The following is a 62880-nucleotide window of genomic DNA, read 5'->3' on the forward strand; positions in this document are numbered from 1 at the left end:
GGGAGAAGGACTAGGCTTTGCAGCCAGGTCCAGTGTCTTCACCAGCCCCCCTCCACACACACATACACACACACACACACACACACACACACACACACACACACACACGCCCCTCAGGCTGCACTTAACCTTTGCACAAAGTCTCCATCCAGCCTTTTCTCAAGGCTGACTCTGGAAGCACAGCCTGATTAGATCCAGTCGGCAGGCACACTGACTATGGGAATGGGGGTCAATCCCACAACTACCTGCACCCTTTGAGGGTGGTGTTTCTCACGAGCTACTCAAGCCAGGTCCAAGTTGTGCTGAGTGATCCTCTTTTCTGAGCAGCAAACTGGTTCAACAATCCACCTTTCTCCGTCACCCAGAGGTTTGTCCTCTGCAGCTCCCTAGCTCTGTGAATGAGTTCCACTGGCCTCCACTGTTGAATAGGACTTCAATATCCTGTCACTCGATCCCTAAAGCTCTGTCTGACCAGCCCCACTGAGCACTCCAGGACCTTGAAGTAAAGGCTTGCTTATCCTGACACAAGCAGCCTAGAGCAAAAATTAGGAGCTTTAGAGTTTAGACTAGGGTGGGCTTCTCATCGTTGATTTATTTTTTTTAATAATATTTATTTTGTTATATTAGTCACCATACAGTACATCCCCAGTTCTTGATGCAATGTTCCATGAGTCATTACTTGCATATAACACCCAGTGCGTTGATTTCCAGAGTCTCCTTGTCTCTCAAAAAAAATTTAGAAGAGACATTTTTCATGGGGGCCAAATACCAATCTCTCCCAGAGCTTCAAAACACTTATTAGACACCACTGTTTACCAGGTAGCCAGTACGAAGATGTTTAAGACCAGAGCAAATATTGAGACATGAAAACAAACTCACAGCTGCTAAGCCTGCTGTGGTCTTCATCGGTAGCCCTCAGCTTACCGCCAACAGAGGGCTAGGGTAGCACCTTTGTGTTCTACTGTTTATCTTCTTTGGAAGGAAGATTTTGCTCCAGGAAGAAAATCTGTGCAACCCACACAAAGTGGTTCTCAGAGGAAGGGGACTGTGCCCCCATCCCAGGGAATATTTGGCAATGTCTGAAGACATTTTTGGTTTCCACAGCTGGGTGGGGAAGGGGTCCTGCTGGCATTATGGGTCAGGGGTGCTGCTGGACACCCTACAGAGACGGCCCCCAACAACAATGAATTATCTGGCCCCAAATGTCAATAAGACCAAGACTGAGAAAGCCTTAGGGGAAGACTATGTCAGGAAAAGACACATGCTCTGTCTTCCTGTGACCGGAGGCTGGTGCCTCCGGTTATTTGCATGTGTCAAGAAGACTCACAACTGCTTGCCTCTCCCCACAAATCCAGAGACTGGCTAGCCCAACGCCACCATTTACAGATGATGGGAAAACTTCCAGTGACTTTCCTGAAGTCACACAAGTTAACAGAGTAAGAACCTGGGTACTGAGCGCCAAGGCTGCTGCCCTCACACTGTGCTTCCTCCGCTCTGCCATGTTCTTTCAAACCAACTCTAGTTGCAGCCAAATTGTTGGTGCCACAAGGTACAAAATAAAGCTTCTGTTGGGGAGGATGTTTTCTTCTCTTTCCAAAAACCTTAGAACTTTCCATTTGGAACTCTGTGTGTGTGTGTGTCTGTGTGTGTGTTAGATACCTCCAGGGGTGTGTGTGTGTGTGTGTGTGTGTGTGTGTGTGTTGGATACCTCCAGGGGTGTGTGTGTGTGTGTGTGTGTGTGTGTGTGTGTGTTGGATACCTCCAGGGGTGTGTGTGTGTGTGTGCTGGATACCTCCAGGGGTGTGTGTGTGTGTGTGTGTGTGTGTGTGTGTTAGATACCTCCAGGGGTGTGTGTGTGTGTGTGTGTGTGTGTTAGATACCTCCAGGGGTGTGTGTGTGTGTGTGTGTGTGTGTGTGTGTGTGTTAGATACCTCCAGGGGTGTGTGTGTGTGTGTGTGTGTGTGTGTGCTGGATACCTCCAGGGGTGTGTGTGTGTGTGTGTGTGCTGGATACCTCCGGGGGGGGGGGGGGGGGGGTGTGTCTGTGTGTGTGTTAGATACCTCCAGGTAAAATAAACCTGCCTTTCTCTAAGAGGGGAGGGACTTCAAGAGATTATCTTGCCAGACCTCTGATTGCAGGCAGGGTAGGTTAAATGACTGCCCAAGGCCTTAGCCAGGAGCTAACAAGGAGATCAAAAGACCTGATGTTTCTTTCAATCTCCGGTATTTCTGTTTTCATACTTCTACCTGAGGGAAAACAAAAAAGAAAAAAAATACAGCAAATGGAATCACTGTGGGACAGCTCCTGGCTACAAACTGTCCAGTCCTGGATCACCAACCCCTTAGTCCTGCTTCTGTCTTCCAGTGGACAGAGAAACTAGAGAAAATCTCTGCTGATGGAACACCTCTAGGGTGTAGCTGTGCACTCTGGGGAATGGCCAGAAGGAAGAACCAGAATTCCATCTGCCTCCATGATTGGGATGGAGGAAAAGGATAGTTGGGAAGGGCCACTAGAGTGGCAGATGAGACTGCTGGTTGACAAGGGGTGAGATAAACAGGTGCTTGTGCCATAAGGCCTGAGAAATGCAGTTGGGAAGGAAGGGTGTGAACCAAGCTACTTGGAAGGAGAGTGCAAAGGAGCAGGTACCCAAGACAGAGGCAGCTGGACAATTCAGAGAGAGTGATCTCTGATGAGAACACGGAACAGAAATACAGATGAAAGTCAACTCAACTTTAAGAGCCTATTGAGTCCACTGTCCATCCTCCAGACAAGACCACGGAACACAGCTGGGATGAGGGGACAAGTTATGTAAAGGGATGGTTTGACAGACCCAGGGTAAAGACCCAAGAATGTATGTGCAGTTGGTCACATACCCTGTTGGCCTTCCGTATGTTCAGCACCCAATGAACCCTCTGTCTGCTGCAAGGCTCAGGGACCTTAAACAATGGTCTAGTGATAGCACCTGATGTGCTAGACCCCAGAACTCCTGGGGAATATTGTGAGACCATGCCGGTGTAAGGGATCCACCTATGCATGGATCCGATGGCCTGAGTCCCCTGATAGAAGCCAGGTTGCCAAGAGGACAAAGAGGCTCCTGAGAAAAAAATTCTCCTGAGTGAGGGAGAAGTCTGGAATGGTAGGTTAGGCCAGACAGGGTAGCAAGGCTACAGTGCCAAATGGGAGTGATGGGTTCTTTCCAATGGGAGATTATTAATCTTCCTTCTCCACTGCTCCTCCAACCCCCGTACTTTGCCTCTGTCTGGGTGTGTACGTGCTTCAGGGAGAAGAAACCTGAGAGATCAAGGTGCAGGAACCAGGTCACTCTGGGCTCTAGCTCCTGTGCTGGAGGACCCCCACAGCAGAGTCTCCTCTCCCACTGGTCCCCCCAAAAACAGACCCAGCCAATTTGAAGAGGAAGATAATTGTTAATCCATTGAGAGAGAAGGGTTCACATGAGCTGGAAAGAGATGTTGGCAAACCCCAGAAAGCCATGAAGAGCAAACCCCAAAGGTCGAGATCCACCACTAGGACAACTAACAACATGCGCTTTGGAGTGAGACAGAGATGCCGTTCCATTTCCTAAACCCACTGCCTGTCTGCCCTGGGCAAGTTCATGTAACTTGTAAGAACTTCAGCTCCCTCATTTACAAAATAGAGTTCTCGTAAAGGCTTAATGAGATAATTCCTGCAAAGTACTTAGCACTGTTGCTATAGACTTAAGTATTTGTGTCTCCCCAAAATGCATATGTTAAATCCTAATGCCTAATGTGATGATATTTGGAATTGGGGCCTTTGGGAGGTGATTAGGCCATGAAGGTGGAGCTCTCAGGAATAGGATTGGAGCCCTTAGGAAAGGGACCCCAGAGAGCTCCCTTGCCCCTTTCACCATGTAAAGACACAGACAGAACACAGCCATCTATGAATGAGGAAAACGGTCCTCACCGGACACCAAATCTGCCTATGCCTTGATCTTGGATTTTCCAGCCACCAGCAGTATAAGAAATAAGTTTCTATTGTTTGTAAGCCCCCCAGTCTATGGTATCCTGTTATAGCAGCCCAAACTGACTAAGACAACCATACTGGGCCCATAGTACACTCTCAAAGAGGGTGTAGATGTCATCATTGTGGGTGGCTAAACAGCATTGGTGGCATCGAGTTTAGGTGACCAGAGGCAAGCTGGAAAGCATGGAACTCCAGGTAGGCCTGGAAGAGGACCAACACCCAAGAACATCTGAAGTGAAGTCTGGTCAGTGCATTGGAGGCTAGTGGCCAGGGTGGGGCAGAACATGGCAAAAGGGCCAACAGGGGCTGATACCATGTTCCAGGAGAGCTTTCACAGAGAGGAAGAGGGAACTCTGGGCCAATCAATTCAATAAAAATCATTATGCGGAAGGAAAGCTGAGATTCTGCCGACTGGACTGACTCAGCAGATCCAGTGACACTGAATCTTTCTTAGGATGCACAAGGTCCAGAGGATATTAAGAATGCCAATTTTTAAAAATCGGATACAAATGTCTTTTGAACCTATGAAAAGATGTTCAACCACACTATAAAAAGAAAAGTGCAAGGCACACCTGGGTGGCTCAGTTGGTTGAGCGTCCGACTCTTGATTTTGGCTCAGGTCATAATCTCAGGGTCAAAGATCAAGTCCCACATGGGGCTCCACACTGAGTGTGGAGCCTGGTTAAGACTCTCTCTCTCCCTCTCCTTCTGTCCCTCTCCCTGCTTGTGCCCTCTCTCAGAAAGAAAGAAAGAAAGAAAGAAAGAAAGAAAGAAAGAAAGAAAGATGTAAGAAGCTATAATCAGAAGGACAAGAAATATATGTTTAAGACCACAAGAGCAATCCTGTGCATTGTTTGGGGGAGTTAAAAATTTCTCTGTGGAGGGTGGCTTACAACAAGTAGCAAAAGTACAAATGCATCCATACACCCTTGGATACAACAATTCTACTTCTAGGCATGTATTCTCCAGTTGTATTTGTCACATACGTACAAAATAATCTATGCACAAGGTCGTTTACTACAGCATTGTTTCTCATAGAAAAATTTAAAAGGAAAAACCTAAATGCTGAATAAATAAGTTATAGCCATTACAAGAGAATACTACACAGCCACTAAAAAGAATAATCAGGCACTCTGTGGGCTGTGATAAAGAATGAACTCCAAGGAAACAATAGAACTTCTGTCTACTAGGACACCACAATGAAGAAGAAAAGAAAATGAAGGGGAGAACACACACACACACACACACACACACACACACACACACACACTAACATTTAACTAGCTACACTGTTGCACTTAGGACAGAAAAAAAACACAATTGACCTGCAGCCTGGTGCTACCATTTTCCTCTAAGACCTTGGCCAGTCAGCTCTCTGAGCTCTAGCTTCAACTGTGAAATGGGGCTAATAATAACTACTTTAGAAGGCTGCCTAGAGGTGTGTTTTTTTTTTTAAGATTTTATTTATCTATTTGACAGAGAGAGAGGCAGCGAGAGACGGAACACAAGCAGGGGGAGGAGTGAGAGAGGGAGAAGCAGGCTTCCCGCTGAGCAGGGAGCCTGATTTGGGGCTCGATCCCAGAACGCCAGGATCATGACCTGAGCCGAAGGCAGATGCTTAATGACTGAGCCACCCAGATGCCCCTGCCTTGAGGTTTAAATTTAAAATTGAATATGTATATTTATACTAAATGGTATTATGTTAAATTCTTATTGTAGGGATCAAATAACAGATAGTCGGTATCTACTATACGATAACCATTTAAAACTTTATATCCATTTTTTAAAAACCACTTTTTGAGCTTTAATTGACATGTAAAAAGCTGTACATATTTAAGGTATACAACTTGATGAGTTTGGGGATAACTACACACTTGTAAAATCAACACCACCATCAAGGTTGTAGACATATCCATCATCTCTCCAAGTTTCTTCCCACTCTGTGTGTGTGTGTGTGTGTGTGTGTGTGTGTGTGTGTGTGTGGTAAGAATGCTTAACATAAGATCTATCACCTCAGAAAATTTTAAATATACAATGCAGTATTGCTAGCTATAGGCACCATACTAGATAGTTGATCTCCAGAACTTACTTATCTTGCCTAAACTGAAACTTTGTACTGTTTGGCCATCCCTGCTCCATTTCCCCCTCCTCCCAGTCCCTGGCAACCACCCTTCTACTCTCTGCTTCTGAGTTCAACTACTTTAAATTCCACATATAAGTGAGATTATACAATATTTTTCTTTCCGTGTCTGGCTTATTTCACTCAGCATAAAGTCCTCCAGGTCCACCCATGTTGTCCCAAGTGACAGGATTTTCTTCCTTTCTAAGGCTTTATGTAATTCGTGGCTAAAAAAATATTTTAATGGCTTTTCCCTTTTTTAAAGCAAATAAATTGGTCTATTTTCCTCAACACCAACTCCTTTTTCACTGCATTGCTGTATACCCAAATTAAGTTTTCAATTTTCAGAGATTCTAGAATTATGTGGTTAACATGGTACATGGAAGAGAAAATTATTGGTAAGATATGGGAGAAACCCACATCAGGGAAGGCAGTAATCAAGATTCCGTAAAAATATGATCTGGGAAAATATCTATACAATGCCACCAACTCAGTTATTGGTGTGATGGGAGAAGTGGGGGTCTACTCAATGGTCCGTTTGTGCTCACAGATATTCCTACTATCTAGCCTGACTGAGGAACAAAGTATCAAGAAGCATGAAGATGATCAGGCTGATTTGCAACGGTTAGTCTTCAAATGGGAGTCAACCTTCCTAGAAATAGCTGGCTAATCAATTCAATAGACAGTCGTTTCAGGGCCTAGAATACCAAAGGAGTCGGAATATCTGGGGACAGTCCTTCTCTCCATTCTTTGCATTTACAACAGTGGTGGGAAATGGGATCCTTTAAAGAAAAATAATAATAAAACCGGGAAAGAGAAGAGACATCATGAGCTACCCTTGGTCCTCCATCTACTGCTTTTCTGTTGCTACCTCTTCCCCCAAAGAGCTAATCCACTGCCAACATTTTGCCTGTCCGTTCTAGGCTGTGGACTCCTATATCTTCAGTCCTGTCTTCTTTCCTAAGCACACAACTGTCTGCTTAGGAGATATTTCTGCATGAATTGCACTGTTACCTTAAAATGAATGTTTTCTTAAAAAACACATTATCTTTCCTCTCCAGACTTTTTATGTCCATCAGTTTTCATTATGTTGCTCTCCATCTCCTCCCAAACAGTCAGGCTCCTAACATTTGAGTCCAAATAATCACAATAGCCTTCTACATGATTCTCCTACCTCCAGTTCCTCCTACCCTCCAATGTAACATACGGGAGGAAAAACTTTCCCCCCTACATTCCTAGGTTCCATAGCTGAGTCTATGAAATAAACCGGCAATGGGCAGATTAACAGGAGAAAAGGCATACACATGTATTAATTTTGAATATTACATGCATGGGGGCATCACAGGGGGAAAAAGTGAACATCCAGAAAAGCTGTGAGATTTGAGAGCATATACACTGCTTAAGTGGTGAAAGGGGGAGTGTAGGCAACTTTAGGACAGTAACTGTTTTTTTAGGAAAAATGAGGAGGCCCTTAGAAGAATAGATGGGAGATATGATAGTTTGTGAGAAAGTTTATTTGGGTGTAGCATCAATTCTGGTCTCCTCTCCTGTGACAAGAGTTATCTTCCCTGGTTGATGGAACTCCCAGGGAGGAGACTTCACCATAATGGAGTTGCTATTGAAGGACCTGCCTTTAGGCAGATAAGGGGAGTTCAGAGAAAGCCTCTCCCTGCGTTTGGTGTTGTGACTCCAGCTCAAACTAATCAATATCCCAAAGCAGTGTATTTTGGGGTGGCATGTCCTGAACTCTTCGGTTCCCTGCACAGCACAGACAGATAAATCCTCCATAACATGCCCTTCGTTGTAGCTTTCTACTCAAAAGCCTTCAATGGCTTCCTAATGACCTGTACAATAAAGTCCGAAATACTTGTCAAGGCATTAAAGGTATGCTGTAAGGTTCACATAACTTCCTCCTCCTCCAGCCCTATTTCTTACTATCTTTACAGCAGGATTTCTCAATCTTGGCACTATTGACATTTTGGACCTGATGATTTTTTTGTTATCACAGACTCTCCCATGTGGGTGGAACTCATAGTAGCATCCCTGCCCTCTACCTACTACATACCAGACACACTCCCCATCCCAATTATGACAGTCAAACATGTCTCCCAACATTGCTAAATGTCCTCTGGGGGGAAAAAAATCACCCCAGTTGAAAGCCACCACTCTGCAGGAACTTCACACATCCAAAGTTCTAGTCAACTCATTGTTCTCTCATTTAAAAAAAAGGGGAGGGAGCATTCATTCACTCATTCATTCATGTATTGATTTATGTGTTCACGGTGCCTGTATATATGTTTGTACCTCTTTGTTTTATCATATTGCTTCCCCTTCCAGAATACCTCAAAGGGTTTTAGGCCCTTGGGGAAGTGATGCTCTTAACTACCAACAAGGTAAAGATCAGATGATCTGTTCCTCTGGCAGTGTAAAGCCCTCCACCATCTGGTCCCGGATTTACCTCTTCTGCTTCATGTGCAACCGGCTACCCTCTACTCTAGGCAGACAGGTCCCTTGAGTACACCACAGCTTCTCAGCTTCCAGCTTCTGGTTACTTCCTCTGACTTTGCAGCTCAGACCATGGATTTTCCTTCTCCAGACCACTGAGGTTTCTGAGCACCAACTCCATGCTCCACTGAACAGCCCATGGCCCTGTGCATACCTCCATCAATATTCCTAGCATGTTCTACTGGCACTGTACATTTATTTCTCTAACTCCCCAAATAGACCATGAGCAACTTAAGAGCTAACTCTGTATAATATTTTCCATTGTTTCCACAAATCCAGGCACAGCACCCCTGGTATATAGTCACAAAAAAGATAGCTAACATGTATTGAGTGCTTACTCCATGTGATGTTAATCACATCTAAAAAGTACCTTCAGAGCAACATCTAGATTAGTGTTTGACCAAACAATTGGGTATCATAGCCTGGCCAACTTGACACATACAATTCACCATCACGGGCTTGAAGATGGACAATCCTGGGGCAAATAAGAATTAGGTATATTCTATAACAATCACTCCCTCTTCTCACTTAATACTTACAATTGTCTATAACATCCATTTGAGATATATCATACAGTGACTTGATTTATTGTTTATCTTTGGTTTCTATCTGCCTTGTCTTGCCAACTAAACTAAAAACTCCTTCAGGCAGGAAGCGTATCTTCTAATTCTTTGTATTCCCACAACTCCTTACCCAGAGATGAGCACGCAGCAGGCACTCACAATGTGTTAAATAAAAGAACTAGTTTAGGAATAATGATAAAAATAAACTCAGAAATTCTTTGGGATAGACAATTCAATAGTGTTACCCTCAGTGCCCTAAGTGAACACAGTTTGGCCATTTGCCAGGGGACCCTTGTTTTAATCATAAAAATAAACATCTTCATCTTCTGCCATCTCAAGAATAAATTCGTACCTCCTGAGAACTGCTGAAGGCTTTGAACATTGCCAAAGGGTTGGTTCTATCTAGAGGATCTGAGAGTAGAAGCCATAGAGGATGGAGCAGGAAACTCCAACGTGGGTTAGGAGTGTTAACCCTACAGAAAGTTAACCAGTGTTAACCAACAGAAAGAAAGTATTATGGAGATTAGAGTACAGAAAATATAGGGCCTCTAACTGCAGGGCTTTAGAAGCAAAAGTAGCTTCCCTGGAATGACAATATTTTTCAATACGTGTGGTTCTTGATAGAATATTTGAGTTCAAGAAATGATAAACAGGAACAGAATCCTCCTTGTCGGGTCAAGTCCAAGGCTGTCAAGCTTTTCCTGAGTCTCCAGTCACATTTAGCAGCCCTCCCCTCCACTACGTTTTCCATTCATTTCCATTTTGTATGCACCATCTTCAAGCTGCATTGTAATTATTTGACTACTTGTCTGAGTCTCTCACTAAACAGCGAATTTCCAGAAAACAAAGACTGCCTTGTTCATCTTCTTGTCTCCTAACACCTTGAACAATGACTGGAACATAGTTGGTATTTAACATTTGTTTGTGGAAGAAAGAAGACTTGGAAGGAAGAGCAGAACAGAGGACACGTGTGTGCGTGTGCACTCAACCAACTGAGCCACCCAGGCGCCTCGCAATAGTGATTTTAAATAGAATGGTTGGGGTAGGCTCAATGAGATTACAACATTGTCCAAAATACTTTTAGGGGGTGAGGCAGCATCTGCAGCTATCTGAGAAAGGGGAGAGAGAACCTACCAGCTGAGTTCAAGAAGCAGCAAGGAAGACAACACAGCTGGCATATTTTGTAGTGTAAGGTGTGAGGTAAGGTGTGTTGTTTGAAGGTGTGACAACCACGCCCTCACGGAACCACATCAAAAGACGGAAAGGATAGTATCTCTACCACATTTCTTTTTATCAGTGAAGAAAGTACCTCCAGAAGCTCTGGGGCAGACTTCATACACCACCAAACCTCCCTAAATTAAGCTATCGATTTAACACAATCCCATTTTAAAAAACCAACACAATTTTTTTTGAAGGGCAAGCTGATTGTCAAGTTCACACAGGAGAAAAAAAACGAAACACAAAAATTCCAAAAGAGAAGCACAAATAAAGGAAAAGCACCTTATCAACTACCGAATAGTCATCTAAAAGAAAATAAAGTTGGATCCCTACATCACACCTTTACGGAAATAAAGTCCAAATTGATCGAAGAGAGAGGAGACAAAGTAGTTAGAGACAGTAGTGGATAGGAGGCTAAATTTTCACCGTAAACCTTTTGTGTCTTACACTTTGTAGTGCATGCATTGCATATTTAAAATTAGTTATTTGAAAATGTAGCTCTTACATAAGCAACATAGTATAGTAGAAAGACCACAGACCTGAGAATCTGGTGGTGTTTTCGAGTCCTGGTTTTGCACTAATTAAAATGTAACCTTGGGCAGGTCATTTCATCTGCACTTCATCTCTAAAGTGTTATATCAGATGAATTCCAGGCTCCTTTAGTTCTAAAATTCTGTAGCACGATAAACTTAAGCTTAAAAACTGACCTAAGAGTACTATTATCTGCTTTACCTAGTTTTGACAGTTCCTCTAATAAACAGCAGATGATCTATTGTGGAATTTAACATCAAACGTTATCAGTACCCACCGCATTCACACCATTACTGTTGAATGAAGACAGCATGCAAAGTGCACATTAGGGCTCAGCCAGGAGCTTCTGGCCGGTTAGTCGTAGAGATAGCTGGTCGTCCCACATACCAGACAAATAGATAAGGATCACCTTGTGGGATTGGATGCCTGAGATCATAAGGCCTATGACTCATACCAGAGGGCGCCAAAGGGATTCTACAGTCTACAGCCAACTCAGAGGCTGATTGTCTGTTTTGGGATTTATTTGAATCTCTGATCTTTTCTGGGCCCCACCTTTTGGCCATCCTACAGAATAACCTCCATCAAGAAAAGGAAAAGGAAAAGTTTTTAATTAAATTTTTTAAAAATTTTAAGTTAGATTTTAAAAAGGAAAAAGATAAAACAAATCAGTCTGATTACTTGTTAACAACTATACCAAAGAGTAGTGATTATTAGCTAGCTTAGCCAATAGGCTAATTATTTTATGGGTTTCAAGGAATTGAATAGCTGAAAGGCCCCTTAGGCATCATCTAGTCTAAACCACATATTTTACAGATGAGAAAAGGGACGCTGAGAAGGGTCAGCTTTTGTAGTATAAGGTAATAGCCAGTTCCTAGCAAATTCAAGATAAAAATTCAAATATCCAGGCTCTTGGTCAAAAGCTGTTTCCACTTGTCATCTTTCATCTTTAATTTATCTTCCAAACTGCGCTCTCATGTACTGCCTGCCAAAAGTGTGTTTTATTTCGAGTAATGGTTTGGCATTCTCTGCTGCATCTGGATCCTGATATTCTTTAGACCCATGACCTAAGGAGCAGAGCTTCGGAGCAGCCACTGAGGGAAGAGGGCTAAAAGGAACATGGAAATTCCAGTTTGGACCTGCCCTTGAGAAACTGTTTCCTACCCAACCCTCCCCACCATCATCCGTCTCCAATCACTTACCCAGGGGCACCTCTCGTCGGACACTTTTTTTTAAACCTTCAGGCCCTTCATTTCCATTGCCATCCCCTGCCAAAATGATTCTTAGAACTTATAAGCTTCTCTCAGAAACACGCCCAACCTACTTCTACCCAGGAACCAGCTGTCAGCAAATTTCCTTGGGGGTTTGTATTTCCCTTTAACTTAAGTAGGTCATTGCTCTAAAGAAGTGTAAAGATGGAATGAATGAAAATAAGCTGCTGAATTTGGCTTCTGTGAGATTTGTGAAAAAAACGCAATGAGATGGGCAGAGCGGCAGGGCTGGGCCAGCAAAGGAAGTCCCCCCCCCCCCCATGAGCCTCCCCATGACTCAGACCTTACAGCATTACTGGTCAGACAGGCAGAGTAAACATTCAAGGGATTTAATCATAAAGACATGAAGTCACTGTCTTGCCTGGCTCTATATGCATTTCTCCTGAAAGAAACCCAAGTGGGTACAAGAGATGAGCAATCTGCGAGATGCCATTTTGTAGGTTGAAAAGAGGTGCTTGGGGCTAAAAAGATGAAGTTGCGTGACCTGAAATGCAGAGGTCTTATCAACACAGTTGACTTCCTTCCAACAAAAATCAGTTTGGGGAGTGTTCTATTTGTCACCTCACCCAAGCAGTCCCATCTCCTTTAAAGAGTCCTGAGGCCTACTGTCCACAAAATAACCATCCCCAGTTGGATGTAGGGTGTTGGGTAGAACACCCTGCAGGATTAGGCTGGGTGACATCAGAGTAAAATGACAAGGATGACCCTGTTGGGGGAAAAGGAGGGGAGAGTCACAGAAAAGAAACATCAGCATTATAGGGAAGGGAGCATGGCCGGCAGGGAGCAAAAAAAGCCTGGGCACTTTCTGTCACAGCTGGCTCTCACCCTCTCCTCTCAAGACCACCTAGAAGCCTGCTTCCTGCCGAGTACAGCGAAGCCTACTCTGCCACGGCCGACACACACTCTATTCCATCACCAGAGAAGGTCTAGTTTGCCATTGCTTAGACACAGCCATGACACCGACCAGGCTGTAGGCATCCTCACTTCCAGGAGACAGAAACATGCTGGAACCTCACTAAAATTATTGGTTGCAACATTGTTGCCCCCTAAAACTCTGACTCTTAAGATATATAGTGATGCAGGCTAGAAATCTGTTGATAAAGTGTTCCTTAAGGCTAGTCTGCCCTGTTGGAGTACATACTTCCACTGATCTACTCATGTATTAAGTATCTGTGGAGCACCTACTAAGAAGCACCAAACAGTGGGTAAAGGGTTACAAGGATAAAAAACTAGAGTTGTATTCTCCAGTCTGGAAAAGACTTAACCAAGAGAAATAACAATATGAGCCTCATATATAATTCTGAATGTTCTAACGGCCATATTTGCAAAAGGTAGAAAGAAACTGGTAAAAATTGATTCTAATAATATACTTTACTTAACTCAACAGATCCAACATTTCATTTTGACATGTAATCACTATTTTTAAATTATTGATGACATATTTTACCTTTATTGTATGAAGTTTTTGAAATCCAGTGTGTATTTTATACTTATAGCCTATCTCTATTGAGGCACTAAATTCTCACCAGAAGTATTTGGTCTGTATTTAAATTTCATAAACTTACAGTTGATAAAGTCAATTCACATGCCCAAGTTTTTTCAAACACACTTAAAAGTTTTCTGCTAACTTTACTAGTTCTTAAACTTAATTTGTCAGAATTAATTATAATTCAGTTCAATGGTGTGTGTATTAGTTTGCTGTTGGCACTACAACAAATTATCGCAAATTTGGTGAATTAAAACAAAATGAATTTATTCTGTGACGGTTCTGAAGTCCTAAAATTGAGGTGTTGATAGGGCTGCATTCCTTTGGAGAGCTCTAGGGGAAGACCTGTTCCCTTTCATTTTCCAGCTACTACAGGCTGTCTGCATTCCTTGACTTGCAATCTGCTCCTCATATCATTCTGACCTCTGCTGCCATCATCACACCTCCTTCTCCAACTGATTTTCTCTGATTTTCCTGCTTTGTGATTATAAGGACCCTTGTGATTATATTGGGATACCTGGATAATCCAGGAAAATCTCCCCATCTCAAGATCCCTAACTCAATTGTATCTACAAAGTCCATTTTGCCATACAAAGGAATATTCAGAGGTTTTGGTAATTAGGTCGTGGACATCTTTGGGGGGCCATTATCCTGTCTCCCACAGTATGTCAAGAAACTGAAAGAAGGCTACAATGGTGGATGGAAAGGGCAAGAAGAGAATAAGGAGAGTTATTGTGATGGCAAGCAAGGAAGGAGCCGTATTGGCAAAATTTTGTAGACCATGACAGGGATTTCGTTCTGTATCTTAAGACCAATGAAAAGTCATTGAATCTGCATGTAGTAATTAGATGATTGAAGGTAATGGCTTGGACTAAGGAGGTGGCTGTAAAGGTGGAGAGAAATGGAAATATTTGAGAGATATTGAGGAAGTAAATTTTGTAGAACTTAGCAATAGATAAGCTAAGCAATGCAGAGTAAGGGTCAAGGCCATGTTAAAGATGGTACGTAGGTTTCCAACTTGCTGAACTAGATAGATAGTGGTTCAGTTCACCACAACCAAAAACATTGCTCAGACCAGGTTTGTTTGGGGGATGTGGTTTTGAACATGTTGAGTCTGAAGTGACTTTAAGAGAACAAAATAGAAAACTCAGTGGGCAGTTGGAGACAGAAGTGCAGAGTTTCCTCTGGGTTGCAGAGGAATTGCAAAGCTTTGGTTTTTATGTGATTATTAAAGCCTGTGTACGAATGAAACCACCTAGAATAGAAGCCAGTAAGAAGAGTGCCTAAGACCTAGCCTTGAGAGAGTTGAACATTCAATGACCAGATAAAAAAGGACCAAGAGCCTATAGCATCACAAAAGCCAAGAAAATATTATTAAAAGAGCATGTGGTCAATAGAGTTGATGGCTCCTGAGAATTCAGTAAGTGGATTTCAGCAAGACCAATACCAATTCACCTATACTATTAGTCCACAAACTTCTAGCGGAGCAGTTTACACCTGTGAGGTCAGGGGTGCCTACCATGCCTCCCCACCAGGTTTAAGTAAATCATGGCCATGGTAACTGGTTTAGAAGTGGGCACATAACCACAGAAAGCTAACAAGATCCATTTGTTGGTACTTCAAGGAAAGAGACTATTGCTCTTCCCCACTGTCTTGAAACTTGAGGAGACATAGAGCCTGAAGCTATTGCTACCATTTTGGTATTAGTCTAGGACTAGAAGCAACACTGGCAGAAAAAAAAGATGGTGAGAAACCAAATATTTATGACATCTTTCTGATTCTAACTCCAGCTGTACCTGAAGCTTGATTTAGCCCTACACTTTCAAACTAGATGAGCCAATAAATGATTTTTTTTAATCAGCCAAGTACAAAATGTCACTTACAATGGAAGAATACTAAATTCTATGGGAGGATAAATGAAATGTAACCTATGTTTAAGACCTTTAGAGAAACTGCCTTATGTATTAAGATGATCAGATGTTGACTAAAATTCTCATCATAATCATAACAGATTATGAAAGCAGATAAGAGGATTTGAGAGCAGGAAAATAAAATAGAAATACCAGAAGAGTTTCTATGTTCATGAGCTCCAATTTGTGAAGCACTCGGAAATAAATAGGAATATATTAAATTAGAGTTAAAAATTATAGTCCCAGACTGTCTTAAAGTAATTTCCTTATTGTGACCAGAAATCTGGTTCCAAGGTTTTCTTGTTCTCTTTTGTCTTGAGCTTGTATCTTTCATGAGCCCTGAAATGGCAATTTTACAGATGCATGAATTATAATATTCATGATTTCCATGGCATTATAATTGTATTCGGTAATTATAATTTTCATTGACACAAAAGTTACAGACTCCTGGGATTTGCTCAGTAGAACTTAAAACTGTTGCTAGGCACCTCACAAAAGTGATTATCCCCTTTGTGGGAATTGAGGATTTTGACCTTGAATAACTTTTACATTGGGAAGTTAAAATGTACTGGCCTTGGCTTCTCTGAACCCATTCATTTTTTTTAATTTTAATTCCAGTATAGTTAACATACAGCGTTATATTAGTTCCAGGCATACCATATAGTGATTCACCACTTCTTTAAATCACCCCGTGCTCATCATCACAAGTGCACTCCTTAATCCCCATCACCTACTTCAGCCATCCCCCCACACCTCCCTTCTTGGTAACTAACCACCAGTTTGTTCTCTATAGTTGAGGCTGTTTCTTGGTTTGTCTCTTTTTTTTTTTCCTTTGTTTTAGGTTTTAAATTCCACATATGAGTGAAATCATATGGTATTTGTCTTTCTCTGACTTATTTCACTTAGCATTATACTTTCCAGCTCCATCCATGTCATTGCAAATGGCAAGATTTCATTCTTTTTGATGGCTGAATAATATTCGTGTGTGTGTGTGTGTGTGTGTGTGTGTGTGTGTGTGTATCACTTCTTCATTATCCATTCATCTATCAGTGGACACTTGAGCCGCTTCCATAATTTGGCTATTGTAAATAATGCTGCTATAAAAACTGGGGTACATGCATCCCTCTTATTTAGTGTTTTTGTATTTTTTTGATAAATACCCAGCACTGGATCATGGAGTAGTTCTAGTTCTAGTTTTAACTTTTTTAGGAACCTCCATACTGTTTTCCACAGTGGCTGCACCTGTTTGCATTCCCACCAATAGTGCAAGAGGGCTCCTTTTTCTTCACACCCTTGCCAAAACCTGTTGTTTCTTGTGTTTTTTATTTTAGCCATTCTGACAGATGTGAGGTAATATCTCGTTGTAGTTTTGATTTGCATTTCCCTGATGATGAGTGATGCTGAGCATCTTTTCATGTGTCTGTTGTCCATCTGTATGTCTTCTTTGGAGAAATGTCTGTTCATGTTTTCTGCCCATTTTTAAACTGAATTATTTTGGGGGGGTATTGAGTTGTATAAGTTCTCTATATATTTTGGATACTAACCCCTTATCTTCTCTGAACCCATTTACTAAAAATTCGCCAAAGTGCAGGTCTGCCATGACGCAAGAGAATGGATCCAGTAGAAGAAAATCTATGAACATCTACTGAGTATCCACCATATACAAGACAATATGCTAGGCACACTCAGAGGCTTGAGGCATTGTCCTTGTTCTCACTGAGCTTGAAAACTTGTGGCAGAAGTAGGACATACTCATGAGGAGTCAAATATCAATATAAAACAGTGTATAATAAGTGATAAAAAGAACTGCACAAACTATAAGAACTTAGATGCTGGAAAAACAAGGAATCAGCATGAGGTAGAATGCCTTGAGGGTAGGCACAAGTGAATGGGCAGAAGTGAAGAGCTCCGCAGGCAGAAAGCTCTGTATTAATAAACAAGCAGAGGGAAAGATGTTGGTAGGTAACTGTATCATAGAGCAGTCTGCTGAAGCAATGATTCCTACAGAGTTTTAGTTGGAGGGAGGTGGCTTGAAAAGATTGGGAAGTCATTAAATGACAAGCGATAAAATTTAGGCTCTATCCTGTAGGAAATGAAGTATTAAAGACTGCTAAAGACTAAGTCCATGGAAACAGACTATCTCTCTTCCTCAGTTCTTCCTCAGTATCAAAGCCATCATAGCTACGAACATGAGAGCCTGGACTTGGTTTGTGTGTGAAATAAACTTTTTGTTGATCAACACAGTGTAAAATGAAAAGTGAGATATTGCAGGTTAGGACTGGGTCATGGGAAATTGGGGCATTGTACTGACAAAACTAGATTTGCATCTTACGTTAGCTGCTATGTAGAGGACGGATTCAACAAGGAGGAGACTAAAAGGAGCCCAGGTAGAAGGCCATTGCAAAGCCCTAGGCAAGAGTTCATGAGGGCCTATCTGAAGGTGGTGACCATAGGATTGGGGAGAAGGAGATAGGTTCAAGAGTCAGTGTTATATGCAAATAATGAATCATGGAACACTACATCAAAACTAAGGATATACTGTATGGTGACTAACATAACGTAATAAAAAATAATTTAAAAAAAAACAGAGTCAGTTAAAGTAACATCATTAGGACTTGATGACCATCACTGACTGTCAGGGGTGATGGGAAAGGAGGATTCTAGAATGACTCCCAGGTTTCTGACCTGAGCGGACAAGGTGGGAAGTGGAACCATTAACCAGGATACAGGACGAGGTGCAGCGCTGGGAGAGAAAGATGTTGGGTTCAGTGTTGCATACTGTGTAAACCAGGACTCACTGGCTGCAAGCCATGGAAACCCATGTCAAACTGCCTTAGGCGATTTCACGATTCATAAAACTGGGTGATGGAAAGGTAGGGGTAGCAAAGACGTCACAACTAAATCTAAAACCATCAGGACCTGTTCTCTGTCCTGCCCTATATCTCTCTCCACTTGCCTTCTACCTGTACTTCAGGCCCATTCTTTCAAGGCCCTCCAAGTGACAAGGGACATATGTGCCATCAGGTCTGGAATCTAAGAAGAAAGAGAGGTACAGCTTCCACGGCCACATTGAAAAATCCCAGGGAAGAGACCCCAAGGAATAAAAAAAATGAATGAAAGTCTAAGTCCCTGGTCTTGAGGAATTAAAAGCACAGAAACTTGAGGCCATCTCCAGTACCTCCGGGGGCTGAAACCCAGTACATATCAGGAGTTCAATATTATGCTGTTAAATCAAAGGGTGATTAATAGCACTTTTCATGAGTAAGATGATCTGGCATTTTTGAAATAGTTTGGTTGCATACATTTTGTCTATTACGTAGGCTAGAACAAGGCAGTCCTCTGTCCCCACACCTAACTCATGCATCAAAATGTACCACATAGGTGGAATTTTCTTTTTTTTTTTTAAGATTTTATTTATTCATTTGACAGAGAGAGAGAGCACAAGAAGGAGGAACGGCAGGCAGAGGGAGAGGAAGAAGCAGGCTCCCCACTGAGCTGGAGCCCGATGTGGGGCTCAATCCCAGGACCCTGGGATCATGACATGAGCTGAAGGCAGATGCTTAACCAACTGAACCACCCAGGCACCTCCTCATAGGTGGAATTTTCTGATAGAAGGGCCACTTTCTGCCTGCAGTCATACTCCACTTGTAATGCCTGGGAGAGATCCTTCTGGCTACAGAAGTCAGAATACATGTTATGCTTCTCATCAAAAATTCCTTCCTACCCACCACCACCCCTGCTGCCACCACCATTGAGATTTTCCCAACTGGCTCTCAACATTATTAACCACCAGTTAGGAGAGAAGGCTCAGAGCCCTAGCAGACCACTTTTAAGCACCATAAAACAAACTTTAAACTATCACAGTAAAAGCTGGTTTCTCTTCCTAATTGGGTTCCTTTGAAGGCAAAGACTGGATGGGCACGCTTAACAGTTATAAATGGAAATCAGCTTCCAGACCTACAGTCTTCAGGATTATGGCTCATGGCACTGTTTGCCTTTTGCCTGAACCTCAATATATTTCTTTTACTTAGTTTTATTTGCTTAGGCTGTCAGTAACACTTACTGAGGGCTACTCTATTATGTATGATACCATACTAAACACCAAAACATACATAAAAGCAGCTAGGATTCCCCAGGGCACAATCGAAAGAGTGACAAGAACAGTAATTGTTTGCTAAATCTAGATCAGACCCTTCCATCTCGGTGTCTAGATTCCGGTGCCCCTGAACCTCTTCCTTCTGATCCTATGGGACCCCACACAGGCTCATAAATGGCCATGATCATTTTTCTCCTTAACTTTATGGTGGTTTTCAGTTCATTCATCAGTTTAAAAGCATATCTGCTTTCCCTGCTGCTACTGTCACACCTCTTGTCATCACCAGGTTGTTGTGGCCTTGGCTATAGTCACACATTTATTTTGTTCCAGCTGAACAGTGGAATGCCACACACACACACACACACACACACACACACACACACACACCCCTGTGATGTACTCTATTACCAGGCCACAAAATAACTCTACTCCCAGCCACCATTCATAGAAAACTCTAAAGATTAAGTTCTTCATTCCACTCGTTTTTTATTACAACCCTCCTGCCAACGTCTCTGGCACTTGTCTACAGAAACTGCCTTAACAGTATAACACCGTTGGGATGCCTGGGTGACTCAGTCCGTTAAGTGTCTGACTCTTGATTTCGGCTCAAGTCATGATCTCAGGGTTGTGAGATCGAGCCCCAAGTCGGGCTCCACACTGGGCATGGAGCCTGCTTAAGATTCTCTCCCTCTCTCTCTCTCTGCCCCTCACCTCCTCGCTCTCTAAAAACAAAGAAACAGCAAACAAAAACAGTATAACACTGTTAAAATCTCTAGGGGCTGGGCCAGGAGACCTTCTGGAAACCTTCACCCCTACCATCCCTGAGCCTCCTGCTTTCCTGCTTTCCTGCCTTAACACACCCTCTCTCCACTCAGGTCTGTTATTTCCCTTTAGGGTACTCACTCTAAGGGGCCTTGTGGTTTCCCTAACAGCTCAGAAGTCTGGGGCCTGGAGTGAGGGTGCAGTGGGCTGTGCCCCTCAAAGGGGCCCACGCCAGTCTGGATTCACAGTAAACAATTTATGGCCTTCGTCCCTGGGGTTCCCTCTACACAAAGACCACTTATGGTCAATTGTTTGGAATTCAGAGCCATTTTCCTAAGGAAACAACCTAAAAGGAGTATGTAGGTGCCCAGAAGAACTCATAAAAGTCCACTTGACTCACATACCTCATCTGGAGCTCTAACTGTATTCTAGAACCTACCTAACAGTGCACCACGGTTCCTATGGCTTCTGTGGGAAAATGAGTTCTGAATTCCAGCTGTGAGCATACCTCTGCCTCTGCCATCAGCAGGAACAGCCCAGCATTCACCTTCTGCAGCCTGCCAACCCAATGGTAGGGAAACGCCAGAAGCCTAGAGTGTTTCATTTTTAAGAAAGGGCTTGGGGTGAGGGGAACTCTGGGAGGTGGAACCAGGCTGTGGAGAACGGAGAGTTGGGGTGGAGGGTGGGAGAGCCCAGCTGCCTCTGGGTTTTACGGTCTTCCAGAGACGCAGGCAGCTCCCCTGAGCTTTAATGCAGAAGACACGCCAGGTCTGCACTACAGCATTGCTGCTACAGAGAACAAGGCGGGGGGGGGGGGGGGGGCGGCGGGTTCCAGTGGAAGAGGGGTGGGAACTGAGGAAACGTGTGTCTGTGGGTTTCTATGTAAGGTCAAATAAGGAGTTTTTAAAAAAAATTTTTTTTTTAAACTAAAGCTAGATCTGTACTAGGCTCAACACTATGTTTGTTAAGGAGGTCAAAGCAAATTCAATACACTATATCGTAGCCTTTGGAAACACGCAGCTGACAGAAACAGTGTTGGTAAGTCCCCTTGGACATGACCCTTTTGCAGACATGAGAGAACATTTGACGTCTATGTCCAATCTCTCTCTCCTATTTGCACTTTAATTAATACTTGCTTTGTGTGGAGTCAGGGTAAATTTACTTACAAATAAAAAAATGTAGTGTGGAGAAAACAAGTATGAGCCTCTATTTTATTTCCTTGGATCTGTTCGAAAAGTCAAGAAAAAAACGTTTTCCTAGGTTGTGGAGTAGGGAGACGTGCTCCGTACAGCAGCCCCCCCTTATCCACAGGGAAGAGGTTCCAAGAGCCTCGGTGAATGCCTGAAACCATGGATAGTACTGAACCCTACATAGGTTTTATTGATAACTTCGGCACAGTAACAGATGAAGAATAACTAATTAAAAAACCATTATAAATGTAATGTACTAAAAGTGACGAGACTGCGATCGCTCTCAAAATATCTTACGGTACTCACCCTTTTTGTGACGATGTGAGATGAGAACATGCCTATGTGATGAGAGGAAGTGACGTGAATGACGCAGGCGCGGTGTCGTATTGGTAGGCGCTGTGACGTAAGGGTAGGCGACCACGAACCTTCTGGCCACGCCTCAGGCAGGAGGAGCCCCTGCCTCCAGCTGGCTATTGATAGGGCTGAAATCAAGGAAAGCAAAACCGCAGACCGTGGAAAGCAAAACCACGAATAAAGGGGGATTGCTTACGTTTAATAATTCCTGTTTGGAGGCTCAAAAAAGTACATTTTAAATGACAATAGTAATATATGTTTTTTTATTGCAAGTACAAATGGACTTTTTACATTTTTTTAGGTTTTTTTCATTTTAATGCCAGTATAGTTAACGTACAGTGTTATATTAGTTTCAGGGGTACGATATAGTGATTCAACAATTCCATACATTACTCAGTGCTCATCATCCGAAGTGTACTCTTTAATCCCCATCATGAATTTCACCCATCCCCCCACCCACTGAATGGATGTAAATAAGGATTGTTTTCTCCTATCTAAGTCCACTCTCTAATTCTACATGTAGATATTCTGATGTCAAACTACTTTCACATGACCACATACCAGAAGTGAAAAAAGAGAAAGATGATTTAGAAAATTTACCAGATTCAGGAAAGGTTGGATCCAATGGGCTATTTTATGTGCCAGAATCCTAGTAGGTTTGGTAATGAATTAACAGATAAATAGTTCCATAGCATCTTAGATTCAATCAATTCCACAATAGTTTCTGAGACAATTATGTGCTAAACAATGTAGTGTGTGACATGGAGATATACACACAAAAACACACTGCATGGCCCCATCACCTGTGGCGTTTATATATCTTTATTCAATTTACATGCATGAAAAAGTAGAGATCTCTGTTTCAGGAACCCAGGTGAGCTCCAGGAAATGGTTATTATTTGATGGACTGAACGGTCACTTTGGAAAGCCCACGTAGGTTAAGCCTTACCCTCATAAGAGACTGTGAAAAAACTGAAGCAGGAGGGTGTGAGTCATTGGGGAACCATTGGGAAACAATGCTAGAGAGGAGATGGTGTTTGGAAAGATGGTCCTGCCAGTGGTGTGGAGGTGAATAGGAGGCAAGTTACTAATTATGAGCTCACTGCAGTCTCTAGGGAGGAGGTGGGAGGGTCAGCCCCAGTGTGGTGGCATGAAAATGAGAGAGGGAGACACGCGAAGGGCGCGTTAACAGAAACACTGATCTAACTAATGCACCGCTCACTAGACCAAGGAGACAGTTCATTTCCCTTTTAAAGCTGTGATCTTGGGTTTCTCTCTTGAGCCATTTCCTCTCCACCTTTCTTTTTTATGTCTGTTTCAATTATTATAAAGGTGCACATGTTTTCTTTTGGAAAATTTGAAAAATATAGAGAAAATATCAAGAAGGCATTGAAAGGCACCTATCCTCTCACCACCCAAATATGATGATCTCAGATAACCGTTTTGGTGTATTTTTTCCCCAGCCTTGATTGGTGCCTTTAGGAGCAATTATTAAACAGGGTGAGTGAGGTTGAGTACGAAGATAAAACAGCTTGATTTTTTCCCCCCACCACTGCCTTCAAGTTTGCTTCCTCGTTTTTCCCTGCTCTGCCCTTCACCCTGATGCAGGCTGAGCCATAGCTGCCCCATCACTTTCAGATACTGGAACCCTTGCATGCGCAGAAATGAAAAAGTCCCATGTGATCTACATCAAGGCAACGCTTCTCTCTTTCGTGAGCCCGGTCCTTCCTGGAGCTAGGGGACTTGGAGCTGAGAAGGAGGCAATGGCCTGGTCTTTCCTGCTCCTTGTCCCATCCCAGGGATCCCATGGGAAAATCTATGTGCACTTACCCCAAAGGTAAAAGCAAGGCCTGAGTCCCACTGCTGCCTCCCCCTCACCAGCTGCCCAGCCAGCTCCCCACCTTCAATACCTCCAAGGGCAGCATCTGGCACACTTAAATCCCTATAAGCACAGTCTAACCCTATAAATTCACTTCAAATAATTCCTTCTGAAGAAACGCTTATATAGATTGTTCCTGGTGGGAGCAGTGAGTACTAAGCTTCTTCCATTTTTCTTTTTCTTTTTAAAATTTATACTAAATACTGTGGGACTGTGTCTTAACCCCTTTCTTGAGAATAGGAGGATATTCATCAATTATTCTCAGCTTCTGTCTATTCAATAATAGACAAAAGAAAAAGTTCCATTTCATATCCTCGTACATATATACACACACACACATAAAATAATAATAACTGGAACCACATCACATCGTTTTGCATCCTACTTGAGTTCCATTAGTATCATATGGCGAGCATTTCCCATGTTAAGGAAGTATTTTCCAAAAGTGATTTTTATTGGCTCATAATTTTTCATTATATGACTGTCCATTTCTCATTAATTATTCAACCATCACCCAATTAGACATTTATAATTAGGCTAATTACCCCTGCAATAAACATCCTTGCATGTAACCTTGTTCACATCTTTGATTGTATCCTTAGGATAATTCCTAGAAGGAAAATGTTTCAATCAAATGTTATGGAGATTTTTAAGGCCCTTGATACATAAAGCAGAAAAAAGCCCTCAAGAGAAATGGAATACCCCTCACACACATTGTACCCGAGCATTTTTACCACATTTTTCACCTTTACGATTTGATTAGTGAAATAACATCTCTAACGGTTTTGATTTACATTTTTTTTGGATTGTTATTGAGGCAGATTCTTACTTCTTGACTCTTTGTATTTTTTCTTCTGCAAATGGTTCATGGCCTCTGCTTATTTTTTTCTTGCAAAGTTAGTATTTTCTTACTGATGTGTAAACTCTCTCCACGTTAATAAGAATAGTTACCCCCCCCTTTTTTTTTGTCATATTGTATTTGTTGCAAATGTTTCCCAATTTGTTTGGTTTGATTTTGTTTGTAATATTTTCACTTGCAGAAACATTTAACTTCTGTTCAGTCAAATCTGTTGATATCTTTTTTGTATAACCTAGCTTAAATGGAAAGGGATTTATTAGAAGGATAGTAGTTAGCTCACAGAAATTTAAAAAGAAATCCTACAGAAATCAGATCAACTCTGTGGATTTTAGGAAATGAAACTAATCTCAACATCATCAAACCTATAAATCTGTCCTTCTGTTTATCTCATTTCCTCCGGTCTCCATTTGGCTTCATATATTCCCACCATCAGCTCTCTCCGGATTAATATCCTTTTAGCTTCTATACCCAAAGAGGCCAAGAGGACTTATCTTCAGGTAAAAAAAATTCTCGAGAAGGACTTCGGCTTGCTCAGCCATGTGCCAGGCTCACCTCCAGACCAGTCATTGTGCCAAGAAAATAAAGGACTCTGATTTGCCAGATAAAGGGTATATCAAGAGAAAACAGAAGAGCTAACCTGAAGGAAAGAGTGGGTTAAAGCACTAGGCGAACAAAGCAAAATAAAGCAGAAACAAACAAAAAATCAAATGTCCGTTAGAGATTTTTCCTTAGTACTTTCTTCTACCAGAATGATGCTTCTCTCTTCATCCTGAAATCAAGAAATTTTTCTTCTGGATTTCATTTTTTACATTTGGCTCTATCTTCCCCAAATCCCTCATCCCTCCTCCTGATATTCACTTCATCGTTTCCACTGGCTTGGCCATGGCCTAGTTCAGGGCCGTGTGTCTTTGTGTAAGGTCTACTGAGCTCATTTTCCTGATTCCCCCCACCTCCCACACACACAGGCTCCCCTTCCTCAGTTCATCCTGCATGCCATCGCCAAATCGATGGTCCCAAAATACCACACCCATCCCTTTAATAAAGGTGTCATTTTCCTCTTCCAAGCCTCCCTGTGCCCCACCCACTTACTAGAGAGGAGAGGACAGCTACTTTGACAATGAAAATGTCTCACGCAGCCTTCACAACTCTGCTTGGTAGATAAAATCTCCATGGGGATAGAGGGGAAACTGAGGCTCAGAGAAGCAAAATCACTGGTAACATGTTTGGTTGTGGTAGAGCGGGGACTTAATCTATGCTGCCTGAATCCTCACACCAGAAACCAAGCCCCTCACAGCGGACGGGCCTCCAGGTAGAGTCTAAACACCTTAAACTTTCTCCAATGTCCAGGCTTTGCTTCCTTTGGTCGTCATACCTCTATCTCTCACTTTCATCGAAACTATTTGCTCCCAGTCCCACCCCCACTACTCCCTAGTCTGCTGGCTTTTCTTTTGCCTTCCTCTCTTTACTTGGGGTAGAGAAGTACTTTCTCACCAGTGCTCTGCCTACCCACCCCACCCCACCCCCGCCCACTTTTCACCTACTGAGAGTTCACCTCCCCTGAATCTCTGCTTAATTTCACTTCTTCCATAAAGTCTTTCCTGATTATCTCACAAAAATAGCTCTTTTTTGAAAATGCCTAAACTATGCTTCTCTGATATCCACTTAATTGTCTTTAACTTTTTGACCATCCTGCCAGCTAGATTGTGAGCCTCTTGGGATCAAGTCCATGCCTCATATTTCTTTGGATTCCCACATGCTTAGTCCAAGGCCTTGTAAGAAGAAATGAGTCAATACTTGGTGATCCATATCTGTCTCCTCTAACCTGCTGTATTGGAAACATAATCTGAAGGATTTTCTCTTCTTCCTCTCCTCTTAGTTCAACGTTAAGCCTTTCAAATCTTTGGCTTTTCCTATTAGGATCAGTGATTTTCATGAGGGAAGAGAATATCAATTATAAAATTCTGAGATTGTAGATAAATAGATAGGGAAGTTTTCACTAGCATATGTGTAGTTCATCTCCTCATAAACATGCGAAAAGAACCTGTTACCACAAGTCATTGATATATCTTAACAATAGTTCATAGCATCTAAAGAGACAGGAAGTCAATTTTAAAGGACATTGCATTAAACTTTTTATCCATTACTATTCACTTTCTAGTAGATTTCACAATATTATTTAATAGAATAAATTAGCTGTTATGGGGAGACAATATTTTTGAAGAATGTGGAGAAATCATCTAAAGATTGTTTTATCCGATGGAGGTTTAGAGCATCTGTTTCAACGGGCATTGCTTTGGAAATTGCAAGAAACTTTGGAGATGATAAATGTTTACAATTTGTATCCACATTGTTACTAGCACAATAGCCTGTTAAATCCCTTGCCATGAATATGAACAGACTGCAGGCCATCCACATTATTTACCAAGGAGGAAACAGACATTATTCACAAATTTTAATTGCTCCTATGGCACCAACCGTCTGAAAATGAAGCATAAAAACCTAGCCTTGGGGAAGTTTTGCCGCGCAATGACTTTAGTGCAAACCTGACCACAGGGACAAATGCCTCCATCACAATTATGCCGGAATAAAATAAGTGTATCATTTCAACCCAAGTCCTAGTGGACAGTTGGCATATTTTAAAACTCATCCTATCCACTGCAAACTCAACAACTCCTACACATGACCCAAAATAAAGAAGTCAGAGATTAGATTGCTGTGGAAAGTGTACGTCATGCTTACCCGTAAGAGGAGTTTCTCCTGATCAAGGTCCAAACATTCTACCAAAAACCGGAAGAGTAAATGCTTCTATATCCTCCTTACCTAGAGAAATTAACCCTCTAGTATTACAAGATGAGTATCAAATTTGCTTCCAAAAATTGAATTATATTATAAAATACAATTTTACAAAAAATTTTTAAGAAAAAATTAATCTTATGAAAAAAATGTTAAGAAGAAGAATGAAAGTATTAGGAAGTTTTTTTTGTTTGTTTTTGTTTCTGTGTTTTCCAACTAGGAATCATTCATATTCCCTCAAGGACCAGTGTCCTGTGGGAGAAGGTTTAGCAGAGAGATTTACAATTAAGCACTAAGTGTGAGAGGAACCAGCCAATAGGCTGCCTGGAAAATTAGGCTCATCTACCTCCCTAAAGCTAAGACTGAGAGGGTTGCAAAGCTGAGGAAGACGATCAATAGGGATAGTGAGAAACACCAAATCTGAGAAGAGCCACCAAAGAGGCTACCAATGATCATGAAATCCAAAAATATGCATCCCAGACTTGCTCTGACTGCGGCTCTCCCCACTAATGGCATCACTGTCATTCTGATTGCTCAGGTCAAAACCATGGAGCCAGCTGGCACTGTCCTCAAAAATATGTCCTCAATCCTACTGCATCTTATTACTCTGCTACTATCTGTGCCTCCCACAGAAAATTCTCAGCACCTTTGAACACGTCCTCTCTTTGCTTAAAACCCAGCAATGGCTTCCATTCCAACAAAGTGAGGCTAAAGTCCTTAAAATGGCCCACAAAGCTTTGGCATCATCTGCTCCCAACTTAGACCTTCACTCTAGATATGTTGCTCTTTCTGGCTCGTTCTTCCCCCACATTTTCTCTTGGCTAACTTCCTAACCTACAAGTCTTTGCTCAGACATCTCCTTCTCTATTAGGCCTACCCTGACACCCAATTTAAAACTGCACCATGCCCCAGGACCTTGCAGTCCATACTGTCCTTACTCTGTTCCATTCATTTCTTTTTTATGGTATGACCACCTTCTAACATACTATGTAATTTATGTATCACATTTTTTGTTTGTATCACACACACACCCTTATAAAATGTGTAAGTCCTCAGGAACAGAGATCTTTCTTTTGTTCACTAATGCATTCCAGATACTTTCAAGCACCTGGGATATGGTAGAAGCTAAATTATTATCTTTTGAATGAATGAATAAATGACTCCATGTTTTATCTGTCAAGAAACTGAGGCAAGACAGGATAAGCAATTCGTCAAGATGAAAAGTAGGAAACTCCCCTTTGTTTGGTTCATGTTTCCCATTTCTCCAGAAGACATATTCTGTGGGTTAGAACTTGGTAGAGAAGCTAAGTTTTGAATGGATGAAACTCCAAAGTTAGGAAAATCAACATTACACAATAAATTTTAAAGACAGGCAGATAATTAGAGTTAGAGTAGAATACAAGAGAGTGAAGAATCCTCCTGGATGCTATCATCCAAAATAAGGGCAAAAATTAAAGAAGAATGTAATTGTTTACATGTTCATCCATCAAACTTGCTTACATAATTGGAATATTTCTTAAACATAAACTTATAATGTATTAAAATCATGTTTTTTACTTGCAACATGATTGTTTAATCCAACTTCCTTTACTGCTTTATAGAGACATTTTCTTTAGCATCTAGCAACTAATATTTACATACTTATTCCAGATTCATTTCAGTATTTTTTCTTTCTTGTCTACACCTTGTATTTCACTTCCTTCTTTAGTTTTCTCATTTTATCTTCTATCAATTTTTACTATTTTATGTATTTTATGTGATATCTGCCACAGGTTATCTTTGTGGTAACTTAGCTTGGCTCTTTGGTTAGCTAATTAAACTCCTCCCACATTTTTCAACATTTTGGTGCCTGTATGTCACTTTTTCTGACTGTACTTTTTTGTGATAACTGCTCCTTTATAGTGAGACTTCTAAGCCAGTTTGATATAAATTTGGAGATCAATTCTGCTGATTTCTCTTTTATTTTGAAACCAGAAATTTCTTATTGAGATGGTCTTTCCTTTTGGGTTTTGAACTTTCTGTTTATATATAAATTCCATCTAAATATTCTTCCTTTCCAATCCGCATGTCTTTTGTTTCTTTCTCTTGCTTTATTGCTCTGATTAAAATTCCCAGTACTATGGTGAACAAGAACATGAAGAGTAGATATCTTTGCCTTGTTCTCAATCTTAGGGCAAAAGCATTTGGTCTTTCACCATTCAGTATAATGTTAGCTATTGGGTTTTTGGTAGATTTTCTTTATCAAGTTGAGGAAATGTCCCCCTATGCCTAGTTTTCTGAGAGTTTTTATCACAAATGAGTATTGAATTTTGTGATATGCTTTTTCTGCATCAATTGAGAGGATAATAAGATATTTCTTTAGACTGTTGATATGGTAGATTATATTTATTGGCTTTTTAATTGAGATATAATTAACATACAACATAATGCACACATTTAAAGCGTACAATTCCATGGCTTTTAATATATCCCCAAGATTTTAAACCATCACCACTAATTCCAAAACATTTCATCACCCCGAAAAGAAACTCCATACCCTTTCAGCAGTCACCACCTTTCTCCCCACCCCCTAGTCCTTGGCAGCTGCTAATTTGCTTTCTGATTTTATGTATTTGCCTATTCTGGATATTCATATGAATGGAATCATACAATATGTGGCCTCTTGTGACTGATTTCTTTCACGTAATGTTTTCAAGGCTCATCTGTGTTGTAGCATATATCAGTACTTCATTCATTTTTATGGCTGAATAGTATTCTATTGGACGGATATAGCATATTTTGTTTATCCATTCACCGGTTGATAATATTTGGGTTGTTTCCACTTTTTTGTCATTATGAAAAATGCTGCAATGAACATTCCTGGCAAGTTTTTCTAAGAACATATGTTTTCCATTGATGAACTTTTAAATATTGAACCAGCTTTAAATATCTGAAGTAAATTCCACTTGGTGGTGATGTACGTACGCTTCTTTTTATATGTTGCTAGGTTTGATTTGATAAAATTTTATTGAGATTTTTGTGTCTATATTCATGAGAGATTTTGGTCTGTAGTTTTATTTTGTTTTCCTTGCATTGTCTTTGTCTGGTTTTAGTATCATCATAAAATGACTGTGATTCCTTCCTCTTCTATTTTTTGGAAGAGACTGTACAAAATTGGTCTTAATTCCTCTTTAAATATTTTGTAGAATTCTCCAGTGAAACCATCTGGTTCTGGAGATTTCTTTTTCAGAAGCATTTCAATTACAAACTCAATTTTCTTACCAAGACACAGACTCTTAACTATAGAGAGCAAACTGTTGGTTACTAGTGGGTAGGTGGAGGGATGGGTTAAATAGGTGATGGGGATTAAAAAGTGCACTTGTGGGGCTCTGGGTGGTTCAGTCAGTTAAGCATCTGCCTTCAGCTCAGGTCAGGATCCCAGGGTCCTGAGACTGAGCCCCACATCAGGCTCCCCGCGCAGTGAGGAGCCTGCTTCTCCCTTTCCCTCTGCCACTCCCCCTGCTTGTGCTCTCTCTCTCTCTGTCAAATAAATAAATACAATCTTTAAAAAAAATAAAAAATAAAAAAAATAAAGAGTGCACTTGTCATGATGAGTACCAAGTATTGTATGGAAGTGTTGAATCACTAAATTGTATACCTGAAACTAATATTACACCATATGTTAACTAACTGGAATTTAAATAAAAACTAAAGTTCCATTTTCTTAATCGTTATAGGATATTCAAATTGTCTATTTCATGTCGGTTAGTAGTTTGTGATTTTTGAGGAGTTGGCTCGTTTCTTTTAAGTTGTCAGATTTATGAACATAACAATGTTTGTAGTATTCTCCTTTTATTCTCTTAATGGCTTCAGGATCTCTAGTGATATCCACTGTTTCATTGTTAATATTGTTGATCTGTGTCTCCTCTCTTATCTTAGTCAGTCTTGCTAAAAGGGTATCAATTTTATTTGGGTTTATTTTGCTCTTCTTTTATTTTTCGTAGATATGCACTTGGGTTACTGATTTGAGATCTTTCCTCTTTTCTAACAAAAGCATTTCATGCCATAAATTACTCTTGGCTCTGCTTTAGCTGTGTCCCCAAATTTTGAAATATTGTATTTTCATTTTCATTCCATTCAGTGTATTTTTTTAAATTTCCCTTGAGACTTCCTCATTGATCCATGTATTATTTAAAAGTGTGTCATATAATTTCCATGTATTTCAAAAATTTTTTGTTCTCTTTCCGTTATTGATGTCTAGTTTGATTCTATTATCGTCAGAGAGCATACTCTATATGATTTCAATTTTTCTAAATTTGTTGAGATTCGTTTCACAGCTCAGGATATGGTCTGTGTACTATATCCATATCCACAAAAAGAACATGGGCAATTGACAAAAACGTGTATTCTGCTGTGGTGGGGTAGAATATTCTATAAATATCAATTAGATCCCTCTTGGCTGATTGTATTATTCAGCTCTTCTACATTTTTTTCTGATTTTTTTGTCTAACAGTTTGAGCAGTTGCTGATAAAGGGCTGTTGGAGGCCCCAAATATAATTGTGGATTTGTCTAATTCTCCTTTCAGCTTTACCAGGTTTTCTGTTTTGCATATATTTTGAAGCTCTGTTGGTTGGTGCGTGCACTTTGAGGATTGCTGTGTCACTTAGTGGATTGCTCCTTGTGTAAATAAATACTATCAGATTCCAGGGGCACCTGGGTAGCTCAGTCGGTTAGGCGTCTGACTCTTGGTTTCGACTCAGGTCACGATCTTGGGGTCATGGGATGGAGACCCTTGTCAGGCTCCATGCTTTTCATGGATCCTGCTTGGGGTTCTCTCCCTCTGCCTCTTCCCCAGCTCATGCTCATTCTCTCTCTCTCTAAAAAAAATAAATAAAATCTTAATATATATATTATATATATATAATATATATATTATATATATATAATATATATATTATATATATTGTATATATATAATATATATAATATATAATATATATTAGGTTCCATTCTACAGGTGGGAACATCCCAGGCAGTTTGTGACCAAAGCATATCAGTATTCAAACTAAATATTGTCGATGTGCAAAACAGGTTTAAAAACGTTTTTAATAAATTTTATTTTTTAAATCAGTTTTAGGTCACCACAAAACTGAGCAGAAAGTACAGAGAGTTCCGATATATGCCCTGACTCTACACACACATGGCTTCAGCCTCTATCATCCTCGCCAGAGTGGTACATTTCTTACAACTGGTGAACCTGCATTGACACATCACTATCACTAAAGCCTATATATAGTTCACATTAGAGTTCACTCTTGGTATTGTATATTTTATGGGTCTTGATATATGTATAACGACATATATCCACTATTATAGTTACATACAGAATAGTTTCACTGCCCTAAAAATCCTCTGGGCTTCTCCTACTTATCTCTCTCCCTTCCCCTTAACCCCTGGTACCACTGATCATTTTACTATTTCCTTACAAACCAGATGTTTCTAACCTGGCCTTTTATAGTAGTTAAAATAGGTTAACTGCTGTAACAAATGTACACAGAGATATATAATATGTCAAACTCAACAAAAATATTTTCCCTCTCATATAAGCCTTATATCTTACCTCTCACACACTTCTATCTGATTGGAGGGCGCCTCTCCTCTACATGGTAATCCAGACTCCTTTCGTCTTGTGGCTTCGACATCTTTAACATGTGGCTTCTATGGGCATCATACTCATTGACATCACAGATGTGAAAGGAATGCAAAAGATAATATGTAAGGGATTTTTAAGGGTTTGGTCTGGAAATGGTGTAAAAGTCAATCTTACGGCAACTCCCAACGGCAGTGGAGGCCAGGAAATATAGGCTAGTTGTGTGCTCAGGAAGAAGGAAAAACCGGCTTAGTGACCAGCTGGCCAGTCTGTGCCACAGCTCTATGGAACCTAAAGGGGTCCCTGGATAGACTTTAGGGGGTTGCTTGAGCGTTCAGAAGATATATGCAAAATGTTCCCTTTGATTACACTTTCCTAGGGAAAGGGAAGGACTAGCCCTGACCGTATGAATTAGGAGAGCATGCTGGGAGAAGCTGAATTTAAGCTGAGGCTTAACAATAGGTAGAGAGAGAGGAGGTTGAGATAGAAGGTAAGGGGAATCTGGGCACAAAAACATCACAAGCAGAGGCACAAAGATGGGAGATTATAATGTGTGTTTGAAAAATGGCCAAAAGCTCAGACTAGCTGAAGGATTGAGTCAGCAAGTTGATACTGGCTCGTCTATGTGCCAGGACCTGGCTCTATAAGGGTGCAAACAGAGGAAGAGGGACACTTGAACAACTAGTTGTGGATAATACTGCTACAGACATGGAGGATGCAATGAGACCCTGCTGCAAGGGCACTCACCTTACCCCTGGAAGATTAGTGGAAGTGATATACAAGCTGAGCCCTGAAGGACAAGTCGGTGTTCGCTAAGAGTGGGCAGAGAAGAGCTGTATCCCAGGCCTGAAGGCATAATAAAGTATGTACAATATATACAGGAATGGCTGCTGGAAGGCCTCTGTGGTAGAGGCCAAGAATGCAAGAGGAAGAATAGCATGCAATCAGGCTAGGTAGGACTCAGATACAGAAGACCTTATAAAGTATGTTAACAAATCGGGATGCTATTCTAAGGACAACAAGGATTTTGAGCAAGGCAGTAGAAGCAGTAAACCTCAATTACAATCATTTCAGCTGCAGCTGGAAAATGGAAAATGAATTGGAGGACAGCGAGACTAGATATAAGAATACGGTTTGGGGACTATTGGGATAGTTCATGGTATAAATGATGGCCTTGACTATGGGAATGGTGGTAAAAATGCAGAATGATAGATGGATTTGAGAGTTGAGAGGTACGACCTCCAGGACTTAGTCTTCACTGGGTATGCAGGTTAAAGGAGAAGTCAAGAATGTCTACCAGGCTTTTGGTCAGAGGAACTGAGTAGATAGTGGTGATATTGAATACTAAGCTAAAAAGCAGATTTTTTTTAATGAACATCCTTAAATTAATTTTTTGAAGTTTTATTTATTTATTTTAGAGGGAGCAAGGGGGAGGGGCAGAGGGGGAGGAGAGAGAATCCCCAAGCAGACTCCCCACTAAGCACAAAGCCCAACAACATGGGGCTCAATCCCAGGACCCTGAGATCATGACGTGAGCCGAAATCAAGAGTCAAACACAACCAACTGAGCTGCCCTTAAAGAGTGGATTTTTTTTTTTTTTAAGATTTTATTTACTGATTTGTCGAGAGACAGAAAGCACAAGCAGGGGAAGCAGCAGGCATCAGCAAGGAACCCGATGCAGGACTCGATCTCAGGACCCTGGGATCATGCCTGAGCCGAAGACAGACACTTAACCGACTGAGCCACCCAGGCATCCCTAAAAAGTGGATTTTAACTGAGATTTCAGTTTGGAAATTTGAGCTTAAATTGGGGATGTACTTAAATTGTCAATTCCATAGAACTCAGAGAGGTCAGGAATGACAACCTAGATCTGGAAATTGTCAACAAGGTAACAGAAATCTCGGGAATGGATGAGATTTTAGGTAGAGAGTATGGAGTAAGCAGAGTGCTAGCCAAGACAGGTCCTTGCTGACTACCCAGGGGAGCAACAGGGACACAGAACCTGTGGAGAACAAGGCATGACTATAGAACCAGGACGGGAAGCATAAGGCAGGCCAAGGAAGACAGTGCTTCCCCCTCCCTTTTTTTAGAGGATGGGAGGGGTAGAGAAAGAGCAAGAGAGAGAATCCTAAGCAGGCTCCATGTCCAGCCTGACTCGGGGCTCAATCTCAGGACCCTAAAATCATGACCTGAGCTGAAATCAAGAGTTGATGCTTAACTGACTGAGCCACCCCAGCGCCCCAGGAAAGAGTGCTTTAAGGAGCAGTCAGTGGTGTCAAATCCTGTCTTGGAAAGGTTAAGCTGAGTAAGGATAAGCAGTGGATTCAGGGACAAGGTGAGGATAATTTCAAGGAAGCAGCAAGAGCCCATGGGTGCATTGCAGTGTGCCCTAAAGAAGGGGAGCAGATAGCTATTGGAGCAGAGGACTTGCAGAAGAAAGAGTGGTGACGGGTGTGTGTGTGTGTGTGTGTGTGTGTGTGTGCAAGGAACAGTTCCTGTTTGTTAATGTAGGAGAGATTTTTTTTTTTAATTTTATTTATTAATTTTGTCAGAGATATATATATAGAGAGAGAGAGAGAGAGCACAAGCAGGGGGAGTGGCAGGCAGAGGAAGAAGCAGGCTCCCCGCTGAGCAAGGAGCCCAATGCTGGACTCGATTCCAGGACCCTGGGATCATGACCTGAGCCGAAGGCAGACGCTTAACCGACTGAGCCACTCAGGTGTCCCAATGTAGCAGATTTAAATGTGTTTAGGTAACAATTGTGAGCACTTGAAAGAATGATACCAGCATGTGGAAGGCCTAGAATTTCAGGTAGGAGACTTGGTTCCTTGGTAATTAGGAGCCATTTCAAGCAGGACAACATGGTCATTGTCATGCTGTAGGAAGACTTATTTTGGAGCTGGGTATAATGCCTAGAGTACGTCTTACCCTAAAGAAACTTATCCTGCCTTAAAATGAAGCAAAGGTTTAGTTTGGGGTTCTAGATGAGGGTCTCAGTAGAATCTTTCAACGTGCTTTTGTGGGCACTTTTATGGCAGTCTTTAAGGCACTGCTTCAAAATTGTGGTCTAATAATCTGTTTACTTGCTAGGACCAACATCTTTGTTAAGCAACGTTTAGCTTGCCGTTGTTCCAATCTTAAAAACATTACAAGTAGACAGGTTTAAAAGGCTAGTTCAGGGGCGCCTGGGTGGCACGGCAGTTAAGCGTCTGCCTTCAGCTCAGGGCGTGATCCTGGCGTTCTGGGATCGAGCCCTGCATCAGGCTCCTCTGCTATGAGCCTGCTTCTTCCTCTCCCACTCCCCCTGCTTGTGTTCCCTCTCTCGCTGGCTGTCTCTATCTCCGTCGAATAAATAAATAAAATCTTTAAAAAAAAATAATAAATAAAAGGCTAGTTCAGCAGTTAGCCTGTGAGTTGATAAAATGTAGCCAACTCCATAGTTTTCTTTTTGTCCCGAGATCCTTAAAGCAACTCTTCTGCCCCAGTGTATCTACCTACGTCATAAACAGCAGCAGAGGAATGAAAGAGAAACCCTACCCAGGTACAAATTAGGGTGTTGTGTGGCTGGGGTAGAAAAGTTGGTGTTGTTAAATGAATTTAAATGGAAGAATCCCAAGCATATACTTAGAGCAAAAGCAAATCTTAAATTTGCTTCATAAACAAAATTTAATACAAGACAAATCTAGACCTAAATGGGAAGGTCCATGAGTTTCAATAACTCCTACCTTGTTCATAAATCACAATATTGATCAAGTATAAATTAATGCATGAATATATACATTAGCATATGGGAACTTATGAAACCTCATTTATTATGTGAGAATGAAGCAGAAAGCAATTTTTATATTAGGAACACCTAAGTTAAACCATTTAGCATTTTAAAAAAAACTTAGCTGAATGGATCTTTTATCTACATGAATCTATTCTTTACATCTCTCCCTCTCAAAAGAAAAATGTTTGGCAAACTATCACTCCCACTCTTCCTTTGGGTCCTTGGGAAGAGAACTTAAGACCAAGGTGTGAGCATTAAATGACAACTCATGAAAAGAGGTGGCAAAAGGAACTTCTGAGAATTTCATTTGTAATTCTACTACGTATTTCCTCCCAATGACCAGCGTATCCTGGGAGTGGCCATTGCATGTTTTGATTTTCTCCCTTGATGAGATTTGCTTTACTAGAAGAGCTACCCTTCAAATAATGGTTATTGTTTAAACTGAAATATCAGACAGCAAACATACAGCATTTGTACACTCTATCAGTAAATGTTGTTATACAAGCTATTCACTGGTACATTAGAAGTTTCAGTACCTTTGTTAAGATGTTGTGAAATAATATGTCCTTGGGGCATATCACAGAAAGGGTGTAGGTGTAGTAAATCCGTGAAAATTGTACCTAATTGGGAGGGTAGGGGAGAAAAAGATCATTTTTCAGTAGAGTTAATAGAAAATTCCTTCTGTAAACCCAAAACCACACCCTAGATCAGTGTTCTCAACCCTGGCTGAGCTTCAGAACCACCTATGTGGCTTTTGAAAAACATGTCCAGGTTCCCACTCCAAATTTCCCACTAACTCCAAATACCCAGGGTTTGCTTCTCCCTGCTCTGCATTTAGCTTTTTTTTTTTAAAAGCCCTTCTTGACTTTGCTGTGCATCCCCGGTTGAAATCCCTGCTCCAGAGCTTGTATCTACAAATAAGTTGTAGGAGAAGCAACACACAGGGTTATATGAGGTCTAGGGAAACCTTGGAATAACAGGAATGTTGTAGTGTTAGCTAAAATTCTCTAGGCCCTTGACTGAAGGGGTGGAGTAAATTGAAGTAAGGATTCCGCACGTGACTGGAAGGGCACAGACTAGAGAAAAAGAAGACAGTTTAGCTTCCTCTTGAACTACTGGCTTTGTAACATTCTAAACAATGTAGAAGAGTAGGAGCTCAATTAAAATTCACTCATGAGCTTGAGGCAGCAAGATATAATAAATAAATTCAATATAGAAAGGGTCCCAAGTTATAATTCAAAAATCAAGAGGTCTACAGCTGCTAGTGCGCAGGACTTGAAATATGGCTGGTATGAAGAGAAGCGAACTGAATTGAGATACGCTGAGTGTATTTCTGTAAATGTAAAATACACACCATTTTCAAAGACTGTGAAAAAACTATAAAATCCATCACTAATAATTTTATATTGATTGCATGTTGAAGCGATGTTTTAAATATATTGAATCAAGTCTATTAACTTTTTCTTAATTTTTCTAATGGGGCCAGTAGAAACCTTAAAACTACACCATGTTGCTCGCATTATAGATCTCTGTAGGGCAACGTGGGTTAAGATTACTGGGGAGACTAACTGGTACTAAAGCGGGGGTAGGGGTGGGGATTATGTCATAGCCTAAGATGTTGTAAAGCAACAGGCTTTGTTTTTAACAAGCCGTTTAAAAATAAGCCTCCAGAAAAGAGCACTGTGCAGGATCACCTGGGCCATACTGTGGGAAGAGCGCCTTGAAGGAGGAAACAATGACTTAATTTCCTTGAAAAGCCCCAAAGAACTAAAGTTCAGCACATCAAGGCTCCCGCTGTACCCCAGCGGCCTCCTGGCACTGGAAGCCCGGCCAGCCGGGCGTGGGAGGGCCCTGCCCGGAGGGAGGAGCGCTCCTGGGTCGCGCAGGGAAGGCCCAGGAGCCACGCGGCTCAGGAAACCACCCCCGCGGCCGGATAGGAGGACGCCTCACTGGCCCCTCCTCCGCGGACTCTCCCTAGGCCCCTACCCCGAAAGGAGGAAATCTCGTCCTCAACCTGGGGAAACAACGCCCTCCGGGCCCATGCCTACGCTCCACTCTAAGGTCGCTCACACAGTGCCCTAAAAGACCCGACCCCGGTGGGCCAGAGGGATGAGGAGAAAGGGAGAAAGGCAGGTGTGTGCTTCAACTGCACGCGCCTGCGCGAAAACCCCTAGTCGGTCCCAGTTTCAGCCTGTTACAGTGCCTTCGTCCCTCCTACTTTTCCCCGCCCCCACCTGGGTACGTCACAAAGAGTGACGTGGAAAGCGAACAATCACAGTCCCTCTCTTCGTGAGCCAGTAGGGAGAGGGGAGGGAGGGGAGGGGGGGAGGGGAGAGGACGGAAGGAGAAGGCTTCGGGGACTGGCTTGTCCCGGTCACCCAATCAGAGAGCTCTGGGGAGGAGCGGGGCGGGGCCCGAGAAGAAGGTGGGGGGGTGGGGCTAGGGAAAGGAATTAGAAGGCTGCGGGGAGGAGAGGGCGGGCTCCCAGAGATTAAAAGCAGCCAATCAGAGCCCGCCGGCTTCATTCGGAGAGCGGCGTGGGGCGTCGCCGCCGCCGCGCGCGCCGGGGGCTGGTTAAGGCCATGAAACAAAAGAAACCCTGAGAGGGGAGCCGCTGCCACCTCCAGCAGCCCGCCCCGCTGCCGTCCCCACCCACCCACCTAGTTACCTACCTCTGCCTCCTTCCTCTGCCCCTCCACCCCGCCCTCTCCAGTCTCCGGGCGGCCCTGGCGCTCCGCGGCCCGGGTCGCCAGCCCCGCAGCCTCCCCAGAGGAAAGGTGTTTGCGCGCTGAACAGGGCCCGAGCCCTGTCCGCCATGGGGCTCGCCGTCCGCCGCGCCTGACCCGGCCGCCGCCGCCGCCGCCATTGACAGCGCGCCGCCGCGATGCCGAGCGGCAGCTCCGCGGCCCTGGCCCTGGCGGCGGCCCCGGCCCCCCTGCCGCAGCCGCCGCCACCGCCGCCGCTGCCGCCGCCCGCGGGCGGCCCGGAGCTGGAGGGGGACGGGCTCCTGCTGAGGGAGCGCCTGGCCGCGCTAGGCCTCGACGACCCCAGCCCGGCGGAGCCCGGTACCCCGGCGCTTCGGGCCGCGGCGGCGGCGGCTCAGGGCCAGGCCCGGCGGGCGGCGGGGCTGTCTCCGGAGGAGCGGGCTCCGCCCGGCCGGCCCGGGGCCCCGGAGGCGGCCGAGCTGGAGCTGGAGGAGGACGAGGAGGAGGAGGGGGAGGAAGCGGAGCTGGACGGAGACCTGCTGGAGGAGGAGGAGCTGGAGGAGGCAGAGGAGGAGGACCGGCCGTCGCTGCTGCTGCTGTCGCCACCCGCGGCCGCCGCCTCCCAGACCCAGCCGATCCCGGGCGGGTCCCTGGGGTCGGTGCTGCTGCCCGCCGCCAGCTTCGATGCCCGGGAGGCGGCCGCGGCGGCCGCGGCGGCGGGGGTGCTCTACGGAGGGGAAGATGCCCAGGGCATGATGGCGGCGATGCTATCCCACGCCTACGGCCCCGGCGGCTGCGGGGCGGCGGCGGCCGCCCTAAACGGGGAGCAGGCGGCCTTGCTCCGGAGGAAGAGCGTCAACACCACTGAGTGCGTCCCGGTTCCCAGCTCCGAGCATGTCGCCGAGATTGTCGGTCGCCAGGGTGAGTGCGGCAGGGAGGAGGGGAGTCCAGCTGGGCTTGGCCCCCCGGGTGTGTGTGGGGGGGGGAGAGACCAAAGAAAAGAGCTCCGAGCAGCAACATTGAACCCGGCGAGTCCCCCAAGTCCATCGCGAAGGGTTGTGCGAGAAACCGTGGTAGATGAGATGAGAAGATGGGTCACCTTGCGAAAATCCACGGTATTCCGCTGGGTTTTGCATGGTAAAAGGTGTTAAGTTTCTCGAGCCACCCAATCCGGTGGTGTTCACTTTACTCGGGCTGTATTCGTGGAACAGTAGGCTGGCGTGGCACCAGAAACCTCAGTGAGGTGGTAAAAGGTCGGGTCGGTTGTGGATTCCGTGTTGTGCACGGAAAGCTGCGAGATTGCAAGTTTGCGCAGCCGACTGTCTTATAAAAGGCACTCAGCTTACCTTACAGCAGCTTGTTCAGTTGAAGAAATTGACAGAAATGGAGGCTTTGTATAAAGAGCTCATTCCAGAGGGAAGGGAATGTTCAAGTGGTGGGTAACACCATCACCCCCCTCCACCCCTCCGCTATTCAGAAACTTAGCTTTTGAAGAGCAGCCTAACTCTCTGTTGATTTTTTTGTATTCTCTTCTGATACATTTTAACTCTCGAAAAGGCACATTGGCTATCTTTTAGAACACTCTAGTGTACACGATGAAGAAAAAAATGGACAGTAAGGTAAATGAGTTAAGGAACTTTATGCGTTTATACAGTTTTCACTAAATTCTCTTCACTTGCCAGCACACCAGCACTGCAGACAGACTCCTCCCACATTGTTCAGACAAAGGACCTATGTCTCAGATTCCAGGAGTAGATTTGTGAAGGTGGGGGAAGGGGATGCCCAGAGTACCTCAGTATCCGACATTTTTAGGGAAGGTCCTCTGCTCTTTAGCATAGCTTTCCCCTCCTGTACTAAGGGAGTAAATATTACCCCCAGCTGCCTTGTTATAATGTAGCTTAGCCCGGTTGATGCATGTCTCTTTACTGTTAGGTTGAGAGCATTGTTGGGGTCAAATAAAGAGAAATAATGGCGCTGCTGCTTAAATGATCTCATCTTTCCCAAGTGGTCTAAAGTACACATAAATAAGAGGTCTGTGGAAATGGTGGTTTCAAATATCAGAGTTGGCTCATTTCTTACCTCTCGGATTTTAATAAGAAAAACCCGACTGAAATCTGGTTAAAGGAGATAGCTTATTTCAGACTGCCTGATGACTGGTACTTTAAAGGCACAGTTCAAAGCTGGTACCGTTCAACTGAGAGTTTATTCCTATAGTTTAGTAAATAAGATTCAGATGCCTTGTTTTTTGTTTGTTTTATTGGTGGGGGGGTTGGGGGGTTTTGTTTTGCAATACTTAACGATACCAATCCAGGAGAGCACTGTTTCACCTTACATAGGATGAAATTGTAATATCTGAATTTATAAATCCAGAATGAGTTGGCCATTCCATTAAGAATATCAGGGAATTGCTGTGTTTCAAGCTTCTATTTTGCCAGGTGTTGAGTTTATGGCAGTTGGAAATGTGAGCTTGATTGAGACAAACTTGGTGCCCTTAAGAAACTAACAGTCTAATCAACAGTGGAATGGCACTAAACGAATGTGTCCTTAATGGCACTCTCCATAGTGTGTGACAAACAGTCATACATGTGAGAACATCAACCCTGGAGGGACTTGGAGAATGGGTAGGACTTAAATGGAGATGAAGAATGACTGAGGAACAATGTGAGGAAAGGTGTGGAGGAATAATCTCTAGGTATTATTAGAAAGTTGGGGGGGTTGTTTTTTGTTTTGTTTGTTTTGTTTTATTTGATACTTGGGGGCTTTAAAAGGGTGTGGTGAAAGGGGCTAGGAAGGTGTGCATTCAGACAGAGTATGAGAAACCCTTAATGCTGTACTAGGATGGCACTTCCTCAGCACAAGTTGCTTCAGTGTGCTTATGGTGCCAGTTTTATGGTAACAAAAGAAAAGAACATTTACTTGCCAGTTTGAATGAGGGACAAGATAATGAAATCTTTTGTATGTTTAGTTTAATACAAACTTTTGTCCTTATCTGTATTGTGCCCTTTAAAGCACAAAAAAAAAAAAAAAAAAAAATGGTCCCTAATTGCACAAACTGTTGTCTTTATACAAATCCATTATTTAAAAGTAAAATGAATTCATTCAGAGTTTTTATTTTGTACCATCTATTAAAATAATTAAACATTTTATAACTTATTTAATAGCAAATGAGATTAAGTCTTTAGTTTTTCTGTGCTTATTGGGCTGTGTTTATTGGTTAATAAGGAAATGTGGTTCTATTTATGTCTTAGGACATGGAGACGAATTGCTGACTATTCCTCTTACGCTTAATATTTCCCAGAGTTGACAGTACTGTTAAAAGTATGTCATCATCCTCTATCTTCTCTTAAGAGCAGAGAGTCTTGCCCCCCTTTTCCTGCCTCCAGTGGATCATTGACCCCTTTGCTACCTCCACCCCCCAGCAGCACCATAATAAAACCTGTGAAGTGTTTTCCCACTCCTTTGGAGGACAAAACAACTTATAATGTTTGGATCCTTTTATTTTTTGTTTTTAAAGATTGTATTTATTTATTTATTTGAGAGAGAGAAAGAGTGCGCAAGAGTGGGGAGGGGTGGAAGGGGAGGGAGGAAGAATCTGATGCAGACACCACACTGAGAGTGGAGCCAGATGCAGGGCTGGATCCCTATGACCGCAAGACAATGACCTGAGTCCGATGCTTAACCTACTGAGCCACCCAGGCACCCCTGCATCCTTTAAAAGTGTGATAATTTGTCTTTTCTCTAAGTAAATAAACAGGGCTAATCAATTTATTTGTTTGCTTTGGATGAACTAAATTTTCATTCTAAAGAATTATCCATTCTTGCCATTTTATTCATTACCTGGAGTCATAATTTTCTGTTTGCCATCTCTTAATTGGTTTTGGAAATAATTATGACACAGATGGAGACATTTCTGACTTCAGCTCTGAAGCAAAGGGTAGGACAAATGGAATTCTGAGTCATATAGACTAGAACTCATATAAATGGCCTCTGGTTCCAGTATCTTTAAAAAAAAGCCAAACAACTGCTTTCGATAGTGATGAAAGTTGGCAGTGTTGACCTCATATTTGTACTCCCCAGTAGCATATGGTCATTGCAAATGTTAAATTGGCCCCTTCTTTTAAGCTTTGCATCTCATATTGAAACCAACCATACTGTAAAATAAAGCTAGGAACTAAAAGAGGCTTTTTGTATAATCAAACAAGTTTTAGAATATGGACATTGGGGGTAAACCTGACAGCAGACTTGAGACTTAACTTTTGTTAAATGTACTACCTGCAGGACACATTCACAGTGGTTAACTGGAGGTTTAATTTAAGGCAATGGACTTTGTTCTACTCTGTACAGTCATTAATATCCAGTTAGACTAAAAGGCAAACTAAAGTAGAACTCTATACCCATTCTTAACTACATTATAAGTAAATGTTGAATGTCACAAATTCCGTTGTTTTAAAAACTTTTGTAACTCAAGGTTTTATGTTACTGTTTAAGCTTAATGTGGGTCTTCACCTATTTTCATTAGTGACTTTATATGTGTGTTCTCTAGTCTCATAGTCTGGAAAAGTCATCTCCAGCTTTTTTTTGATTGTATGCCTTGTCAAAAAAATTAAGCTTGTACTCCCAATGTCTGAATATTTATGTATGAATGATATGTGTACACTATAAAACATGTAAAAAATTTAAAGAATGGGGTAAAAATGGAAATTGGAGTTCTAATTTTTTTTCCTGCACTCCAGCGGAGTTTCTTGTACCCTACTTTGGCTATCACTGAGCTAGACCCCTTTGGAAATTGTTTTCTTCTTTATTGAGATACTCTGTCTCGATTGATTCCCAGTGGTTGTGTATGTGGTCGCTTTTTAAATGATGAATATGTTACAGTGTTTCACGTTGTCATAAATGCATCTTTGTGACATTTTCCCCCAGTTTTCTTAGGGTAGAACCGCTCTTCAAGTTTTAACACAACTGAAATAAGGTGTATGCTTATTTGTGTATGTTTGTCCAGGAGAAAAAGAGAAGCTTTGGTCTAGCCATACATAAATTCCCTATTCAAGAAGAAATGAGGACATTCGATGAGGACAAACTGTTTTAGAAGAATGCTAAAATACAATGTCTTTTTCTTTTATGTAGCAGGGGGGATTATTGGCCTTCTCTTTGCCAGATACTACAATCCTGCTAGGCCATTATCCCCATTTTACAGATGTAGAAACTGAAGGTCCAAAAGATAACCCTCTTCAAAAAATGGAACTTGGGTTCAGACCAGTTTGACATCAAAGATTTAAGTTGCTGCCTCTATATTCACACATCCTGCTCGGGAAGGTTAATGATATTTGGGTTAATTTCTGCCCTAATCATGAGCTTTGGAATACTGCATTTCTAGTATGGATAACTTAATATCGTCACTATCCAAATTAATTTATTTAATAAAATTTTGATGTCTCTGCTACCCAGAAGGTACAGTTATCATTCTAATATTCTCATTCTTCTATGTCTAACTAAAAATTCTCTGTCATTTATAGTTCAGAAAGTTAATTTGTGTTATATACATGCTAGCTTTAAAAAGCAAATATTGTAACTTCTAGGCTTTAAAATTTAAATTTAGTTGATAATAGTTTGTATTAGCTCTGGGACCCTTGGGAAAGGTTCAATGATTATTGTTTTGCAAATGGGTGGGGAATCTACTGCCTGTTCTTCCTGCCTTATTCAGCTAACGAACCATTTTGATTCACGAGGAGGAAATGGAAAATAAAGTGGTAATATAAGGGTGTATTTTCTACCCCCTGGTTACCAGCAATCTAAAAATGATCCAGGGTGTCAAGTATTTGAAAAGTGTTACTGTTAGAGATTTCTCTTTAGAAACTTTTCAACAAAGTTTATGAGTTGGAATTCTAGGTAGCTCTTCTTACAGCTTAAGTTTTCAAGGAAAGGTAGCATTTAGTTACAAGATTGTGCTCAGTATTTTGTGGATTTGGTTTTGAATGAATTTGATATTTGTACATATTGAAGGAGTTAATACTTTTGTCTTAAACTGAATACAAAAATGTTTCAGAATGTATGTTTTAGTATAAAAACTATCCCAGATTCCCTTAACGGTCTCTGCTCAACTCTGGTATATTGGAAAGAATCAGCAATCAGAAATGAAAATTTCTAAATTTGATTACTCTGTGCCAGTAACTCACTTTGTGATCTTGGACAAGTCACTTAAACTCCCTAGGCTTTAGATACCTCCTCAGCGGATGTAATCTTATTGGATGTAATCATATCTATAATACCTCTAGACACTGAATGATACAAAAATAAATTGAAACACATGAAACTTGTGATAAGCACACATTTTTGTTAAGTTAAATCTGAAATTAAGTTGAACCACTCTTTCATTTACCTTTCCTGGCTTTAGCAGTTTCACACGTTATAGTCTTCTCATGTGAAAGAACTAGACTCAACTGATGTCTGAATGCCTGTTGTTTACATGGCACTTCTGTCCAGATAGGTTTAAATTATGTTGTGATAACAAAGCCCAACATCTCAATATTAAAACAATAAAGGTTTATTATTCACAGGGGCTCTGCTCATTTCAGTCATTCAAGGACACAGGCCAATTCAACGGCCACCATCTCAAGTGTTGGCTGGTCTTCCCATGTGCCTGCAGGATAAGAGACAATGGAATAGGACATGCTGGTCTTTAAATGTTAAATCCGGAAATAATAATTATATCTGCTCATATTTCATTAATCAGAGCAAGTCATCTGACCACACCTACCTTCAAGTAGGTGAGAAAGTCCATTACAACCGTGTGCCCACAGAAGAGAGCCAGAATATTAGTGCCCATGATGACTACCACGGTATTATTTTATGATCAAAGGGATTATTACAGAATCTTTAATTTATGCCATGTAGAATTTGTAATTTAAAGTCGAACTCCCAAGTGAAAAAAATAGGTAATAATGTTCATAAGATACTAAATAGGTAAGTGTATTTTCAGTGAAAATCCTCCTTTAGAAAACTCCAAATAAATTAAGGAAAATCTATTTCAAAGCCCCATTGATCTTCAGATGATTGCAAAGTGATAGGTTTTTTTATTATTATTAAACTGCATCTTAATGCCTCCCAGATGGCTTATATACCATAATTTGTGGGTTTACTTTTAATTTTTTTCCCCCATGCTACCATTAGGTATCATATGGACATTTCTAAAGATTAAATCTGATATTTAAACTTTTAAAATAATTTTCCAATTGTGTTACCAAGCCCAACTACACTTAATTAAATGTATGTACAGCCTAATGCCGTTGGGTTAGATCGAATCTTTATCCCAACTGAATTTGAAAATTTTAATGGCACTGCGTAACATTAGAACCTCTTTGATGCCAGTGTTTGGGATTTAAGAACAATTCATGTGGGCATGGTTTGTTTTCTTTGTCCAGTAAGCAAAAACTGCAATTCATTGTATGCAGGGAAGCCTGATTTAACTATAGTTAAAGTTGTATCATGGAATAATAAGACTAGGACTTGAAATGGTAAAGACATTTCTTCAGCGAAAACTGCAGGTGTAGTTGAAGATTAGCATGAAGTAGTTGGTCTTTTGAACATGGTTGGAAGAGAGTGGGGAGGGAATAGTTCCAAACAACTAAAAAACTTCCCAAATGGGTTACTATTGTAAAAGTATTTGCATTTTGGGCTAACCTTTTTATTACTGTTCCTCCTTCTATACCATTCATCTTCCCTTTGACTTCTACCTTTCCATCAGTACTATTTTAGTATACTGTAGGAAAGGACATTGGAACTTGGAGTTAGAAAACTTGTTAGAGACTTGGTTTCACTTGTTGCCTGTGACCTTGAACAAATCACTTAACTTTGCGGAGTCTCTATTCTTGTGGGGAAAAAACGTGTTCCATCTACTTGTTCTTCCTGGCCCCTTCTCACACCCCATTTGTTGTGGGGGTCAAGTTTGAGAAGATGTCATTAGTACAAATTCATGGCACAACTGAAAGTGTAGAGATAATAAATTATATATGGGGTAGGATAAAGTTTATAAATTTTTTTACTGCTAGATTCGTACTCTGAGCAAATGCTAGTTGAAAATAAAAATTGTCACTTCATTACGTTTTCCCAGGGTGTACCACTGACAAAATTAGGCACAGTATCTTTTTTAAAGTTTACAAATGAATCTGATCTATTATATGGTACCCAAACAAAAGTAGTTCTGTAGTTTCTATTAACGTCCTCTGACAGGCATGAACCTAATTTTAAAATCCCCAGTTAGGAAGATTGTTTGACCTTTCATCTCTAATTTACACCCTCTTCTAGGTGTTTCAGTTTTAGTGAAAGGCCAAATATAAGCCTTTTGTTGTTGTTGTTAACTGTTTCAGTCCTCTTGTCTAAGTGAAAAAAGAGGGGGCATTTTAAATTTAGTTTAAGAATCAACTAGAAAAATAAGGCAGGTTGAGAGAATGGTCTATTTAGGAGTCATCAGTTTATAATTTTGGGCAATTCTGGGCTTCAGTTTTCTTCATGTATAAAATGAGATTGAGCTAGATTATTTCTTATAACTTTTACATTCTGATTTTTGTCCGGAAAGAATCCCTGAAATCATGCAAAACTACACTGGGTTTCAAATTCCCAGTTAGACTGACTTCAACATATCTCCTCCAAGTTTTGTGAAGTTGATAATATTTTAACATGTTTTGTACAATCTAAATAAAAGTTTTATCTTTAGGAGATAAATTCCTTAAGTGTTTTTCAACTTACTATAGAAAATTGATTTGATTTTTTTTTTTTTTTTTTTTTTTTTTTTAGTGATAAGCCTTCAAGTGTGTGAGACAGTTTATCTCATTTGATCCATTCTCAGTTCCACCATACAGATAACGAAACTGATCTATGCGGATATAAGTAACTTACCCAGGGCCTCAAGGTAATAAAATTAAAGACTTAACACTCCTATCTCAGTAAGTGGTAGAACAAGCAGACAAAAGATCAGCAAGAATATAGGTTTGAACACCACCAACAGTATAAGAAAAGAAAAGAAGAGATCGATATCTGTACTTGAACATGTGTAGACATCAAATCCTTCTGGTGCTTGGAGTTGATACAAGTCAGTGAGGGCAAGCACTGAATCTTAGTCTTTGCATCCTTGATGTCAGTTAAAGTACCTGAAGCAAAGTAAATACTTGCTGTTTATTTTATTGAACTGGATTATTGGATTAGACTTGCCACTTTACTATTACTGTTCTAGTTTCCATATTGCAGTAATTGGGATTTTCTTCTCTGTTGCCTTTATCCCAAACCCTTTATGTAAGGAGCCAGTCAACGTGGGATTGACTTTGTTTTAAGGGCAGTAGACATGTACTTAAGGCATTAGATGTCACTGTGAATACTGATAACAACAAAACTAAAATCACATAAATGAAGCTATTTGAAGTGCTGTCAGTGATATCTATAATGAGACTATATTCTTCACAAAAAAATTTCAAAGGATTTTGACTAGGAGAGCTACAAGGAAACCTGAACCCTAGAAAGGAAAGCTATTACTTCTTTATTGTGCATTTATGAATAGTTTGCATTGCTAATCTAAACCGTTTATTTAAATGTTGAGTTAAGTTTGTGTATATAAGAAACACTCTCTTATTGGGATTTAGCTAATATTCATCAGTCTTTGAATATATAATACTGAAATTGAGTCCCTGTAAAGTTAAAGGAGCTTTTGAATAGTGTGTCCAGACTGTCCCATGAGGGGAAAAGGACCTCCCTCATTCTAACATATCATGGAACATGAAATAATGTGTTTCTTTAGTGCTTTTAGAGAAAAATGGTATGGAGTAGTATAAAAGGAGTTTGGGGTTAAGACAACATGGGTTTGAGATCTGACATTCCAGCTGGGAGATATTTCCTGCCCTGCTTAAAACACTATTATGATGATTAAATGAGAATATATCTAGAAGAGTTTGGAAAACTGAGAAGTGTGTGACAAATCTTTATTATTTGAAAGCTAAGGGTACTGGATCATTTTACTCAGGAAATACTTGAAGAAGTGTTTTGGGGGTAGTTGGGTAGTCTGAAAGATTACACTTTACTGACATACCTACTTGAATAATGGGCATAGTAATGAGCATTTTTAATACATGATTTAATTTAATCCTTGCAAAAACCAAGTGAGAGAAGTATCTTTAATCAGTCTCACCCATGAAGGAGAGATAAAGGTTTAGTGACCTGTTAAAGTTCACAAAGCAGGTTAGTGATGATCCAAAGTCTGTGTTCCCAACCATTACTCAACCTACCTTTCCTTAAGGAGAGGGTAGAATAGATGTGTGTGTGTGTGTGGGAGAGAGAGAGAGAGAGAAATATGGTAGTATCTGATTGTCCCAAGTGCTTTTAAGACCAAAAAAGAAGCAGTGACAGTATTTCCTAGGACAAGAGGGACTTGGTAAAAAAATTTAAGCATTGGAAAGGACCTAGAGGTTGAATGACCTAACACTGAAATCAGAAGTAATTGGTTAGATTAGATTAGATTAGATTAGATTAGATAGATTAGAACCAAGGCCTACAGATGATCGGTTTTCTGCTTCTTACATTGTTTCCTTTAAACTGTGCCTTGGAAGATTTCTATGCGGTAGCCATAATAATAAGAGTCAATACCTTTGTCTGTACTATTATTGAGTTCATAGAGCCCTTCACATATATAGCCTCATCTGCCAAACGGCCATGTTTGTTACTCAGAAGCTATAATGTAAGGTGTGGAGGGGAAGTACCAGGAGGGTTTTCCATGTTATTTAGGGAAATATCTGAGCAGAGATAGAAGAGGAACAAGATATGTTTAGGAGATAATAAAGTCTGGAAGAAGGTAGGTTCTGTCTACTTGATGGGAGAGCATTGGTAGGGGAAGATTTTAATGTCAAGCCAAGGAGTTCTAATTTTCTCAAAGGTAAAGAGCTACTCAAGGAGTTTTCACTCCCCCTCTTTATTTAAAGTAAGTGTGTATGTGTGTGCACATACACTGATACCCTAGTAGGATCCTTTTCCCTCAAAACAAAACTCTTGGGGGGAATTTTTGAAGAAAAGGTACATGCCAAGGATGACCCAAAGTGAAAATATACGCATAATGAAGTTTTGGTGTTTGTAAGGGTTTTAACTTTCTCCAGCCACCTTGTATGTAAGACATATGTAATTTATGGAGTGAATGGAAAATACAATGAATTTCTGGGAAACAAAATACTCTGTCAAAAATCAGCAACATTTCACATCATTTGGGGCTACTGACTACTATTAAACTTTTCTGTGATACTAGCACCCCACCCCCCAGCAAAAGAACATTTGGCATTGCAGCCCTTTGTACACATATTTGGAACATGTTGAATTTTGCATTGTTTTTTTTTTTTCTTTTTAAATGTTGATTGCAACCTCCTAAATTGGTATTGTAATCCATGGTTTGAGAAGCACTGAAGATCCCATCGTTTCGGTTCCTTTTCTTCCTTTTACTCCTCTTCCAGCAGTAGGGGATCTCTCCCTCTTAATCACTGAGGCATCTGGTGGGAGTGGTTCTCTTTACTCTGGAGAAGCAAGACAGGACCTTTGCTGTACCAGGAAGTGCAGGGACCATAATTCTGGCTGCAGCTAAAAGGTTTTAAGGCAAAACACTGCTCTAGCCACAGTGATATAGAAAGAGGAAATGGGTTCTTATACCAGGGATAGGTTGGAGACTTTTTATTTGGGGAATTTACTTCCAAATCAAAATAAAATTACAACTGTGAAAGTTGGTGCTATCCTAGTCCTTAACCTCTACACATTCTGGTACACAGATTGCCATAGGTTGGGTTGGTTTTTGTCTATAGCTACAAGAAAACAATTGTTAGGATACCTGGATGGCTCAGTCGTCTGAGCGTCTGCCTTCGGCTCAGGTTGTGATCCCAGGATCCTGCTTCTCCCTCTGCCAGCTGCTCCCCCTGCTTGTGCACTTGCTCTCTCTCTCTCTCTCTCTCTCTGTCAAATAAAATCTTAAAAAAAAAAAATTGCTAGTTTTCACCTCTTAGAATTAAAAAGCCTTGTTCACATTTGAAGTTATGATATCATTTGCCCTGCTGTTCATACAATTTAAAATAATGTCTGTTCTAGCCAAAGTCTAATTAATATGCTAAGTCTAGTAAAATGTGTCATTTCTTTATATTTTTAAAAAAGTTTTCTGATTTAATTATATTTCTTGGAAAAAGCTTATGCATTTGTATAGTTCAAAATTATAAAAAATTAGAGTGTAAAGGAGAATTAAGTCTCCCTCCTACCCTTTCCCCCTAAATCAACCAGTTTTATGACTACACTGTATTCCATTATATAGCTATACTGGCTGCACGCTAAGACAAACAAGTAATATAATACAAAGGTCATTTTGCACCTGTGCAAGTATTTCTACAGAATCAATTCTCTGAGTGGGATTGTAGGGGCAGAAAGATCCATGGAGTTGTAATTTTGATAAATAATGCAAAATGCCCTCGGGCAGTTCGTACTCTCAGCTGCTAAATATGATGGTCCTTTTCCCTGTTCTTACTAGCTCTGGTTTTGATATTTGGTAGTCTTATAGGTAGAAAAAGTTACTTCAGTTCATGTGAAAATGGGAATTTTCATTGTCCATAGCTGCTTATATATTTTCTTTTCTGTGAGCTGTTTCTTTTACCTATTTTTTAATTGGGTTCTAGTGTTTTGATACATAGGGCCAGGTGTATGTGTGTAAGAGAGAGAGAAATTAGCCATTTGTTGTGTAAGTTATAAATAATTACTTCTTCACATTGTTTTGGTGACTTTTGCCATGCAGCAATTTTTTTTTAAGTGCGGTCTAATTTATCTGTACTCTTATTATGGCTTCTGAGTTTTGTGCCGCTCTGAGATTATAAATTCTTCCATGATTTTTTAAAATATCTTAGACTTTTCAAATCGAAACTCAATCTAAAATACTCCAAAAAGCTTTTGAACCTTCTTCACCTGTAAAATGATAAAACAAGTTTATTTTTTATTTAGTTTGTGTTGCCTATTTGGAACTCTCTATATTCAAATTGTCCCCAACTTTAGAATATATATATATTTTTTTCTAGAAATCATGTGTTGTTTGAAACTCAGAATATGTATGATCTTATAGAAACAGTAATTTGATTGATGAGGTTTCCTGTAGTCCTAATCTGAGTTGAGGCTACTGTATTAAAACTGTCTTAACAAAATTAGCAGAGAGAACAAATACATTCTTCTGTTTTTGTTGGTAGTGGTTTAAAGGGGTTGGCTGTGCAATCTTCCCATTATCTCAACCCTGATCTGCAAAACCTATAGACACTGTCCTTTGGGGCAGGATAGGCCTCTTACTCTCCTATCTCAGAAGTGGTTCCTGCTCAAAATGTTTGTCTTCTGTCTTCCTATTGAGCCAATTATTAAGCACCTCTTTGTTAGTACCAACCATAGGCCAAAGAGTGTTTTGTGTACCTTTAGGCATATTTTCTTAGTTAATAATATACTTACTAGGTATTAAACGAAAAGTATCTACTGAGGTCAACTGACAGTTGCTTATAGTCTCAAAAGTATTTATTTGGAGAAGTTTACTCAATTCAACTTTCTAGTGGTCAATATTAGGAAGGGTTGAGAGGCGCTAACCCCAGACCCTTTTCTTATTTCTCTCTTTGTCCTTAATAGAAATTGCCCAGTGCTTTTCTGCAGGATGAACAGGACCCTCTTTGTTAGAAATGTGGTGCCAGCAGACTGCCTTCTTGTTAAGTTGTCGCCCAGAGTATCTGAATAATAACAATAACGCCCCTGAATGTATAGCGTGGACAGTTGGTTATTTGTTTCCATTAGCCTGTTAGAATTTCTTGGGCAGCTCCCCATCAGTCACATGGTGATTGGCCAATGGGAAGTGCTCTCAGTTCACAGCCCCAAGCAACACCTTCTGTGCTGAATTGAGGGAGTCTTCTGGAGATTCAGTCTGTATAAATAAGTAGATATAAAAGTTTTATTGCTCTCATCTTCTAACTTTCTATTTTGGAGCAAAAGCAGTAACTTTGTCTTATAGTCAAAAGTCACACCATTGACTTAATATTGTAGTTCATTATAGATGTAAACTTACAGCAGCACTCTTTATAGTTAAAACTTTTGAGTTTCATAGTAGCATAAATTCAACTCATTGTAGTAATTTCTTGGTAGCCTGCAAGCCACCCCCTCCCCTTGGACCTTCTTTCCTCATCCAGTTATTGCACTAAGTGCTTTGCTTGCAGTGTTGCTTTTAGCCACTCCCCACCAAGTCTTCTCAGATGAATAGAACCTCAGATTGGAGTAAACCTGACTCTCAAAGTGTTTTCATGATAGGTACCTAGGATCCAGCAGTGAGAAAAAAAGCCATTTTTTTGGTAAGTTTTACATTTTGTTGGAAGGGGGAATAGGTCTGGGTTAAGATCCATAAGTCCAATGGTAGATTGAATAAAGTTATGTTGAATATGTTATAATTGAAGTTAGCATAATCAACTCCTTTCAACAAAGTTGTATTAGCAGTATGGGGCTAGAATATGGAAGTCTTGAAAAGCTCAGCAAAAAAAAGATTAGATGCAAAGCAATATGTGTAAGAAAAGCCCAATGTTCTTACAAAGAATACTGATCTTTGTTTCAACACATGTCATATGGGCACCCCAAAGGCCTATACTTTAGTCAACCACCCACTGGTTTGGGAATGTTTAGGAAGGGCACACAAAGCAGTCCTGAGGGATAGGAACCTTCGCAGAGGATGAGACATCTAAACGAAAATCTGAATGGCCAGCAAGAATTAAGCAAGCAGAGGTGGGAGTATAGAGGCAAAGACAAAGGAACTTTCTGGTCATGGAAGCAAGGGAGCATGGATAGGAGTTTAATATGGTAGAAGCACACTGCAGAGTTTAAGAAGTGAGAAAGGGGAGGAGCGCCTGGGTGGCTCAATGGTTTAAGCCTCTGCCTTCAGCTCAGGTCATGATCCCAAGGTCCTGGGAAGGAGCCCTGCGTGGAACTCCCTGCTTAGGAGGGAGTCTGCTACTCCCTCTGCCCCTCCCCCACCCCGTGCGCGCACTCTCTCTCAAACAAATAAATCTTTAAAAAAAGAAGAAGTGAGGAAGGGGAAAAGATGACCAGTAAAGAGATGTATCTAGAGAGAGGTAATCAAGTCCCAGGTAAAGAGGGGCCTTGTGTGCCACATTGTTTGGACTTTATCCTTATGGTAAAAGGGAGCCATTAAAGCACTTTATGCAAAGAAGTGATCACGTGATCTGTGTTTTATTTAGAAGCCATCATTTGACTAAAATGAATATAGAGAATGGGTTGGAGTAAGGTGGAACTGGAGGCAAGGAGACCAGGGGGGAGGGGGGGGTGGCAGTTATACAGGTTAGAAATGATATATAAAGACTTTGTTTTTATACATTATGAATTTATTGGGGGCAAAAAGGGGAGGGAAGAAAATTTCAAGAAAAAGACTGTCCAAAGTGCGACATGTGTCTTCAAGAGCACCTGGTCTCTTCATTTTGAGGAACCTAGGAATAACATGATACATTCATGAGAACAAATCTATTCTAGCAAGCTTCACATTAAGATCTTTGAAAAGTATAACCCCAGAGTTCTATGCCTTAGTTGTCTATATGACATTTTAAGTTACACTTTGAAGCCCTCTAATCTCACATAGTTGGCATTGGAATTGATGATTGTCTAAAAAGTTAATTAAAGAATTATGGATAGTTATGAATATGCATCTCAGATATTTTAACTTAAATGCACTTAGGATTTGGGCCAAAGACTTTTATTTGAAAATGGGTCTGCCAATCCGAGTAGTCTTTTAATAAAATCAGATCCAATGCCCATGTTCCATACAGTTTCCAATGTGTTTCCTTTGAATTTAGCAAGAATTTTACAGTGAATGCAGTGTCATTCTGTGTTAGTTTTTTACCCCAGGCCTTTACAGTTGTCTCACCTATACATAATTCAGCAACACTATTTTTTTCTTCAGGGTACACATCTTTTATTGAGATTCTCTTTTCGTTTTCTTTTTTTTTAAAGATTTTATTTATTTGAGAGAGAGAAAGAGTATGAGCAGGGGAAGAGGCAAAGGGACAAGCAGACTCCCCGCCAAGTGTGGAGCCCAGACATAGGGCTGATCCCAGGACCCTGAGATTATGACCTGATAGGAAGTCAGATGCTTAACTGACTGAGGCACCCCTTTATTGAGATTTTCAAAAATAATCAGCTTCATTTTCATACAAGTACAGTTTTTTTTACATTCATATTTCACTGATTTATGTCAAAGTTAATTTAGTTAATGCATGAGTACAACTATTATAACCAGATATGGGGATAGCTTAGTAAGCCTCAAATTCAATTGATGTGAGCAGATGTGAGATGACCTTTGAGCCAAGAGCATTTTGCTCATCATGAGCTTTACAGGGGAAAGAGTAATGTTAAAATATGACAATAGGTGGAAGTCCGTTAAACAACTTCTGTCTTAGAGTTGTGCGAAATTTGAGGTTCTCAGACTGACAAAGAGACCAATGATTTTGAAGTTAGAGTAGGTTTAACTGTTCTCGTAAGCTTCATTTTCCTTAACAATAAAAGGAGTGAAGTAACCTAGTTCTTAGGCTTATTGTATAGATTGAATGAGACAGTAGATATTCCGTGTCTTACATGTGCATTAGTCTTTTTTCTTTGCCACCGACATCCTGCAAGGGAGTTAATTATGATCGTTCTGAATGTCAGACCTGCGCATGGTATAGTTTGCCTGTACAGAGTATTCTGTGCATCGTCTGCAGTGACTGATAACGAGAAGGAAGCACTAGGCGTGACTTCTAAGATCTCCAGGTAGAGGTGCTGCCTCTTCCTAAGTGAAAGACCAGCAGGCAAGTGTACCTGAGGATGGGGGAGCGTTTGTGGAGTTAGGAAAGCTTTCTCATGATCTAGTGACAAGTTTTTATGATAAAGAAAAAAACTGCCCAGAAGTGGACATTTATCTTGAGCTTTCTGTGATTTGTCTTTATCAATATTATTGACATAGTAGTTGATTCTTATGAAATATTTTCTTCCTAACAGGTTGTAAAATTAAAGCACTGAGAGCCAAGACAAACACGTATATCAAGACACCTGTTCGTGGTGAAGAGCCCATTTTTGTTGTCACTGGACGGAAAGAAGATGTTGCCATGGCCAAAAGAGAAATTCTCTCAGCTGCAGAGCACTTCTCCATGATCCGTGCATCTCGAAACAAAAATGGCCCTGCCCTGGGAGGGTTGTCATGTAGTCCAAATCTACCAGGTCAAACCACCGTTCAAGTGAGGGTCCCCTATCGTGTGGTAGGATTGGTCGTTGGGCCCAAAGGAGCAACTATTAAGAGAATTCAGCAGCAGACCCACACATACATAGTAACTCCAAGCAGAGATAAGGAGCCTGTCTTTGAAGTGACAGGGATGCCTGAAAATGTTGACCGAGCGCGAGAAGAAATAGAAATGCATATCGCCATGCGTACAGGAAACTATATTGAACTCAATGAAGAAAATGATTTCCATTACAACGGTACCGATGTAAGCTTTGAAGGTGGCACTCTTGGCTCTGCGTGGCTCTCCTCCAATCCAGTTCCTCCCAGCCGCGCAAGAATGATATCCAATTATCGAAATGATAGTTCCAGTTCTCTGGGAAGTGGTTCCACAGATTCCTACTTTGGAAGCAATAGGCTGGCTGACTTTAGTCCAACAAGCCCATTTAGCACAGGAAACTTTTGGTTTGGAGATACACTACCATCTGTAGGCTCAGAAGATCTTGCAGTTGACTCTCCTGCCTTTGACTCTTTACCAACATCATCTGCTCAAACTATCTGGACTCCGTTTGAACCAGTTAACCCACTCTCTGGCTTTGGGAGTGATCCTTCTGGTAACATGAAGACTCAGCGTAGAGGAAGTCAGCCATCTACTCCTCGTCTCTCTCCTACATTTCCTGAGAGCATTGAACACCCACTTGCTCGGAGGGTTAGGAGCGACCCACCTAGTACAGGCAACCATGTTGGCCTTCCAATATACATCCCTGCTTTTTCTAATGGTACCAATAGTTACTCCTCTTCCAATGGTGGTTCCACCTCTAGCTCACCTCCAGAATCAAGACGAAAGCACGATTGCGTGATTTGCTTTGAGAATGAAGTTATTGCTGCCCTAGTTCCATGTGGCCACAACCTCTTCTGCATGGAATGTGCCAACAAGATCTGTGAAAAGAGAACGCCATCATGTCCAGTTTGCCAGACAGCTGTTACTCAGGCAATCCAAATTCACTCTTAACTATATATATATACATAAATACTATATCTCTATATGGACTCGTAAAGGCATGGGTATAATGGTACCCCCAGTAAACTTCCTAATGAATTCTTATGACTGTTATCAGGCTTTATTGGGATTAGGCTAAAGTTGTTAGTAAACTTATAAAAGGCTGCTATGGTAACACTAAACCTAAGTGGTCTCTTGTCTATTAGTTTGGTTTGAATTATTAATACTATCCTGTAGACCCAGAGACATAGCTTGTATAAGAATCGTTAAAACTGAAGTTCAGCTTGGCTGAGTGAAGATAATCATAGGTTGTGTGAGCCTATGAGAAAAGTTTATACGTCTAGATTTCAAAACAATGGGTCCCAAAGCCTAGCCACATTAAGAGTTTATGGAGGGTACTTGGCATTACAGACGATTCAGACTCTTCCAGTGCTGCCTTCTTTACACTGCCAGTTTTGACAAAACAGGTTCGTTTTTTATTTTACAACAACTTATGCCTAATTCTGCAGGATTGCAAGTAACTTTTTAATGCATTGTGATTACTTATTGGTAATAATAGGGCTGATGGCAGTTTACTCGATCACTGGTTATAATTTGGGACAGAAACTGCTACATTGACCTTCATCTCGCCCAGAATGCTCACGGCTGGTATGATCAGTGGATCAGGAATGCAATTGTGTCGATTGTGAATTCCTACCCATTGCCTCCCTCGGTGAATGTGGAAATGGCCACCTGGGTTTTCCCATTTCAGGAAGGGCTTTGGGATGCACCTATATTGGCTAATAATTGAGGATGCGAACATTCCATTCATTAGTCTGATCAAGCTGTTGATTAAGTTTTAGACTAGATCAAAATGTGAAACATCTCATGTTCAATCCGTATCTGTCTTGCACATTATAAATATGTTTTTATTTTTCAGTAATTCAGGGGAGGGGGAGGGAGAGAGGGATAATAATGCCCTTAGCATAATTTACAAAAGCAGCTGTGATGACCTTCAGTCAGTTTACTTCATTTCAAAACTGTTTCCAATCACAAGGAAAGATTTCTTTAAGATACACTTTTACATTTCACCTGTGGATGTCTATAACTTCATCCTCAGTATGTTCCCAAATCTGTGCTGGCATTGAAAGGACAAAACAATATACTGGTGGGTTTTTCTACTAATTATTTTTTGAAGCGTTATTTTCCCAACACAAAAGAGCTTTTTTTCTCAATATAACAAAAAATTGAAAATCCTATGTGTATTGAATAGTAAATAGACAAATTTTATTTTTTATTTCCACTTGAAGAGTTACATTTCGTATAAAAGTTTACAAATAACGGTTTTTATTTTGATTTTTTCAGTATAAAAATTGCCTTGATGGCATATTATGATGTAATGCTAATTGCTTGTAGGATAGTTAAATGTCAGTATTGAAACCTAATCTTAGCTGCCGTCTTGTAGATATGAACGAATGTTCACCAAGCATGTATTTTGTATTTTGTTGCATTGTACACTGCAACTAATAAGCCAAGGAATCGACATATATTAGGTGCGTGTACTGTTTCTAAAAACCACAAACTAAGAATGATAAATTATCAATATAGTTTAGTATTTGCTAATTTTACTACACTCTTTTGTTATGTATATGTAGGGAAGTCATAGGGATTATAAATTCAATTTGAGTAAAGTTTAAAACCATATATTTTATGATAAAGGGCCTTTAACTTAAGATGGCCAAAGCACTGATATTATATATTTGCTGTAAAGAGAATTATAAGAGTTTTATTTTTCTGATATTAAAAGTTACTTAATAAAGACTTGTTTCCATTAACTTGAATGTATTCTCCTTGGTGTTTTTCATGCAATCATTAGTTTAGAATGGAAGATAGCCATTTGCCAGAATTGAACATTTTCTTTTTACAAAGCTTCCCCTCTCCCAAGCCAGCTCCCTGTGTTCATTCTTGGAGTTATTTATTTTTTATTTTTTATTTTCTTTAGTGTGTTCTTAGTGTTAAATGTGTTGCTTATGCTCCTATCCAAAATTAGCTTTTCCTTTAAGTGAGTGTTACATTACAGTGAAATCAGAGATTTAGTGAGTTTTAGATTGTTTAGTTGCTTATTTGTGCTGTTGACCACAATTATTATTAACCTAATTGTAAATAATGACTTCTTATACATTGATGTTAACAAAAATCCTGAATCCACTTAGACTCTACTCAGTTTCTATCCTTTGTTACAGGGTTTTGTCTTTTTATCACTAACTCTAGAAAACAAATTTATTTCTGATACGAAGGTACAAGTTTTTAACTTTCAGTCACGAAGTACCTTCTGAAAGGTTTGTGGTTGATGAAAATATTACTCCATTAGTGAAATGATTTGATACTGATTGGAGTAAATTATTGCCATTTGTTAACAAAGCAAGAATAAAGACCTTTCCAAGATGTTTTAAAGAAACCAAAATTCTGTTCATTCTTAGAGATATTACACAGCCGCAGCGAGGCTTTTCATGGTAGGTGTTGGACAGAAATTCTTCACCTGTGCTAGAAGACTGGCGAACATAGATTTGATGCTGGGTAAGATCACTGCCCTAGAACTGCTTTGCTAGCTTTAGGATTAACCTCCACAGGTATGAAGGTGACATGCTTGGGTGTGTCGCAGTGCTATAGTCTGGTGCCTCTGAGTCGCAGTTTTTCTTTCTGCCATTTCAGTTACCCACGGTCGGCTGCTGTCCGGCCGAGAGACAGGTGACCCTCTGTAGCCTAACACAGCTTCACAACACCTGTGTCGTTCCCCTCATTTCATCTCCTCGTGTAGGCATTTTCTCATCTCATCACAAGAAGTGGTGATATTTAGAGAGAGACCACATTTACATAACTCTTGTTTTACAGCATATTGTTATCATTGTTTTCTCATTCTTGTTAATCTCTTACTGTGTCTAATGTATAAATCAACTTTATCGTAGGTATGCACGTATAGGGAAAAACAGTACATTTAGGGTTCGGTACTAGTGGTTTCAGGCATCCACTGGGGGTCTGGGAACATCCTCAGACAAGGGGGTGGGCCTCTGTAGCTATACAATTCCAATGATGGACTGAATGACCGATGAATATGAATTTCTTGTACCTAATATAAGGTCAAGATCTTTCAGTGGACCTTGAAAATAATCTTTGGAGGCTTTCCTTGCCAGAGGAAGCCAAAGCTGTCTGAAACTTACGTTAGCAAAACTGAGAAGCACTTACCCAAGTTCTAAGTCTAGAGCTGCCTTTCCTCAGATGTTTGCGTTCATTTTCTTGCTTAGGGAAGTACTGGGGGGAGAGAGGCTCTAGGAAACCGGTGGACTTGTGTTACCAGGGTATTGCTTCACCACTGGATGATCGGCAATGTGAATAGTTAAGAATTAGCAAACCTGCTGCTGAGTACTTGACATTACATGTTTCCCCCACTATCCAAAATTAAACGTTCCTATAAAATCTTTTGTAAGCTGAAAAGGCATAAAGCAAAGAAGCAGTTAAAAAGTGAAAATCCTCTTCAGATTTGTTTTGGTTAATAAAAACAGGTACTAATGTGGGTCTTGCATAAAAGCAAAGTGGTGCAAAGCAAACTTTTGGATAGCAGAGGTAACCTGTCTTCCCTTTTCCCAGCCTTGGAAGGTAGGTGCTTAGACGAAAGCACTTGGGTTGGCTGGCAGCTCAGTTATGATGGGACGTCATTCTTTCTGTATAGGATTTTATCAAAGGAATTCCCTTGCAAAGCAGGTTTTTAGCAAGAGTAAAGAAGGCTAGAATAATTAGGTTTTGGAAATAGGTACAGGTATGTTATTACACTTCAAATTATTCTTTAATTTATTTTTTAAATTAACATACAATGTATTTGCTTCAGGGGTACAGATCTGTGATTCATCGGTCTTACACAACACCCAGTGCTCACCACAACACATACCCTCCCCAGTTATCTGGTCAGTGGCTCTCTTAGCATAAAAACCAGACAATGGTTCTCGATATGCTCCCCCCATTCTCAGTCCCACTTAAATTTCTACTTCTATCATTCCAAAACTTTTTTGTAAATAATGGGGGTTAGGGGTGTTTATAATATATAGTGAACATCTTTTTCATGACAGCATACTTCCACAACATAATTCAGCTGCAGTAATCTGTTTTATGGCTATTCCATACCTTACCATTTCCTGTTGGTGATTAAGTAACCATGGGCAGTGGAGCACTGCTGAATTAGGAAGGGATGCTGAAAAACCTAATGAGATTCCATTTAATAAAGATTAAGAATAGCTGTTTTCTTGGGGCACCTGGGTGGCTCAGTTAGTTAAGCATCTGACTCTTGATTTTGGCTCAGGACACGATCTCGGTTGTGAGACGGAGAGCCTGCTTAAGATGCTCTCTCTGCCACTCCCCCACCAAAGAAGAATAGCTGTTTCCTTTAAAATGCCGTACTTTCCTTCTTGGATATCTTAGAGTAATCATTCCCTTAAAGAATCTTCAAGTTGACCATGAGAAATAATTGAAAATTGTGAAAGAATTAAATTGTCCTGCCATTGGGATTTTCTGTGCTCCCTCTGCATTAATGTTTATCTGTTTTTACACATTTTAAAGGTAACCTTTGGACATCAATGCAAGAGAACTTCCTTAGGGAGGATAAGTGGTTAGATACTTTAAATAGCAAGTGGAGTTCACCAATGAGAGTTGGGGGTTGGTAGGCCAAAGAGGAAAACAGCCAAAGAGAAGCCATACATTTCTAGGCCTTTGGGGTATTCTGTAAGGGAAAATGGAGGTATTGAAACCCGATGCCTAAATGAGTTCCTGCTGCCTTTGTGTTTCAAAATTATAAATCTTCAATCTCTATAAGAGTGTCCGTAAATAACTTCTTAAACATGAAAGTCTTAAGAGGGAGCTATGATACTCGGCTGAATATATAACAACAAAAAACTGAAAAGAACTGGCTTGGTAATAAGCTTGCTAGTTTGAAATGGGAAATGAG

The 62880-nt window shown here is 40.9% G+C and overlaps 1 protein-coding gene and 1 long non-coding RNA gene across 3 annotated transcripts; one reads left to right on the forward strand and one right to left on the reverse strand.

Annotated features, from left to right (window-relative positions):
• Positions 1–29905: 29905 nt before the first annotated feature.
• Positions 29906–38322, reverse strand: LOC113253425 (uncharacterized). 2 transcript variants are annotated; one of them, XR_007189906.2, is made up of 3 exons: positions 37474–38322; positions 33136–33233; positions 29906–32392 (listed from the first exon to the last, which is right to left on the reverse strand). It is a non-coding gene; the product is annotated as an uncharacterized LOC113253425 (long non-coding RNA). The 2 variants fall into 2 exon arrangements; XR_008959690.1 differs by lacking the exon at positions 37474–38322 and having other exon boundaries at positions 33136–34682.
• A 1193-nt stretch (positions 38323–39515) lies between these two features.
• On the forward strand, positions 39516–59728 carry MEX3C (mex-3 RNA binding family member C). Its single transcript, XM_026496336.4, has 2 exons — positions 39516–40563; positions 56692–59728. Exons 1-2 carry the CDS (start codon positions 39822–39824, stop codon positions 57918–57920), a joined length of 1971 nt encoding a protein of 656 aa, XP_026352121.3. The 5' UTR covers positions 39516–39821; the 3' UTR covers positions 57921–59728.
• The last annotated feature ends 3152 nt before the right edge of the window (positions 59729–62880 follow it).

The sequence above is a fragment of the Ursus arctos genome, unplaced genomic scaffold (genome assembly GCF_023065955.2).
Source record: "Ursus arctos isolate Adak ecotype North America unplaced genomic scaffold, UrsArc2.0 scaffold_17, whole genome shotgun sequence".
In the NCBI taxonomy this organism is placed as follows: Eukaryota; Metazoa; Chordata; class Mammalia; order Carnivora; family Ursidae; genus Ursus; species Ursus arctos.

What these genes read in the sequence shown, in the direction of transcription:
- MEX3C (XM_026496336.4), top strand. Translation starts at nt 39,822, where the DNA reads ATGCCGAGCGGCAGCTCCGCGGCCCTGGCCCTGGCGGCGGCCCCGGCC. An exon ending in CGAGATTGTCGGTCGCCAGG is followed by an intron (nt 40,564 to 56,691) that starts GTGAGTGCGGCA and finishes TCTTCCTAACAG; the next exon opens with GTTGTAAAATTAAAGCACTG.